Raw genomic sequence first — 71894 nt, 5'->3', positions numbered from 1 at the left:
CCAGAGGAGCACAAGACTGGATTCCCTCATGGCCCCCCGAGGGGCAGGTGGGCCAGCATTGTCCCAGGAAAACGCAGCTGCCGAGAATCTTTTTTCTCAGTCAGACTGACTCAGAAGATCTGCACCCATGGGTCCTGCATTCGGTGTTTACTTGGTTAGGACTGCATCTACACCAGAACATAGCCCACGTCCAGTCTCCGTTCCCCTGTCTCCCCGTTCTCTACCTGTGTTAGAGAGCTGTACACTTGCACAGGTGCACAGCAGCACACACATGCCAGTCTCTGCTGTGCTTGGCAGGTCCCAGCAAGATCTACTGAAGATTCCAGCACTGACTTGAATGACCAGAGTATGCGTGTGGAGAAAAGAAAAAGGGCGCAGAGTAACTGGATTCAGGAGCCACCCACACATCTATCCATCATCTATGTATCTATCTATCTGGGGAGAGGTTTATTATATGGTGTTGGTTAACACGATTATGGAGGTGGAGAAGTTTCGTGATCTGCCATCTGCAGGCTGGAGACCCAGGAAAGCCAGTGGTGTAGTTCAAAAACCTGAGAGCCAGAGAGCTGATAGTGTAGACTCCAGTCTGAGTCTGAGAGCCTGCGAACCAGGAGCACCAAGGGCAGGAGAAGGTTGATGTCCCAGCTCAGCCAGGCTGAGAGCCAGTGAATCCGTCCTTGCACCACTTTTTTTTGTTTTATTCAGGCCTTCAAAGGATTAGATGATGCACCTTAATGTTGGGAAGGGCAATCTACTATACCACAAACGCTCCAGATTCAAATGCTAATCTCTTCTGGAATCTCTCACAGACACACCAAGAAATGATGTTCAACCAGATACCGGTAATGCGGTTAGGCTGACACATAAAATTAACTATCACACCATCCATCCACTCATCCTTCCACCCACCCAACCACCCTTCCATTCATTCCTGCATCCATACATCCCTTTATCCATCCATCCCTCCATCCCTCCATCATCCCTTTATTCATCCACCGCCCCCCCCATGCATCCATCCAACAACTTCTCACTGAGCACCACCTATACGCCCCAGGTATTCTGCCAGACACTTGATAAAGAGCAGTGGACACAGAGACCAGAGTCCAACCTTCATGACACTTAAAGAAAAAGTTAGAAATGAAGAGACAAAAGATTATTACTCTCACCTCTTCCTGTTAGTGATGTATGCCCTGAGGTCCAGAAAGGTGACCATCAAGAAGTAGGAGGTGGTAAAGCTGTCCTTACCCCATTCCTGGCGCTCTCAGAGGTGGATGTGAACTCACCTGATCTTCTCTGAAGCCAGGAAACAAAGAAATTGTTACTGTTCTCTACTAGTCAGAGTTCTCCAGAGAAACAGAACCAATAGGGTATGGATAGAGAGATAGATTTATTACAGGGAATTGGCCTCATGACTATAAAGGCAGGCAAGCCCCATGATCTGCGGGGTGAGTCATCAAGCTGGAGACTGAGGAAGAGCCCATGTTTGGGGTTGAATCCTAAGGCAGGAAAAAATTGATGTCCCAGCTCTATGGTCCTGAAGCTGAAAGAATTCTCTCTCACTCCGGGGATGGTCAGCACTTTTGTTCTCTTCAGGACTACAACTGATTGGATAAGGTCCACCCACATTAGGGAGGGCAATCTGCTTTATTTGCTCTAACAGTTTCAATGTAAATGTCATCCATAACACCCTCACAGACACACAGAATAATTTTTTTTTTTTTTTTGTGGCACGCAGGCCTCTCACTGTTGTGGCCTCTCCCGTTGTAGAGTACAGGCTCCGGACGCTCAGGCTCAGCGGCCATGGTTCACGGGCCCAGCCGCTCCGTGGCATGTGGGATCCTCCTGGACCAGGGCACGAACCCGCGTCCCCTGCATCGGCAGGTGGACTCTCAACCACTGCGCCACCAGGGAAGCCCACAGAATAATTTCTGACCAAATATCTGGACACCCCATGGCCAAGTCAACTTGACACTTAAAATTAACCATCCTATACTCCAAAAAGCTACACACCTGTCCTGCAGGTGTCATGGAGTTTGAGAGGCACTCTTTAAGATGAAGAATGTTCAGGACCTGAGTCGTGGGGAAGAAGCTTAGTAGATGCCATGAAAGCCGAACGCAGCCTCCTCTCCCTCTTGGGGGTGATGCTGGGGGAGTCTGCCATGGACGGGAGGAACCCAGTTTCCTTTTCTGTGCGGAGGGAGAGTTTGGGGCTATTTTCTATTGTTTGTAAGCAAAGTTCTGCAAAGACCAATGTATCCCTTTCCAGAAGAAGATAAATGATACACACTACATGGGGAAGAGAACAGCTCACATTTGCAAGTTTCTAATGAGAATCTGCTCTGCCTAGAAATTAGATCTGATGGCATTTTCTCTTTTCTATTAAAGAACAGGGAAAATATTGCCCTCTGGTGCCCCCAGTGATCGTCGATCCCCATTAAGCCAGTCCTAGATAAGAAGGTTGGAGAGCTGGGCTTGGGTCTTGCCTGTGGCCCACACGTTTTTCTTGGGGAGAGTGGTGAAGGGATGCAGAATGCTCACGCTGTGGGATTGCCACCAGGTGATGGCAGAGGAGGCTCTGCCGTGGCTCGGGGGCCCATCTGTCATCTGACCCAAAGCCCAAGTGATGGAGCTTGTTCAGAGCCCCTGGACAACTTGAGGACTGAAGGTCCACACCTTCGGACAGAGGGCAGGAGTGGAGCCGGCCAGCCCAGGTGTCACTGGACACTGTTCTGTGGTCAAAGGTCCAGGATAAGGAAAACCACGGGGCTGGTGTTTGCCTCTGGATATTCTCCAAATGCCCACTCAGTGCAGTGGCAGCAACTCCAAGTGAAGGTCTCCGTGAAGGCTGTGATGCCAGCCGAAGCCCTGGGTTAGGAGACCCGTGGAGGGTGAGACCAAGTGCTCCAGCTTCTAGCCCCCAGGGTGTGGACAGGGATACACTTGCCCAGAGCCATACCAGGTGGCTCCAGGGTCTCAGGGGAGAAGCTGTTTCCTCCTGACCATCAGAGCCAAAAGCAGCTCCAGGAGGGAATCGAGCAATTGGCTGTTCTAGGCTTGTGACCCCAGGAGAAGACAGAGGTCCCAGTCCCACCCTGTCTTGGCCTGTTCCAGCCTCCATCATTGCCTCCTGCTTGACTTTCCACGTCCCACCTGGCAAAGACCTGCCGACAGTGCCCCAAACGGACCAAGTGTCCCAGGTCACCCACAACCAGAGGTGGGCTGGACACGGTGGGAGCTCAGGGAGTGTGTGGGTGGAGGAGAGATTAGCGAGAAAGCCAAGCAGATGGGTGGGAGAAGCACGAGGACCGGAAGTGCCCGGTCAGAGCTGGGGCGGGAGGAGGGGACGCACAGGATGGAAACCACAGCGGCAGCCAGGACGGGTTCCTGAAAGGGAGGTAGCCGGCGGGGCTGGAGGGACCAGGCGCCGCTGGCTGCACCGCCGGGACCCAGCAGTTCTGTGTGGAGCTGACCTGCAACATCGTGTTGATTTATCTTTTGTTCTTTATTCACTTGTCCATACTGTCTGTATGTCTGCTGATCTTTGACAATAAGTCCCCAGAGCATGGGCCCTGGGTTAGACTCAATCACATACCCATCCAATTCAAGTAAACATGTATGTTTTTTACTCAACCCAGTTTCAAAACCCAATTTGACAGGATTTTTCACTTCCTAATGGCCCCAATATGTTTACCGCATTCTTTTGACTCATCATTCGTTTATGCACTCAGTAAATATTAATTGAACAACTTTGTACTGTGCTTGGTGCCAGTGTGAAAAAAGGTGAGTCAAGCACGGATTCTGTCTTTTCCAAGGAGTCAAATACATGAGTAACTTTAACACAAGACCAGTAATTACAAATTATATGATCATCTTATAAGAAAAAACAGGAGAATCAGCAAACGATTATAATGAGAAGAAAGTTTAGCAGTGTAGATGGGTATCTTATTAAGTTTTAAAAATCAACAATGTTTCTTGACATCAGAAATAATCAACATAGAAATATAATTAAAAAGCAAGACATTACTCACAATAACAAGAACTATAAAGTGTGTAGGAATCTTCTAATCCTGGAAGAAACTTCTATGGTTAACATTTAAAACTCTAGAAATGGGGCTTCCCTGGTGGTGCAGTGAGAGTCCGCCTGCCGATGCAGGGGACATGAGTTCATGCCCTGGTCCGGGAAGATCCCACATGCCGCGGAGCAGCTGAGCCCGTGAGCCATGACCGCTGAGCCTGCGCGTCTGGAGCCTGTGCTCCGCAACGGGAGAGGCCACAATAGTGAGAGGCCCGTGTACCGCAAAAGAAAAAAACAAAAAACAAAAATAAACTGTCCGTAGATGTGCACTTTGGTGGAAAAAAAAAAATCCTTTCAATCCCGTGAAACAAAGGTAAACAGGACCGGAGCCAGCTAGGCTCACACATGCCCATCAGCTCTTCTCCGCTAAGCTGTGTTGAGGTAGAACTTACAACCGAACCTGAGTGACTACACCCCATCAGAGACAAGTGAGGGTGCTGCGGGGGCAGGAGGAAGCCTCTAACTGGGGCGCCAACGCCAGGAGCCGGTGGGGTCCCGGGCTTCATTACCCTCTGTGGTCCTTGAAGTATCTGATCAGGTTTATAGAGTGCTCTGGGAAGCCTCCCATGCCCCCCACTTAGAGACGGGTGTATGTTCAGGGCTCTCCAGAGAAAGAGACAGGACTCAAACTCAGGGGAGGGTGGATGCTGCAGTCCTGGGTCTGAATTCCGCAGGGCAGCAGGCTGGACATTCAGACAGGGTTTCTATGTTATAGCGCTTTTTTTTTTTTTTGGCTGCTCCACGTGGCTTGTGGGATCTTAGTTCCCCAACCAGGGATCGAATCCCGGCCCTCGGCAGTGAACACGCAGAGTCCTAACCACTGGACTGCCAGGGAATTCCCTCTGTGTTGTAGTCTTGAGGCCAAATGCCTTCTTCTCAAGGAGGAAAAATTCCAGTCTTTGCTTTGGAGGCCTTGCATTGACTGGGTGAGGCCCCCCCACACCATGGAGCTGGACCTCAAAGTCCACTGCTGTAAACATTAGTCACACCTAAAATACCAGCAATTCGCGTCTAGGGTTTGACAGAACAACTGGGAACCATGGCCCAGGCAAGTTGAGTCAAGCATAGGCCGTTTCTAAAGTCTCAGGGTTTCCATCCATCGCCTCCTGTTTTCTGCTCTGTTTCTGGCCCTGCAGGCTGCTGGGACCACGCAGGTCTAACAGCTACCTGGACCTGGGCCCCAGCATCCCCTCTGTCACTCACCATCGCCTCCTGCATCAGCCTTGCCAGTGAGGCTCGGCTCCCACTTGGAAATACCCTCTACGGTCTGCTGATCAGTCCTCTTTCTAATAATCCAGTCCTCTGTGAGCCCCACCCCGAGCCCCATGTTCTCTGTGAAGGAGACTGTAAATGGACTCGTCTGTGAGACCTCCCTAAGCCTGGACATCACCCCTCTTGTCTCCCATCCCCAGGCCTGCGACCCCTCCCCCCACAGCGGCTCGTGATCCTGTCCTTTGGTGGTGGCTGAGATGTCAGGCCTACAGGGGAAATCCACCCGACCTGGCACTCATCGCTTGGGTGCCCCCCCCATGATGCCCAGCCGTCCCCCTCCAGTGACCTGGGTGACCACCGAGCATCTGCTGGCTGGCTCTGCTCCCCGGGGACCCTGGTCTCTCTCCTCTCGCCCCCAGGCATGTGTCTCTATGTCGATCAGTCAGCTTTTCCTCCTTCACCTGTAACAGGAGTTGAGTCCTTTGGGTGTCCTGTACAAAAGTATGGGAGGTGTCTCACTGAAAGCTTGTGTCCTATCCCCACATACCCAGACTAACAGACACCTCTGGGGACAGGAATCACAAGTGTCGTGGATCAGCCTCTGGCCTCAGGGACCCCTAACTTCTCGGGATTTGGGGTCCAGTCTTATTTGTTTCTTCTCAGAACTTTACTTTCTCATCTGTTCACTATGAATTTAAACATGAACAAACTTTTAAATATATATATAAAACCCAGGCTTTATAGGTCCATTGGAATGGCAGGATTTTCAGCTTTTTCACTTCTCCCAGATTTTGTCAAGCAGAGAAGTGTGGAGTCTGGAATGAAAATCATTTCGCTTCTTGTGGTCCCAGCAATGCCCACATGGCAGCTGTCCCCGGACAGCCACGGATCTAAAGGAGGCCGCCTGCACTGGCGTTGGTGGCAGCAAGCGTGTCACTGCGTCGAATCCTGGATCCTCTTCTTCCGTGAATTACAGAGAAAAACCCTCTCAGCCTCTACCTGTGTAGCCCGGATCCAGGATTTCGCAGTCTTATTTGTCGAATTTCACCTGGCTTGTTTGGGCGAGCACTTCCGCCTGCTGACTTTGCCTGTGGGCCTTCAGTCCATGATGTGTGGAATCACTTTCCCTCCAGACTCCGGCCTTCTGCGAATCTCATAAGCATTCCAGCCATAGCTCACCCCAGCCACAGGCCAAGATGTTGGCCGGGGGAGATATTTGCAGAGGTGATTCTCAGGGCATGGTTCCGTCCACCCTTCTAGGTGTCCAGGTCTCATCCTGGCGTTGGGATGGAGAAAGATTCAGGGACACGGACATCTCAGCAGTGGACATCTCACATCAGGTGGACATCTCACCAGTGATCAACACTCTAGGGGGACGGTTGTCCAGTGGTTTGAATCTACTGGGCGATGCTACTGCCCACTCTGGATTCTGTAATTGTGCCCACGGGACACAGTGAGAGGCTTGGGAACGCTGCCCCAGAACCAGATGTGCCACATTCGCCTCTGCTCTGCCCCGGACACATGTCTCCTCGAGGAGAGGAGGCCATGTTGCCCTGACACGTTGCTGGTCGATCACACTGACCTTTGGGAGATCAGGCTCGACGGTGGCAGGGCTGGTTTCAGAACTGTGCTCTGGACCTGCAGGCGGCCGTTTCCAGAACATAAGTGGGGAACCTGAGGCAGGATGCCCTCCCTTCTCCCTTTCCAGGGCGGCCTCTCCCACTGCTCCCGATTCTGGGAAGTTCCCTGAGCAGCACGGAGGCTCTTTGGAGACCCTCAGTCCCAGGGTGCTCCGGTAGTGTGAGGGTCCTGCTGGGAGGCCTAGGGTGGCGGGAGACCGCGCTGGGCCCAGGGGCCGTGGGGGAAATCGTGTCCCCCCTGGGCAAGAAGGAACCCAGCCTCTCCGCTGCTCTGCTCCCCAGACACTGCCGAGGGCTCGCTTTCCTGTCTCCTGCCGACGTCCAGGGCTGGGGGTCTCCGGCGCTCTACCGAGCGCAGGCACCGAGCTGAGCGAAAGCAGGGCTGGGGCTAGCTTCTGCTCCCCCGCCAGCACGCTGCTCCAAGCGTGATGAGTCAGACTCTCCCCTGAGTCATCCACAAGCTCGTCTGAGAAGCACTTTCATCAGCCGCATTTGTTGGAAACAGGTTGGGGACTTGTCACGAGTCCATTTTCTAGCGGCGCCTGCCTCCCTCTCCTGTGACTGCTTCCAGAGCGACTCGGCTTCTGCTGGCTGGCCTCACATCTCCTTCTCTGACTCTGACCCTTCTGCCACCCTTTATAAGGACCTGTGATGACGCTGAGCCCACCCAGATAGTCCAGGATCATCTCCCGCCTCCAGGTGCTTCACTGGATCACATCGGCAAAGTTGTTTTTGCCGCGGAAGGGAGGTCACACGGTCACAGGTCGAGGGGGTTAGGATGCCCATTCGATGTCTTCAGGGGCCATAGGTCTGCCAGCCACACTAGTTCAGGCCCAGGTTTTCACCACCTGGTGCTAGCTCTCCATCTGTGGGCAGGTCACGCCTGACACGTGGTACAGGCGTGTCCTCTGTCAAGCCCCACCCCCTCCTGAGTGAGCCCAGCCCCTGTTCGTAAGCCATCTTGTCTGATTTGTCCTCATCGCTGACTTCTGCTCCTGGGTCACCTGAAGGTGGTGCCCCTGGGTCAACGGGGCACTGAGACCTGTGGGCCCTAGGCCGGCCTGAGCCTTCAGTGTGGGATCTGAGAAGACGGCCCCCAGGTTGACCCACACCCTGAGAAGGGCACACAGAGAGGCAGGTGTGGGCACCCTGGCTGGAGCCTTCCTGTCCGTATGACCTGGTCCCACCCCCTTCCCAGCCTCCAGGTACACCCGGCGTCTGCCTGCTCGATTGTCCTGATGTAACCATAACACCTTAAATATTTTCATTTCTGACCCCCCGCTTCTTGCTCACAGCGACTCTCTCTGACCACGCATTTCCCTTTTCATTCCTGTTTTCTCATCTTTTTTTAAAGTAAAGATTATAGGAAATATATGGCTTTCCCTCCCTACCAAGATGGAAAAAAAAAAAGATAAAAAAAGAAGCCACGCAAATAGAAGGAAGCTTAGGAAGCCCAATCTGTGCGAATTCTATACCTCCTGCGCCCAAGCAGGCCACCCTCCACCCCCAGCCCGCCGAGGCCTCTTTGTTCTGACGGCCCCGCGGGGCCCGCTGAAACGTGGATCCCGGCCAGGCACTGGGGCAGGACAGGAATCTTTGATTGGTGCATCTCCTAGTTCCGTCCAACATTCAGAATTATGGGGAAGGGAAGGAAGTTCTTGCAAGAAAACAGTATAGTTCTCCCTATGACAGAGAAAGTAAATTATAGGGTGAACTCCAGATGGATATTTCTGTACAGGTCCTGCCTGTGTTGCTGGTTGGTGTCCTGTTTGTGGTTGAGAAATGCCAGTCTTCTGTTTTATGCTTTGAATCGGAAGGGAGAAGTCCTCCTGCAGGCTCATCTCACCAGCCAACCCCCGAATCCTTTGCAGCAAACTCACCCCTACCCCAGGGCTCTGAGAGGGGCCTGGTCTCCAGGACCATCGTTTCCAGTGGAAACCATCAGAATCAGGTCCAACTAATCCCCGTAGAGAATCTCATCTGAGTGCAGATTGATTATTTCGAACACCACTTGGTGTCTCACTGAGTCCCAGCCTGGATGAGCTCTGGAAAGGAAAGTAATTACATCGCCCGGAACCCCCCATCCGTTTGAACATGCCGTTCAGAAGCTGCCAGCCCGGAAAAGGGGATGATGCTGAGCATGTAGTCCCTATTCCCCATCTTCCTCTAATTCTCTCTTTCTAGTTAACCCGCCAGCAGACCTTACAGCATCTGCTGTGCACCCGTCAGACGTAGCAGAATTGGGGCTGAATCGTTGCGGCTCAGGCTACAGGAACAACCAACACGGGGAAACGTAGTGCTGGGGGCAAATCCCATACAGACTCGTCCGGGAGAAGTTTGAACCTTCAGCCAATGAAGAGAGCGGAAGGGGTACCCAAGGTGACCAGGAGAAGCTGAGGGAAGGGCGGGGCCTTCCTCTGTCAGCTCCAGGCAGCGCTGCTTCCCAGAAGGTGGTGGCGTTTCTTCACAGGTGTTGGTGATGGAGTTACAGGGCTGGGGGTTTCCCTTCCTGGAGAAGATTTGCCTTCTTCTACCAAGATCAATCCTCCCTTTCTCTTTCTCATGCTCCGTGGTCCCGGAAGACGTCTGTCTGTTCTCAGCCAGGAGGGCGGAGGGTGATGAGTCAAGACTGTGGGGCGTCTGCAGGACCAAATGGCAGGATGGGTGTGTCAGCTGGTGACTCAGTACACAGCTCCCCGCAGGTGTTCATTATTAAGCGCTGGTTCGAGAGAGGAAAATCCAGTTCAAGGGGAAAGGTGCAGTTTGGAAGTTGTGATTGCCTCTCCCAGAGAAGTCAGCACGGGGTTTCCTAATGAGATGCGCTGACCTGGAGCTGTCCTCTGTGGATCCGCAGACCAAGCGGGACCATGGCGGCCTTCCTCTTGCTTCCTCCCCAAGGTCTCATTTGGAGAAGCAGCGGACCCCCTGTCCCTCCCGCTGCAGGGCCTTGGGTGACCTGGCCTGCCAGCTCTGCCCCCGTCCCCTCCCCCTCCCCAGGCCCAGGATGCTGAGAAGAGGGACCCGCGAGCTCAGGCTCCCAGTGCCGAGCGTGGGCTGATGGAGGAGCAGGCAGGACGGTGCTCTCTGGAGAGGGTGATCCGCAGACTCAGAGGACGGAGGCTCTGCCCCAGAGTCAAGGGCAGACAGAGCTGGGATGCGGTGTGCGTGTGAATTTCAACATCATTGGCGGGGATGCCTGGAGCGGGTTGACAGGCAGCTCCCCAAAAGACATGTCCGTGTCCTAACCTCTGGCACCTTATTTGGAAAAAGTGTCTTTGCAGGCATAATTAAATTAAGTACCTTGGGCTTCCCTGGTGGCGCAGTGGTTGAGAGTCCGCCTGCCGATGCAGGGGACACGGGTTCGTGCCCCGGTCTGGGAAGATCCCACATGCCGCGGAGCGGCTGGGCCCGTAAGCCATGGCTGCTGAGCCTGCGCATCCGGAGCCTGTGCTCCGCAACGGGAGAGGCCACGACAGTGAAGGCCCGCGTACCGCAAAAAAGAAATAAATAAATAAAATTAAGGATCTTGAGGTGAGGAGATCATCCTGGATTATCTGGGTGTGCCCCAAATCCAATGACACGTGCCCAGATAAGAAAAGGCAGAGTGGAATCTGGCACAGATAGGGGCAGAGATTGGCAAAATGCAGCCACAAGCTAGGGAATGCCAGGAGCCACCAGAAGCCGGAAGAAGCAAGAAGGAGCCTCCCCAGAGCCTTCCGAGGGAGCGTGGTCCTGCCAGCACCATGATCTCAGACTTCTGGGCTCTAGAGCTGTTAGAGAATACACTTCTGCTGTTTTAATCCACCTACTTTGTGGTGATCTGTTATGGGAGCCCCAGGAAACAACGGCGATGCCCAAGGGCCCCAAAGAAAGCATCACTTAACATCTGGGCAACTGCAGGCCCTCTGTCCTCCGCCAGAACCTTCCCTTCACCACGGAGTTCAACGTCTCTCAATCGGGGAAGAGGAGGACAAAAATGTGAGGTTCTCCTGGTATATTAGCTTTTCACTGCTATTTTTATCGTAGGTGTTCGCTGTTAAAATAACATACGTCTGTCATCTCACGTTTTGCGGTGGTGTGGGGTCCAGGCAGAGCTGGGCTTGATCCGGTGCCCGGTGTCTCGCCAGTTTGCAATCAGGGGTCAGCCAGGCCATGTTCCTTTCTGGAGCTGGGGGTATTCTCCCAAGCCCAGGCCTTGCAGCTGTAGGACTGAGCCTCTTGTTTCTTGTAGGTGTCAGCTGGGGACCGCTTCCAGCTCCTAAAGACCCCTGCAGTCTCCCACCATGAGGCACCCTCACAACTTGGCAGTGGACTTTTTCAAGGCCAGCAGGAGAATCTCTGCTTTCAGGTAAAGACTAGGCTCCACTGCTTCATTCTTGCCAGGAAACGGCACATAATCAGGGGCTGTACCCCGTTACCTCTGCCATGTTCTGTCGGTCTGCCCCACCTCCACTGTGGGGGGGGGGATTGTACAAGAGTGCGACTCACTGGGGAGTCACCTTCAGGGGCGGCTGACACACCTGGAGCGTCTTCCTTCCTGGGGCTGCCCTTCGCAAGCTTTCCGTTTCTTTCCCGCTTGCTTCCTTCCATACCTGCCACCCCGGCACCATCACACCACTGTGATCTTTGCCCCCGAGGGAAGAGAGTGCCAATGTCGTGACCATCTTGGCACTTACATTTTCGGAGATTTAAAGAGAGAAGCTCAAAGGGACGGCTTTTAGTAGGACAGCATCTAATAATCTGCCAACCCATGAAGTCCAAAACTGGGTTTGGTTTCTTCCAGAGGCTGTGAGGGAGAATCCATCCTCCGCCTCCCTCCTAGCCTCTGGTGTTGCTGGCCATGCTTGGCATTACTTGGGTGGTAGACTCATCATTTCAATTGCAGCCTCCGTCTTCACATCACCCCGCCCCGTGTCTCGGTTTCTCAAATCTCCCTCTGCCTTTCTCTTATAAGGACACCTGCCATTGACTTTAGGGTCCAGCCTAAATCCAAGGTGATCTCATCTTGAGATCCTCAAGTTAATTACATCTGCAAAGACTTCAAATAAGGTTGCATTCACAGGTCCTGGGGGTTAAGACTTGGGCATATCTTTTGGGGGACCACTATTCAACTCACGACTACATATATATATATATATATTTTTTTTTATATGGCTATAAGCATATATATTTTTTCATGTTCCAAGACAATGCCTAGTTCTTAGGTGCATCACACATATGTGAGAGTGTAGATATATTTTGTAAATCTAAGACAATATGACCGGAATAACAAAGCCCTCTTCTCTGGTCCCAGCTTCACGATGTGTTGGATGAGGACCTTCAAGATGCTCTGCATTTAACTTCCTGTGCCTTAAAAACACCCTTCTGAAAAGTGAGGTCCCTAGGTTACACTTCTTTTGTTGTAAAGAGTCCTTTCACTAGTTGAAGTCATTGGGACAGGCTAGTTTTAAAACCCCCTATGTGATCGGAGGGAAGTGTTTGAACGGACTCTGAGCTGAGGACTCAGCCTGGGGCCGACTGAACCAAATTAAATGCCGGGGTCATTCCCAGTGACCACTGAGGTCCTTTCCAGTTCATTTATTAAACAAATGATTGGCATGAAAATTAGAACTCAGAGCCTTTGCTTTTATTTCCAACACTAACTTTCTAGAGTAAATATGAATGAGCGCCAAGCTATCATTCACTAAAAGCAGTTTCTATTCCCACCATTTGAATGTGGGAAAGTTGGACCCTGGATGCCACAAAGTCCAGGGCTCTGAGGACAGCCTAAAGAGGACACAAACCCCCCAGCAGGTGAGAATGGAGACCCCCAGAGGCTCCAGATTTTGAAAGAGAGGAGGTGGCGTGGCATGGAATTGTGTACTGTTTCAGAAATTAACATGTTTTAGGGAAAAGCAACACCATTAAAGGGAGAAACTAGAGTAAAGGAGGAAGAAAACCTGTGAAACAAGGAGAATAAGATTACATAAATCAGGTGCGTGTGTGTGTGTGTGTGTGTGTGTGTGTGTGTGTAGACACACAGAATTTGGTAAAAATAAGAAGTACTGTCTAATGCAAAATGATCTGTATCATTTAAAAGCAGTAAACTTTGAAAAGTTGTAGCTAGAAATATCCTTTGAAATTAGAGATTTAAGAGTTGCTTTAGGATCAACTTAATGCAATATTTAAGTGACACAGGAAAGTAATTGACCACGTTTAAGTAAAATCAGACTAGAAAAATCAATTAAGCTTTTAACCCCTGCTTCCTATCTATAAGCCTGGCATAGTACTGCCTATAAATCTACCTCAAAGTGTTGCCTAAGGTGGTGATATGAGAAGATAGTTCTCAAAGGTCTTTAAGAAACTGAAACCTTTGCAAATGTAGAAGAAGGGGAAGGAAAAAAAAAAAAGCAATAGTTCCCCATGGGAAAGTTTATTCATGTTGTTTAGAATTATTTGATTGGATTTAACCTTCAAAATTATTTATTAAAAAAACTTTTCATGACTTAAAAAATATCTTAAAAAATACTATGGGATAAGTTTAAACAAAAAAGTTTTGCTTTCAAAATGCACCATATTCTGACCCTGTTGCTTCTATAAGGACCAATCCTTGCAAGATTATACACAATCCCTACACTTGAAGGCTGACCAGACTAAACACGATTGATTTAAACTTCATTTTTGACAACAGACTGTGTACACATCTACCTCAATATCTCTACCTTATCCTTGTGTTTAAGTAAAAGTAACTTGTTTCCATTAACATGTAACAGTTATTGTAGCATGGAAATAGAACTCAAGACAAACACCTAAGCGACAGACATAGCAGAGGTCAAGAGCACGCATTTTATGTCGTTTTGACCAGCCCCTATCCTTAGGACACAGACCACACCTTGACGTCTTAGGGTGATGGGTCAGTTGCAATCCTTCTGGATCTTTAACTTTTGCCTTAAGGAAACCATGTCCCTGGACACAGGTTACCCAGGCCACCACAGTCAACTCCCCCACCAGCTGGGGTTGGATACGCTTCAGGGAAGAGTGTGACTGGACACACGTCCATCTCCATCGTCAAGAGAAAGGCAGAGCCAGTGCCCAATTGATGGAGGACCTTCCATGCCTTTGCCCAAAGGAAAGGTTGCAAATTCACTTGGGATGAAGTGAACAACTTAAAGTAGATCCTAACAGCCAGCTCAAGCTGTCCGATCGACCATACCAGATCAATCTCTGTTGTTTCCAAAAGAATGTATTGAGTATCAGTTACCTGCCAGGAGCAGGGCTTCAAGACGTGCTGCTTGTCTCATCACAGCAGCCTCAGCTGTAAAAAGTAACTTCATAATTTTAGTTTAGAAAGTGGAAACAGTGTCTGAGTGGCCAAGTTCCTTATCTACATGTGATGAGAGGCAGACGGGATTCAAGGCTGTTTGATTCCAAAGCCCGTGCCTATTCAGTACCCAAATAGTCATATTTTCAGATTTTAAAAGAAAAGTATGCTCTTGATTGGAAAACAGTTCCAAATATTGACACAGGGCTGAGAAGTTTCTCTGATAAAGAGTATAAAATAAAAACTGAAAGCCAGCTAGTGTGAAAAGTTGGCTGAAGTATCTTTTAAATAAATTGAACTTAGGTTATGTGAAAATTGTTGCTTTCTAGAGTTACTCTATAAGAGTTTTCCAGAGAAGTATCTCTGTAATTCAGTATTAGTTTAAGCTACAGTATTGTGCTAAGCACACAATTTCAATTATGTTAAGAAACTTTAATGGGAATCATCAGCAAACACGTTTACACATCTTTTTAATGCATATGACAGCTGAAGGAGAAATCTTCTAAATCACACGAATGCTTAATTAGATTTGGTTCAATTACATTTCATTGACTTTTATACAGAATACCTGTGACATGCTTCAGAGTTTTCATTTGGCAAACCACAAATAAATCAAAGCAAATCAGAGGGGACCACGTGACAGAGAGCTGCTCACAATGGACCACAGAGGATAACACATACGGAAACCCAGAGAAATTCTGACAGATCCTGAACACAGACCATGCAAGAACACAACCAACATTCCGTGGAAAGACATTTATTGGTTTTAAAGTCTTTTCAGCATCATTGTTTTCCCCACGAGGACAACGCCTCTAGATTATGTGACCCGTACATTCACCTCCTTTGAATAGTCAATATTTCTTTCCTATTTATTTTACGGCACATGCAATTCCACCCACCCTTTTGAGCATCACAGAATAGGACAACTGTGGTGATAGTTTGAAAGTTTCCAGTAGCCTATGGCATGTAGATTAGCATCCTACCATGGTGAAAATGGCGACAACGTTCATGAAAAAAAATCACTTCGGTAAAAAGGACAAGCAGGAAGTGAAACCAAGCATATCAGTTTACAACCGTTCTATTTCAGCTCAGTCAGTGTCATCACAAGTGATTGCCCAAGATCTAGAGATACAAAGTGATTGCATGTCTACAAAGCAGGACAGCCAATTTACCTCCCATAGAAGAAATGGGGAAGCACCTCCTTGTTTTAACTCTGCAGGACAAACAGGGTGAATCTGCAGTGGGAAGGAGTACAGGTTATTTATTTTCTCACCACATACTGCCTTCATGACCCAAGAGGACGACCTTGGAACTGGACTCCTCAAGGTCCAGTCTACAATTTGTTTAGCGCTATTATGACCTTGTGATAAAATCTGGGTTACTTCTGGATCTACACTCTTTTCAAATACTCTGCCTTGATTATGTCTCTTTGGCCAGCACACTTTGCTCCTGTGTTTCTTCTGGAACAGAGCTAACATTGCTTATTTCCTTCCCTATGACAACAGTATTTGGCTCTCCCAGTTTGTTGGTCACATACTGCAGGTCAGATGGGCCCTGGGATTGAGTGATATTCAATACTACGTGAACTGGAGGCTGCAAAAATCAGACAGATAAGATAGAACATAGCATCATAGCATGAAGTTAAGGAATGAAGCTGTATTTTATTTTAATGTCTTTGGAGGGAAAAAAAAAAGGGTTGATTGTGACCACATGGACTGAGCTCTAAGCCCCTCGCCATGGCTTCCCAAAACAGTAGGGAGTGGAAACTGCCCTTTGCACCAAGTTGCTTTCAACGCAGAGTGGATGACTTTGGGTGAGTCCCAGCCAGCTTGGAAGACCTGTGGCTCTTCTGACCCAACAGTGGGCTAAAACGTGTGCCCTTGGATGTGGTCCATGTGAATTGCCAAATGGTCCCTAGGAAGCATCAAAAAGCACCAGAAAGCACCACCCAGACAGTGGGCTTATCTTCACCTCTCCAGTTGACTTTGGAAAAGCCACTCAACCTCTCTGGGTTTATGGCCTCCACTGTAGGGTGTATAAAGTTAGACTAAATGTCTCCTAGATTCAATAGTTCTGCCCTCACTGAAGTTGGGAAGCAGCCCTGCTTCTCTAGAAAGAAAATTCCATGAAAATTCTGCATGCTTTTAGGAAGGTTCAGATAAAACACGGAAAATCCAGTTCTTAGGGAAGGGGCCAGCCCCACAAGCCATGTTAGGCTGTGGGGTTGGACTCTGTCCTGCCTCCTGAAATCAGATCTGCAGACAGGGTCCCTGCAGGGGAGAAGTGACAGGTGGCTGCCCAGTTCCCACCTCCAGGGCCAGTGTGGATGGAGACCGCGCCCGACCCCTGTCCTTCCTGCTCCCCCAGCCATAGCTTAAACCTGACTCACTCTGAAATCTTCCCTAGTTATCAGTCAGGAAGCCTCTGGCCTTGCACCACGTGGCCAACTGCTGCAACGCAATTTAGCATTTAGCTATCTGTGTGTTATTCTTGTCTTATGAGTTTCTCCAGGAGACAGCCGTGTCTTTAACTTCTACATTCCCTGTATCTGAGTGGGTAGAGAGATGCTAAGTTTGGTTGATTGACTTAAAGTAAGGGATTGGGGACAGAAAGCCAGTGTAGGGTTATAAGATAATTGTATTTGAACCATTGTAATTGCTCAGTCTGAGTCTCTATCCAAGTGTGTTCTAGTGAAATCCTGTTGTTATTATAATTTTCCCATACTGTAAAAATGACACATAAAGTTCATATGACAATTTTTGGTTCCCAAGCACTTTCCCTCATTGTTTAAGTCAATTCTCACGCCAACCTGGTAGGAGTTTACGGCCGAGGAAATTGGGGCTCAAGCAGGTGACGTGACTTGCCAGTATCACACAAACACTGTGGGCATTTGTCTTTCTATACCGGGTCTTTCTCACGAGGCCACAGATTTTCCTCTCATGAGATAAGGCTGAGTTGTGAAAAATGGAGTAAACTTGGGGGCTGAAAAATCGAGGCCTATTTTTTTTCTGAGTAGTGAATTTTAGATATTGTGAGTCTTCCAGGGACTGTGTGTGTGTGTGTGTGTGTGTGTGTGTGTGTGTGTGGAACCTTACTGCTCACAGAGAACTTCCTAAGCAGAAGTAATTCTTGATCTTTATGAAGCCAATGAGCCACGTGCAGTCCCATGCACAGCCCTTGGCCCGCTGCGGAGGGGACACCCAGGAGTAAGGGCAGTCAGTCCAGGAAAACTGCTGAACGGAAAGGAGGCACATGTGAGTTTGTACTTTCTCCTGCCCTTGGTTCTGTGTCCACTGGCTGGATTCAAGTTCCTTCCATAAGCGGGCTTGTGGAGCTGGTGGGCCGTGAACATCTGCAGGCCCGTCCAATTACTCCCCTGCTGCTGGCCTGGAGAGGGATGGATTTCTTGGCCTGTGTGGGAATGTGAGTCCAGCAGGACCCACATGCGGGGTCATCGGGAAACTTCCATGGCCAGAGGGCTCTGCTGTTTGGCCAACACTGTCATGTTTTTCTCCAGCCCCCAGAAAGGGAGTTCTTGCTTCAGACTAAGAGTCAAAGCAATTGTTGAATTTTAAATTCTTCTCTGCTGCTTTTAAAATAAGAAAGTCTTATGAATTTCAGTGAAAAATAATATTTCTTTTACCGAAGAGTATTTTTTCTATAACTTCCAGTTTCTAAAAAACCTATTGGAAATGCCATGGAAAAAAAGTCAAGTTTAGGGTGTACAGAGAGGTTGAAATTGAGCCAATGGTCTCCCTCCCCCTTGCTGTTGGCAGTAATCTCTCCCACCCTTAGGTTATAAGTCACCTCCTGGCTACACCTGAACCAACTGTGGCCAAGCTCTTCAATCAGCTAATAAGCAGTGCTGAAGTGACCCAGCTGTGGATATATAGACATATGTCCAAATATATACATACATTCCTAAAAGAAAGTTGTTTTTATTTCAAAATTTGGAAGAGGAAGCTATCTGGAAAGAAAGAAACTCAGGTGCTCTGCCTTGCCGGTGTTTCTGCCCTAGATCTACAATATCCACCGTGTAATTCCATTACAATCGGGAGCCCAGGGGCCCAAAGACCATGGGTTAAACGTTAGGTTTCCAGGATGGAGAATTCCGCTGTGGAGGATCAGGTGAATGGACACTTTAAGTTCATTGTCATCAAATTTCATGACTATTATTACTCACAGGGAACTTGAGCTGGAGGTCAGGCATTTTGGCCGCACAGAACTGCATGTGTATCTGGGGCACATCGGAACATTGTAAAAAAAAAATAAAAGTAGCAATAAAGGGTAGATTTTAGAGGAATGACCAAACCTGCTGGGAGGAGCTGACCCCCATCCTTTGAGGCGTGGTGTCTCAGATCTCTGATCACCTTGGTGAGTGAACCCAAAACTCTGAATACCCAAAATTGCCTGAAGAATTTAATACAATCAGCAAAGAAAATTCCCCTTCCCTCATAGTGGCAAAATATAATTGGCAACATCAGAGTTTGGCCAAACCATCCCTTCATGCTTCCAGTTAGTTTCTAATTGTCTCCCTGGTTGCTTCTGGGGGCAATTTTAACACACTGGATTTTTGCAAAGACCATGGGTTCCTAAGACTCTTTTCCTGCACCTTGTTGCAGAATGCTGTCATGGTATTTGTAGCATTTGAAATATTAAATTCTGAAAATAGATTAAATATTTTAAATGGAAGGATAGCCCACAATGACTGGATTCAGGTATGCATGATTTTATTTAAAATGTGTCCAATAAGATTTTTCCACTTGGAATGAACATTTTAACCTCTTTCCGCATATTATTATAAACAGTGTTTCCTCATTTCATGGTTTTTCTTAGAAAGTTCTAAGTAACTCAACAGAAGAGAAAAATGAAATTGTGGGGAGTTAAATAACAGAAATTTATATCCTAGCAAGGGTGCTCACGCATCCCAGCCTCGGGGACACACAAGTGACTACTGGGCCATGCAAATCATCGTACGGTCACTGGGTCTCCTTTGGCAGTTCTGGCATTCCCTGTCACGAGCACACAGAAGAAAGTGAGTAAGGTGACTTCAGTGAATGGGACATTGTCTTTTGCTTTTGGTGGTGGGTTGACCAGCAGAGAGAAGACAGGAACACAAATGTCGTAGGAGCATCTCAGGATATTGGAAGAGACTGTCCGCATCTCACCACCGTTGTTCTGAGCCCCAGGGAGGGCGCCCCTGGCATCTGCACCGTGTGTGCCCCATCATGGCCACAGCACGCCCGGCTTCACCCACGGGCACGGGCTGAGCTGTGGACAACACACACACACACTGCAGCGTCGGCATTGGGAGCACGGTTTAACCAAGTGGTCAGTTGCTGTTTTAAATCACTAGAACCTGGCAATATTAAATTTTTGTTTTCATGAGCCAAAGGTCATAGCACAAATGAGGTCTACATGTCATGACATGGGGCCACAGGAAGACACGTCTTCAAGTTATGTTGACCTGCCAGGGAGAGAAACAGAGATACAGAGCACAGCAAACATGTACTGGTGATGCAGGGCGTTCCTGTTACATATGAACGGCGCCTTTTACATGTAAACGGGTCCAGAATAGGGCACTGAGTTTCCTGCCTGCTCTTTGGAGTTGCTGTCATGGAAAGAAGCTAAGGGCCAAAGGGATGGGGCGGGCGGAGGGGCAGGCGGGCTGGGGAATGTCACCATCTTGACGTTTGTTCTAAAGTGACTTAGAGATGATCATTCATTTATAATTGAAACCTAATCCCAAACAGCGTTGGCTCCCTCTTTCTCTCTGTAAACACATCTGGTCATAAATAACTTAAAAGTCTCCTTGGCATTCAGGATTCAGTTCCGGCTGGAGTGAAAAAGGATGAAGGATGCTCAGCGTGGAGGAGGAGATGTCGGGTATCTGTGTGTGTGCAGAGGCGGCTGAAGCGTCTAACGCACGTTGCAAACATCAGCCGTCGGAGACGGGCGGGGTGACCCAGCCGTACTTTTCATGAGTCTTCACCAAACTCTTAAAGGTAGCTTCGGCTTCCTTGCGACTGAAGGACTTTTTTGATTTGCCCGCTTTTCTACAGATCCGCCCCTGAGTGAGAGGAAAGATAAAGCAGGTTAGAACCCATCAGCAATCCCAATTCCCACCCTCGTTGTGAAGAACACACAAAGTGACAGGGATTTCTGATGTCTGAATCGGTGTGATGAAAGGGGAGATATGGAACATCACAGCTTCGTTACCAAATGGACGGAGGGGTCCAGTGGCGGGCAAGCTTTTTGGGGAGAGAGAGACACGCGGGCCGCTGGCGTCCTCAGAACGAACTCAACCCAGGATGCTGGAAGGCGGCCACTGCTCCAGGTCCCATGCCCAAGCGGGGAGGACCAGCTTTATCAAAAGAGCATCGATGCAAAACGGAGCCCATTATCCTGGAGGCAAAATGCTGTTCTAACTTCCCTTCCCTCCCACCACAGAATGCCTTTAATGATAACTTAGAGATACATGTTTATGTATAGATGTGTATATTTATAGATTCACATACACACTTTACAACTCCAACTTTTTATGTTCAAGCTCAGCAGCAATGAATGACTTTCTTGTAATTCATGCCATGAGGGAACCAGTTCCTGAGAAGATGGTAGGGCCATTTCCACGGAGGCGGAAGCCTGTCCTCGAGTCCCCAGTGAGGGGTCCAGGGGAGGCCAATGCTTCCTCACACAACCGCCGGTGGTAGGGGGGTGGTGCTAGGAGAGGTCCACTCCCCTCACAGTGACCAGTGATGCTCCGGTCTGAAGGACGGAGCCTTTGGGTCTGCAGAGACCAGAGGGTCTGCTTCATCTCAGGATGGACGCAGGCTCTAGACCATGAGCGAGAAGGGACCAGCAGACACCGCTGAGGTGGTCGTGTCTCGGGCCATCGCCACCCCTCCAGGGAGCCCTGGGGAATGCGGTACACTTGGCATCAGAGGGAATGGGCAGACAGAGGACCCTGAGGGGCTGGGCGGAGCCGGACCCTCCATCAGATGAGTCGGCACCACTCTCAGCCGCTCCCCACGCCGCCTCCTCACGGCCCATCAACAGAAACGCTCTCTTAGTCTCTCAGCTACAATTCCTCGCACTTGACTTCCCTTCACCCGTCCTGGAAGACTTGCTTGTCTTCCCGAGCATCCCACGCACGTGTTTTGTAGGTGGGATGGAAACACCCTGAGTTTCACCCACTAGCAAACGCGTGCACACCGTTCTCAGCAGTCTCCTGTTGTTTATGAACTTTCACTAACAATGCTCTCTGGACAGGCCCTCGGCATGTAATATTTTTGTTACAGCACACTGCGGGTATCTGCCATCTGTGTAAGGGGACCTGAACGGGACCTGGACCTCACCCCCAGGGCCTGGCTGGGCTACACCACATACCTGTTCCCTTGTACAGAATTGAGGGCAGCAGCCACCCAGGTCTGTGTGGCCTGGGGACCAAGATCCTCCCATCTTGGGTCTCTCTGATAACCCACCCGTAACTCCCCTGGGAAGACGTCTTCATTCACGGGGGAAATGGCACCGGATCCCTACAAACTGGGAACGGGAGGCTGTTCCACATATTTAAATTCAGAGCTCATGGTTCCTTTTTAACATTTGTCTTTTCAACAGTGGAGACTCAGAGCAAAGCCCAGTTGGTGGTGGGGTGGGGGGGGCGGCGGTGGCGAGTCAGAAACCCAGAGCTACTGCTTTGCTCTGGCTGCTCTGGACATCCCTCTGGCTGAGCTTTTCCATCCGCCAATCAAGGGCAAGACCACCGCTTCTAATTAGCTGCTTGGTGCACAAGAAATGAACTGTTAAAGGGTGAAGGAAAACTGGAAAAGAAGACAGGAAACCACCATTTATTGGCTTACAGAAACTTCCCCCTGTCTCTCCTGCTTTGCTTAGGTGGTGTAGTTACACTTATAAAAAGGGACTATGAAAAGCTAATACATTTATAATCATCATTATGTGGGTCAAGATCAAAGTCCAACGTTACTTCATTAAACACAGGCAAATGCATCTTTGCAGGGATGTCGGCATCCATTTTTACGTAAGTGGGAGCAAGTAACAAGGGCTATTGTTTTGTATAAAATGCAAATTCTAACCATCTCTGCCATTCTTCTCTATAATACTGAAAATTTATGGTATGACTTGAGAATTCTGAACTAAAAGCAGCCAGAAAAATACAAGCTCACAATCATCTTGGAATATTCCAACGCTCTTGGCATGGACACAGCCTTTGCTAATTCTTTGTGAAAGTCTCAATTGTTACGAAAAACAACAGATAACCCCCCAGATGAACAGACCAGTCTTTGTTGCCTCTTCTTCCCGAGAAGAATGATGAACATAGAGCACCAGCACTCAGTCAATTCAGCAGCCGGGAGACAGAGACCGTGTGTGGCACTCGGAGGGCTTAGCATCTTCACCGCACTCAGCTGGCCACAAAGCACTCCCATCTCGCCCCGTCTTACACCCTCGTTTGCAGCTAACAAATATCTTTTCATAGATCACCTGTCCTCCTCTGATGGGCTGTTTAAGCATCACCCAGCGACACCCTGGGCTCGAAAACCAGGGCGGCTGTGCTCTTCTTGCTGAAATGCCCTTGAGGTGCCCACTGCACCAAGAAGGGGAGGGTCACTCTGTCCAACCCGGGCCTCTGATGGTCCAGGGCCATACTCATGTTGAACCAACTCCCATTCTTTTCTTTCTTTCTCTTTTTTGTTTTTTTGGCCACACCATGCAGCTTGCGGGATCTCAGTTCCCTGACCAGGGACTGAACCCAGGCCTCGGCAGTGAAAGTGCCGAATCCTAACCACTAGGGCACCAGGGAACTTCTTTATTTTTTTAATTGAAGTATAGTTGATTTACAATGTTGTGTTAGTTTCAGGTGTACAGCAAAGTGATTCAGTTATATATATATATATATATATATATATATATATATATTCCCAGAATATGTGTATTATATATATATTCTTTTCCATTATAGGTTATTACAAGATACTGAATATAGTTCCCTGTGCTGTACAGTAGGTCTTTGTTGATTATCTGTTTTATATATAGTAGTGTATATTTGTTAATCCCACACTCTTTATTTATCCCTCCCCCACCTTTCCCCTTTGGTATCCATAAGTTTCTTTTCTAGGTCTGTGTGTCTGTTTGTTTTGGAAGTAAGTACATTTGTATCATTATTTTAGATTCCACATATATAAGTGATATCAGATGGTATTTGTCTTTCTCTGTCTGACTTACTTCACTTAGAATGATAATCTCTAGGTCCATCCATGTTGCTGCAAATGGCAATATTTCATTTTTTATGGCTGAGTAATATTCCATTGCATGTATATATATATATATATATATATATATATATATATCTATCTATCTCACATCTTCTTTATACATTTGTCTGTTGATGGACACTTAGGTTGCTTCCATGTCTTGGTTTTCGTAAATAGTGCTGCTATGAACATTGGGGTGCATGTACGTTTCTGAATTGGTGTTTTCTCTGCATATATGCCCAGGAGTGGGATTGCTGGATTATACAGTAGTTCTATTTTCAGTTTCTTAAGGAACCTACATACTGTTCTCCAGAGTGGCTGTACCAATTTACATTCCCACCAACAGTGCAGGAGGGTTCCCTTTTCTCCACACCCTCTCCAACATTTATGATTTGAAGACTTTTTTTTTTTTTTTTTTTTTTGCGGTACGCGGGCCTCTCACTGTTGTGGCCTCTCCCGTTGCGGAGCACAGGCTCCGGACGCGCAGGCTCAGTGGCCATGGCTCACGGGCCCAGCCGCTTCGTGGCATGTGGGATCTCCCCGGACCAGGGCACGAACCCGCGTCCCCTGCGTCGGCAGGCGGACTCCCAACCACTGCGCCGCCAGGGCAGCCCTAGCCTTTTCGATGGTGGCCATTCTGACCGGTGTGAGGTGGTGCCTCACTGTAGTGTTCATTTGCTTTCCTCTAATGATTAGCAAGGTTGCAGCTCCGTTCTTCCTTCCCGGGTACAGTCTCCTAGAGTCTGGATTTTGGGGAAACCTTCAGCCTAACTCCTCTGACCCTCTGTATTTTCCTCTATAAATCAGGGACAAAACCCACTTTACAGCATCATGATGAATGTCAGATAAGATATTGAATTTGAAAACATTTTGAGAATTTTAAGGTGCGTACAACCAACTAAGAACAGTTTTTCTTATTTTCCTAACATTGATATTTCTCTCTTATCTATTTCCATGTAACTAATACTCAGAGAGTCTTTTCTGGAGATTTTCCTTCAAAATACTCTTGTTTTCCCTAAAATACCTATACTTGTATTTAATGCCAAAGGACCTGATGTGACAGTTTGCTTAGCCCACTGTGATAGCTCTGTGCAAGCATTAAGAGGTTAGAAAAGTAAACTCTCTCTCCTGGTTACAATCAGTCTGTCTTGTTCCAGATTATAAACGTAGGGTTATGTGCAACCATAGGATTCTGACCTAACAAACCTTAAAAAATCTCAAAATCTCTCAGTAATATTGATGCCAAGCAATTCTAATGATAACACAGTTCTCTGGGGCTGCATCTGTCAAACAAAACCATTAGTTGGTGCTTTGGTTTGACCTTTTTTTTTTTTGCTTATAGCTTTTTGGGGGGACCAATCACAATGATCAACATGAAAACATTTCCACACAGCTAACAAGCGACCCCAGACTCAGGTCCTCGGACAGGCCACCTGGTCTTATGTGGCTTTCATTACCCTGATGTGCACATTCAATTTCAGTCTGGCTCTGTCACTTCTTCACCTCTTGTTCATTCATTCATTTATTCATTCATTCACTCACTCAGTATGTTGGGTGCTGGGCTTAGAAAGACAAAATGATCCTGGCCCCTGCCCGTAGGGCCTTAGAATCATTACGGGGAGAGAATCCGGGCTGTTGTCGCTGCTGAGACAGAAGGGGTATGTCGGGGTTTCTCAGCCCCCGTACTGTTGACAACATGGGCTGGATAATTCTTTGTCGTGGGGTGTTCTGTGCACCATAGGATGTTTAGCAGCATCCGTGGCCTCCACCCACTAGCTGCTTGCAGCACCTCCTGAGCTATGACATCCAAACTGTCTCCAGACATCGCCAAATGTCCCCTCAGAGATAAAATCACTCCTGAATGAGAGCCACTGGTGTATGGAATAAAGACGGCCCAGAGCAAGGAGGAGATAGCCCATCTCTATTCACCGCTACAAGTCCTCCCCGGGTTAGGAACTGTGCTGGTTACTGGGACTGCAGGGCTTTCTAAACTGGAAATGATTTCGGTCCTCATAGAACTTACAGCTCAGAGGGGAGGATGGATTCTACCTTGGGGGAGAGGAAAAGAGAAGGGGTAGTGTTTGTTGTCTGTGTGGTCAGAAAGATTTCCACATTTGAGGACACTTGAACTGAGCCTTGAAATACGGGTAGTAAATGTTTATCAGGTCACGGTGGGTGAAGATAAGTGGTCCAAAAGTGGTGGTTGAAATATGCAGCTGTATTCAGAGGAGGATGGGCAGACACTTGGTGAAACTAGGGCACAGTGTGTGTGTGTGTGTGTGTGTGTGTGTGTGTGTGTGTGTTCGTGTTCGATGGGTGTACAGAATTCAACAGACCTGACTTCAAATCCCTGCTCCAACACTTCCTGGCTGTGTGACCCTGGGTGAGTTACTTAACCTCTCTGAATCTCAACTTCCTCATCTGCAAAATAAGCATAGTCACAGGATTATATGACACTGAATTTTTATAGGGATTTAATACGTTAAAACGTATAAGATGCTTGGCACAGTGCCAGGCACATGATGACCACAATAAATGTGGATTTTTATTTTTGAAACTATCACAGAGGATCTCATCCTTATTCTTTGGCAAAGTTAGTTTCATTCTGCCTCTTGGAAAAAAAACACACACACACAATTCTCTGTCTTTCGTGAGGATATTATGACTTGGCTTATTTGGTCACAAAAACATCTTCAGGCAAATCCAATATTTTGCATTGGATTTCGTTTCCTGGGCTGAATTATAGAGCTGCTGCTACTTGTTTTTGAAGTCTTTGAAAGTGTAATTTTTAGTCTAAAAGCGCTCACGCACCCTTACCCCTCTGACGCCGGTTTCAAGCATGTGTTGTGCTCAGTGTGGACTCCCTTCAGGACGCTGGCTGTGGAGGAGAAGCTCAGATGGGTCACACGCTCGGCTTGAGGAAAGCACAGGAACAAGCATCTTTGAAAGGAGGTCCGCTTGGAGAGACAGCAGTGATTTTGCCTCTCTTTTAAGGTCTGCTGTTCAAAGTAGATCAACTTACAAGTTCTGAAGGACAGATAAAACTCTACAACGGTTGAGACTGCTTCCAAGAAACTCTTTCCCAAATCAAAACAATGACTCTGAAGCCACTGACCAGTGAGGGAGGGACTTCTGCTGGATCTCTCCAATGGAGCACCAAAGAGAAGCACTTGCGGGTGGAAATGCATTGATATGATTCTGCAGCCCTTACCATAGGTCTGAGAACGTGTGTATATGTTTCTGTGCATGCATGTTCACATGTGCGCATACCAGTGTGCATATGTATGTGTGTGTCTGTATGTACATGAGCATTCACATGTGCGTTTGTATGTACACACGTGTGTGTGTGTGTGTGTGTGTGTGTGTGACTGTCATGTTGGGAGAGATGTGAGGGTCCTTGCAGTGACTGGAACCCAAGAGTAACCTTCCCGAGGGAAGCCCTGGGCCTCATACGTCGAATAGGAGGACGGTGAGTTTACAGGGGGGAGACCTGCTGCCTGTCAGGGGTCCCACCCAGCACCAGCCGAAGTGGGGAGGAGAAGAGGCTGCTGAAAGGGCAGGGAGTGGGGGGCAGAATGGCGCGGTGGGGACACGCCGTCAACGAGCTGGTGTTGGGTTTCGACGTGAAACGCCCTGAATCCCCACGTGGCCTCTGCCCACAAGTGCGATGGCATCTGGTCCACGTCTGGTCACGTCTGCTGATGTGCTGCAGTGGTGTGGCCGCTTTCACACGTAGTATCTCATTAAACTCCCACAGACAACACTCCACTTGAGCTTGATCATCAGGGCTGGTCAGGAAAGTGGGCTTCCACTGATCAACTTCATCCCCCCAAGCACAGCTGCCTCCTCCAGACCACCGGGTGATGACCGGAGGCCCCTTGAGGTCGAAGTACCAGGGAAAGATGCATCATGGCCAGGCTCGCAGGAGGCACGGAACCCGCCAGGGAAAGGGCTTTGCTAGTGGGGGTGGGAGGGGCTTGGCGGGCTCCCTCCAGGCAATCAGTGTGTCCAAAGACACAGAGGCTCAGCTCTTCCCTGCGTCCCATCCCTCTGCTGGGCATTTAGGTCCCTGTGCCCTCCTTGGGTTTTAAGCAGAAGCTCATGCTTCTATTTGCTTCCATTATTTCGACATCCTATAGCAAAGTTATTTAACACCATCCCCTCACCCCACCCTAGCTATTTGTAATTTAGTTCCAGATCTTGTTTTTTTTTTTTTTTAAGATTTTCTTTTTTGATGTGCACAATTTTTAAAGTCTTTTTTGATGTGCACAATTTTTAAAGTCTTTATTGCATTTGTTACAATTCTGTTTTCTGTTTTGGTTTTTTGGCCACGAGGCTTGTGGGATCTAGGCTTCCCGACCAGGGATCAAACCTGCACCCCCTGCATTGGAAGGTGAAGTCTTAACCACTGGACTGCCAGGGAAGTCTCCCAGATTTTGTTGATAAGACCTTTTGTGAGATACAAAACACTAAAAATAGAACTACCATACGACCCAGCAAATCCACTCCTGGGTGTATATCTGAAAAAAAACCCCAAACTTTAATTCAAAAACATATATGCACCCCAAATGTTCATAGCAGCATTATTTACAATTGCTAAGATATGGAAGCAACCTAAGTGTCCATCAACAGATGAATGGATAAAGAAGATGTGGTACATATCTACAATGGAATACTACTCAGCCATAAAAAAGAATGAAATATTGCCATTTGCAGCAATGTGGATGTACTCGGAGAGCATTGTGCTAAATGAAATAAGTCAGACTGAGAAAGTTAAACACTGTATGATCTAAAAAATAAAACAAACTAGTGAATATAACAGAAAAGGAACAGACACAGATATAGAGAACAAACTAGTGGTTACCGCTGTGGGGGGGAGGGCAAGAGAGGGGGAGGGGTTTAAGAGACACAAACTATGATGCATAAAATAAGCTACAAGGTACAATGCAGGGAATATAGCCAGTATTTTATAATAACTATAAATAGAGTATAACCTTTAAAATTGTGCATCACTATAATGACCACCCGTAACACATAATATTGTACCTCAACTACACTTCAATTAAAAAAATCAAACTTCTATATCCTTGTCACAAAATGTTGTAAGGATTCTACTATATATTAAAGGTCTTATTTTTATAATATAAATCACAAAAAAAAGACTGTAAGGCAGATTCTAGAAATTGTCAACTCAAAATATTCACCTCAGAAACAAAAAGCTAAGTTTATCTTTCTGGAAGTTACCCCTTGAGGACACAAGGTCTGTTTTATAATTCTGACATTGGGCACTAATTCACAGTCACACACATAAAGGCTATTAGAAAAGCAAGTTTCAAGACAGACCACTAGAACATTCCATAGGAACAAAAGGTGCTGGGGACGGGGCACTTGTGCTGAGCAGCTCTAGGGGCCGCACTGCCAGGTGGACAGAGTGGAGCCACTCTTGGGTGGTTTTAGGTGGGAAAGGCCAGGATCCTCCATTCAGGGACCAGGATGAAAGCTTTGCGCACATGTGCACGTGGATATACCGTCTGCTGGAGAAGGGCACTGCAGTTTCTCCCTAGCAGAAATGTTCTCACAGTGCATCGTGGGCTGCGTGCGTCCACCCGAGGCAGGCAGGGCACCAGCAGGTGATGCTGTGTTTTGGAAAGATGCCTGAGTGAACCCCTAGGGACACCCAGAAGGAAGCTGTGATTCTCTGCCCATCAGGACACAACCTTTCACTGCACACACGTCCAGGGGCGTCACCCTTGTGGTTGACCCATCCTTAAAGACACGCTTGGGTCTATCAAAGTCGTCGACACGGAAGGGACTGTACCCAAGAGGTTAAATGCTTATTTTCTCCTACGGATGCCAACAAGACTGTCTGACGTTACGACCTGTAGCCCAATTATGAGAAGGGAGGTGATGTGGCGGGCAGACCTGGGCCACAGCCGTGGGTGATAGGGTGGTCCCCACCAGGACTGGGGTAGACAAGCAGGGAAACATACAATATGTCTCTGCAGAAGCGAGTGTTCTCTAGATCAGAGAGTCTCAGCCTGGGCACTACTGGCATCTGGGGGTGGATCACTCTTGGTAGTGGGGCTGTCCTATGCATTGTAGGAGGTCTAGCAGCATCTCTGGCCTCTAACCATTGCATGCAATAGCGGCCCTGTGCCAGATGTAATAACCACAAATGCCTCCACATTCCGCCAAGTGTCCCCAAGGGTCGGGGCAGAATTGCTTCCCGTTGAGATAGCCTGCTCTAGTCTATGCAAGGAGCGTGCTGTGCGGGGTGCAGATGGAGCGCAAACCTGGCCTGGGGGGCCAGGCAGGGGAGACTTCCTGGAGGAGGCGGTTCAGGAGCTGGACTCAAGGACAAGTGGAGTGATCCATCCAGGACACAGGGAGGGAGACGGGGGAGCACAGGGAACACGTGTCCAGGTGCTCCCGGGAGGACAGAGACGGAGCAGGCGGGGATGGGAGGTGGGTTAGTTCCTGGGGCTGCCGTAACCGAGGGCCATACTGGCTGCCTTAAAAGGACAGAAGTTAATTTTCTCTCAGTTCTAGAGGGCAGAAGTCCAAAACCGAGGTGTGGGCAGGGCTGATCCGGGAGGCCCCAGGGGACAATCTGTCCCATGCCTCCCCCCGGCTTCTGGTGGTTTGTTGTCAATCACAGGCGTCCGTGGGTTTGCGGACGCATCACCCCGATCTCTGCCTTCAGGTCATGTGACCGTCTCCCTATGCATCTCCCTGTCTCTGTGTCACCCTTCCTCTTCTTACCAGGACACTCACTGGTCATGGCATTAGGGCCCATCCTGACCCAGGATGATCTCTTCTTTACTTCTGCAAAGACCTTGTGTCCAAATAAGGACACGTTCATAGGTTGGGGGGGGCGGGGGAGGGAGGGGACGGACTTCAATATACCTTTGGGGCACAACTGTCCCCACTGTAGGAGGTAAGGCTGACAGAAAGGTCAGCACCTGCATCTCTCCTGGAGGGGACAGAGTGCAGGGTCCGGGTTTCCTCTGGGATGGGTCACTTGGGAGGTGGGTGGCCGTCAAGTACGGGGTGGGGGCCAGCTGCCTTATTGCCACCGCCCAGAGAAGATGGGCAAGGGCCTGGCCCGGGACAGAGGCAACTCGCGGGGAGGGAAAGGGGCTGAGAGCAGCCGGGCGACGCCTGCAGGACTGGGAGGGATCTGTCGTTGAGGGAAGGAAGCAAGCTTCTGACCCTGGAGGAAACAGGGTTCCAGGGTAAGATACGAGCCCTTGGGAGCAGGTGGGAGGTGAGGCAAGAGGAGAAGCAGGAAGCGGAGGGCTTAGCAGCTGGACCCAGCAAGGGGACCTCGGGGAGGCGGGCACAGATGGCAGTCTACGAAGGGTGCCTGCGAGCGTCCGAAGAGCATCCGTGGTCCAGCCCTCAGGAAGAAACAGTCATCTCAGAAGTGTGATGCTCCCTTGATTCATAATAAAATCAGAACTTTAAAAACTCTTCTCGACCTTATTTTTTAGCAATCACTGCATGTTAAAAAAAAATCTGGTTCTTTGGAAAAGTGCAGCTTAGCTATCAGAAAGTCCCAAAAGAGCAACCTGTATTTCCCACAGATTAATAAGTGCCTGCCACGGAACAGACCTCGTGCGGGTTGCTGGAGACACCAGGTGAGGCCAGGTGAGGGAGATGTCCAGGGCTTGGCCTGGGCCTCATGGGCAGCAGCCGTGGGAATGCATGAAGGAGTAAACACATGAGTGCCACGGGCCAGACTCGCGTTCCCTCCCCGGCAGGACCACAGGCCATCTTTCCACGGCACTGACGCTCATCTGGGTGAAGGATGAGAAGAATGCCCAGGATGCAAAGCCACTGCAGTCAGGAAGGAATATTTCCCTGGTGGAACATTCTAGAATTGTCCATTGAGAAACCTTAGGGAAGGACAGACTCTCTGTGACAGTCTCTAAAATAGCTTCCCAATTATTAGGCGATAAATGTCCTCAGATATTTCCTTTTGATTTTTGTGAACCTCTCAGGAGGACAAAGTCAGCATCCGTTTTATATAACCTGGATAATATTAATATTTAATAGAAATTAAAGTGAAACTACATTATTTAACCCAGTAGTCCCCCTTAGACACCGTTTCACCTTGTGTGATTTCAGTTACCCTTGGTTGACCATGGTCCAAAAATATTAAATGGAAAATTCCAGAAATAAACAATTCATGAGATTTAAATTGCACACTGTTCTGAATAGCGAGATGAAATCTCACGCTCTTGGAGATATTTCAGGTTTGGTTCCAGACCATCGCAATAAAGCAAATATCGCAGTAAAGACAGTCACACAGATGTTCTGGTTTCCCAGTGCGTATAAAAGTTATGTTTACACCACATTATAGTATATTAAGTGCGCAACAGCACTGTGTCTAGAAAACAATTTAAACATTTAAAAACAGCATTAATTAAAAAATAGTGTTGTTGACAAAGAATGGCACTGATAGACTTGCTTGATGCCGGGTTGCCACAAACCTTCAATTTGTAAAAGACACATCTATGAATTGCAATAAAATGAAGCGTGCCTGTCCCACTCCATCTCACCTGGGACGTAAGTCATCCCTTTGTCCAGCATCTCCACGTAGTACATGGGAAAAAACATAGTATATGGATTCGGTACTACCCGCGGTTTCAGGCATCCAATGGGTGCCTTGGAATGTAATCCCCTGCAGATACGAAGGGACAACTTCATTATCACTAAAAAATCCTCAAGCCACTGGCAGCATCAAAGGCATACCTCATGGATACTTTTGATTCTTGCAAAACATAAGCATCTCTTTCTTCTACACTTTAAAGAAAGTTCTAGCAATTATGGAATCTGTTTTAAGACAGATTATATTTTCTTGGAAGAAGCAAACAGGGGAAAAGGAACTTTTTGCTAAAACTTTAAACTGTATCAGATAATCATTTCGAAATTATGTTTTCTGGAGATTCCACTAATACTTCTGCTTAAGTGGCTGGGTCCCAGTGGGTTTCACTAGCTGTGTAGGGACACAGGCAGTGGCAGCTGGACGTACTCTTTAAAGGCAATCTTGGTGGTGGTGTCTCGTCCTTGCCGTGTGCTGGGCAGTGTTCTCAGGATTGGGCTCGAACAGACTCCTTAAACCCTCTCTGGAGCCCCGCCAGGTGGGCTCCGCTACCGTCAACCCTGATTTATAGATGAGGAGACAGGCACAGACAAGCCAATCACGTGCTCGAAGCCACACAGGATCCCCACGCAGGACCGGAGGCCATGCCCTGAACCCCAAAGCCAGGTCACCTCTCAGAACATGGAGAAGTTTCGCAGGTGTCAGCGAGAGAACAAGATACCAATCCTCCGCTGCAGAGAACGCTGCCCGGCCTGGCCTTCCCTCATTGGATGTGGGCCCCGGGGTCACTGAACCCCTCTATCCCTCTGCACCGCAGCCTCCTTTCAACGTGGAGCTCCGGGCCTCCATCCCACGTGGAAACCCCGAGCCGTTCAGCACCGAATCTGCCTTTACCACAAAAAGCCTGGTCCTCCAGCCACAGTCGTGTGGACCTCGGGCCCCTGCCCAACTCTGGGGGCCTCGCTCTGCGAGGCCTCCTTCACCCACACGCCCGTTCCCTGGGACGCCGGCCACCTGCGGTTTCCATTTGCTGCGCACAGGACGTAGGCAGAGCTGCTGGCCACAGGCCGAGCCGAGGGCGGCGTGTTCCATTCTCAAGGCTGAAGTGCCTGTTTAATGCAACACAACCACAGCTTCCAGATTTTCTACTTGCGAGCTGAGTCCGGCCGCCGGCATGTGGCGCTCTAGAAAAGCTCCCGAGTGCGCCCTCTGCCTTGCCGGACGATCCCCACGGGGGCAGCTCATCATGGGCGCGCTTCCCCAGCTGGCTCCACTGACAAGCACGCGGTCGCTTAGCAGCCTTCTTACTGGGACAGCTCCATGTGTGCCCTGCACTCGGCGAGCGAACAGGGATCGGTGGTGTTCTCCTACCCAACTGGACTTCTCAGGTCAGAATCCAACCCTCTGTCCTACACAGGCAACCTTCCAAGGGCACCACGTTTTCCCTTCTGGGAACACATTTTGAGAAGGACGAGAATTGTGGTTCATCCCCCCAGCACCCCACTGGTTTTGGAGTCCACCTGTCCATTCCCTGCAGCCCCCTGTTCTGGGGGTGGGACCCCACTGACTCCGGCCTATGGCCACTCACCCACTGGGGCCCCATGACACGCGAGGCTGCCCCTGTCCCGCCACGTAGCCTTGATTTAAGGACCAGACACTGGGGATGCAGATCCTTCCTGCTGCTGCCTGGGGGAGATGCAAGAAGGGGTGCATGGGCTGGGGCGGGGGGGGCTTTGTTGGAGAGGCCGGGTTTTCCTTTATCCTGGGGTGGCCAGAGCTCACGGCTGCCAGCGGGAGGAGACACCCACTCCCCACACCTCGTGCCCCCGTGCCCTCCCGAGAGAAAGCGGCCGTGCTGACAAGGGCCGCTCACTCCTGCAGCTTCACCCCACGTGCACAGGGCTGGGGGGAGAGAATCTGCTTCCAGCCGGTGCCCTTCTGGGGGGTCTGCTGTTGATTTTATGACCCTCAGTAAACCAGGTGACCTGGACACTCTCGTTACCCACTCCCGTCGACGGAAGCAATTCTGTGTGAGCACAGACAGTAGTTACGGCCATGCCATCGGTGGGAAGTCCAGAGAAATAAAGGAGACTGAGACTGTCACTAGGAAAGGTGACAAGAATCAGCTCAGGGAATTAACCTGTCAAAACAGAGGGCAGCTGCCTTCTGCCCTCGGCCCTGCCAGCAGAAGCTTCAAGAGTTTGATGAAATAATCCCAAACTGTGTTGTTCTAGAAAAATTACATCAAGAAGTAACCCAAGACTTTCACAGGCAACCAAGGTAACATATGCTTTCACTCCCGGGATGGCTTGATGGTTTCTAGTTTCAGGAGGCACGTCCGTCTTTGCGATTTATGGTGACATCTCCCAGCATCAATGTTTTCCACGAGCAATGTGACCTAGTGACAGAGAAAGTTCCCACCGCACGACACAGTTGGTGCAGGAACGTCAAAGTGCTAAAGGAAATTCTGCCACATTAAAAAATAAATGAGATTCTGGAATCACTGGAAGTCGGAAGAGGTATTTTCCAGAAAAACTCAAAGGTGAAAATGTTATGATTTGAGCACAAATTCTCTAATATATATTACTTTTGAGAAGAGTCTGTTTCTGCTGAAAAAGTACAGCAAGACAAAGACTCTGTGTGGATTACTTTATTCTCTGCTACTTTACTGATTTTCAGTAAAGGAGTGGTGTTCAGAAAGATGTGAAATTTCAGCTCTGCCCACGGGAGAGGCCTCATTCCTGCCCTTCACCTGGTTCTAGTAAGATGGGCACAAGAGGGCAGGGTCTGTGGTCAGCTTGGTTTTCTTTCTTGAAGCACTGGATAAAGATGGAAACGATTGTGATGGGACGTGGATGAAGCCTTGGACAATAGCCCTGAATGCGCAGTTTGTCTCTAAAGGGCCACACAGACTGGTCTCCAGTCCACAGGTCATGGTTCACACATGCCCTGTGCGGGGTCTCTGGAGTCCACACCTCAGCCTCCCCTTCCCTCCCAGATGCCGGTCACTTCCTGCTGGACACGTGCCACAGGCCAGCCACTGCTGCCTCTGTGTGGACACTGCTAGGATACAACTCATTACCTTCCTGATTAAAGAATTTCTCTCTAACTTCCCTATTTTTACTTTGACCTTCTATTTATACATAAATTAAAAAAATATTGTTCATACCATTTTAAAGGTTATTATCCATTTACAGTTATTACAAAATATTGGCCATATGCCCCGTGTTCTACAATACACCCCGAGTGCATAGCTTGTACCTCCCACTTCCCCAATTTGCACAAAACCCGCCAACTTTCTAGTCAACGGTTTCTCAAAGTCTGGAACGTCACCCAGAGCCCCTCCCTCAGCCTAGGAAGCCTGTTGGGCCAGCCCTTCCAGTTTGAAGGTGCTGGGGGCTCTGGTCACCCCTGTCCTGGGAGGGAGCAGGTGTGCAGCTCCCCGTAAGCCCCACCTCAGGCCAGTGCACCTGCCCTGAATCTCAGCAGGTGGCCTGTGTGAGGGCTGGGTGCCGGGGACAGTGCACCAAGAATCCCTAATGGTGCTGAAACCAGGAGCCCATGAACTTGGCCTGAGAAAGCGTCCTACATCACCTCCTACATCAGTTTGGCTGGGAGGGGTCATGGCCTGAGCCGAGCTCTGTTTGGGAGGCGGGGGGAGGCTTGGAGGGCACTCGGGGGCAGAAGCCCAGGAGGTGGCAGACGGGCAGACAGGCACTCAGTCTGCGGCAGGAGGCCAATCGGGGTGCAGGGAACGTGGGAGGGTCTGCCCTGCTGGCCCTGCCCCGCCCCGCCATGTGACCATGGACCTTCAGCACCGATGTGACCCGGTGGTCCCAGGGCTCACAGGTGAGACCACCCACCGAGGATGGGCAGAGCAGGGATTTCTGAGCCCCTGGAGCTGGGGAAGAGATGTTTACACCTGTTTCTACACCAAGGTCGGGGGGATGCTCCTGCCCAGTGAAAGGCAACCATTAAGGGGGGCAACTAGCGTCCAGCGAAGACAATCGTGGTTTGCTTGCACAAATGCAAAATAAGGAGACTCATGGGCAGGTGGGCATCGCCAACAGGATGTGACCTGAAACATTATTCCAAGCAACGAAAAGAGCCAGAAAAGTGTCACCAGGAACGTGTCACTCACGGGGCTCCTTTCCTTTCTCAGCATGTCCGCACACACTGGTGTAGGTTTGGGGTGGGTTTTGCACACTTGTGAGATGCACCTGTGCCTCTTCGGGGGACCCCAAGTTTCCATTCCATCCCATAATGAGTCAAAGTGGGGTCCTGCACCCCATCCTTCCTCAGGTCCCGCCTACACAGCAGCTCCCTGACCCCCGAGCAACCCCCCATGGTCTTAAAATGGGTTTTTTCAAAATAGACCCACAGACATAGAAAACAAACTTACAGTTACCACAGGGGAAGGATACATGAGGAGGATGGAATGAACACACACACAAATACTATATATAAAAGAGAAAACCAACAAGGACCTACTGTATAGCACAGGGAAGCCTACTCAGTATTTTGTAATAATCCATAAGGGAAAAGAATCTGAACAATAATGTGTAACGGAATCACTTTGCTGTACACCTGAAACTAACACGCCATTGTAAATCAACTATACTCCAATTAAAAAAATGGGGTGCTTTCCCCTGTGGGAAAAGTGGCCAGCTACATGCTGGAAAACATTCAATAAGCAAGCACTTTGTAGTAAACTTGGGCCACGCCTGGTGTATTTGCCCCAGAACTGACTCTGACCGTCTTGTGCGCTGGCTGTCAATGCAGTGCTAATGAGGGGCAGGGCCCGGGGCAGAGGTAGTGCTCAGGGAGGCTGGCAGGAGGGAAGTGTGAGCGCGACCAACACTCCCCCACCCCCTCCCTCCGAGGTTGCAGATACTCCCCAGATAGCCAAGCAGGCAGTTCCCCGGGAGCCACGTCAATGGGTGTGAAGACCTTATCCTAACACAGGAATCCCAGTGCACTTGATCTTAACAGCTACATGCGTTTCATCAGGCGTACTTTCTGGAGGGTCTTGGGGTGAAATGCAGCACCCATAACTGGGGCGGGTGCGGAAGCCTGTGCGTTTCTGCCCCGCCAGCATCTGTCACAAGCCAGCATTTCACGTCCAAGGCTGGAGTCTACTGCTCCCTGCATCGTGCCCCTGCCTCCCCTGGCTTCCCCCATCCCACCTCCCTACCCTGCCTTCCTTGCATTATTTTCTTGTTAAATTAAGAAAGCACCAGGGGCGCAAAGAGCCCATTTAGCCATGTGCTATGAAGACCTGGATAAAAGTAAGGCATGCAAACCATTTCAGGGCTACATACTGTCATCCGTATTTGCTGGTGTCATACACGTGTTGGTTCCAGTGCAGAGGAAACCCAACACACGCTCTTTCTGTTTGTGAGAACATGCAGGGCAACAATATGGCGTGAAGGAGCTTGCTCTGTGTTGAGAAGCAAGGGGGTGGGGATCTTTCTGGAAAACGTGGTATTCTGTTCCCAGAAGATAGTCTCAAGATTGTAATCAAGAAAGGAAGTTGGTTCTAAATTCAAATTTCTGGTCTCTGTCGGAAAAGCTTAGAAAACTGAGGGGCTGATTTTGGTTGACCTAATAAAAATTAAAAAGTGATTTTCTACAAGCACCTGGGATGGCTATTATTACTTTTAGGTCATCACTTTAGGGATGTTCTGATTTCAGCTCTTGTATCTGTATACGCGTGCTGCTACAGAATCCTTTCCTTCTGATGAACTCAGAATCATAATGAGCAGAGAGAAGAATTCAGTCAGTGATTTTTACAAACATCACAGGGAATCTTCAAACAACACATACTTTGTCATACGACATAGGTAAAACTTGTTTCAGTCACAGCTCTGAGGGATTTCCATGTATAAACTCGCTCAATCCACACCACAGAGAGATCACTATACCTGCCATCATGATGAGGAAACTGAGGCTCGGAGCTAAACTGTCCCAGGTCACACAGCAGGTAGGTGGTGGAGCTGGAATCTGAACTGGCACAGTTGGATTCCAGAGTCCCTGCCCCTCCGTGCTCTGCTGTACTAGAGAAAGCAGCCGTCAGTGATGGAAACATACATACTGGGTGGTTGGCTGCAGTGGCTCAGCCCCATATATGCCTAGATTATCAGCAGGTTTGCACGACATTGGTCCAACTTTTAATTGAGCATTTCACAATCGTATTTAAATGCTAAATAGAATTTTCAGGCAATATGCCCAATTGTGCCAGTCCCTTTAAAAAAAAAAGATCATTTTATTTATTTATATCAGACCATTTATTTATAGCAGACTCTTAGGTCCTTTCCTAGCCCCACCACCTCCTCTCATCTCAATCAGGATTATATTTGTGTCATTTCATTGTTTCCCCAAATTAATTTTCCTCTTTTGTACGAAGGCACTGAGCTTTGGAGCCAGAGGAAGTCTTTCCCTCCCTCCAGTCCTTTTCCATGAGCATACGAACCTGCTGTTGCCCGTGACGGGTCGGGGAGCTTGTCTTTTATCAAAACCCGTGTGAGTGCTGAGAACTGCAGCCACAGACCCGCAGGGATGCGTGTGTGACACATCCCCGCTGAAGGAGCACGCCAAAGCACAAAGGGCGGGCGTTGTAATGGAGACAGAATTGCCAGGTTGACTTATGATCGACCTGCGGGTTACTTCTGCTTTACAATGCTGTGTAAACGAGACCCGTTTTACAAATTGAGAACAATCTCTGCAAAGCTTGCTATGGTTTCTCCATCATTTTCAACTGACCTTTCTCATTTGCATCTTCGCTCCTTGGTGTGGCAGAGAGAGCAACTACTACCTTCCGTGATAAAAAGGGTGGAAGTGGGGGGCTGGCAGGTGGGGAATGGGGTCACCCCATCAAGAAATGCTGGAGTCAGGGCTGGAGCTGGGACCCCCATCGGATTCCTAAACATTCCTCCCACATTATCTAAGGCAGTAAGCAGCAGCTTCCTAGGTGCTACCAAACCCCACAGATTTGGGGAATTTTAGAAATGAGACCAAAAGGACCCTCTGATTCATACATCATTAGCAACATAATCTCAAGGTCAAGACTACACCATGGCAAATCCAGTTACTTTAGTTTTCTTTATTAAGATCAAGTTGGGTAACTATTTGGGCAATATAATTGTACACAATAACAGTTAATGTAGCCAAGAAAACGGATTTAGCCACAGAGAGCCCAATGGTGCCTCTATAAAGACACAGCATTCGAGAAAAAAATCCTACAGGTATGTTTGCACACACGACACATACAAACTGTGTTTTGCAGATACATGAACTCTTCTTAAATGACAGCCTTTATATGAAGCCTCATAAAAACTATATAAATTGAGTACAAATATATTCTCAAGACATCTAAAATGTAATAAAATTAAATAATGCAGTTTTTATAAATTAGATTTCTAATTAAACAACAGCATACATCAAATATTTTGAAGATTCTTACTTTTAAGTTTTTGAAACCTAGCTGGACACTGCAGGGCCTTCTGGGGGACAGACTTCTCTCCCCTAGCCCCGCCTCTTGTTTATAGAAAAGCTTTAGCCTTCTAGGCCCTCCCCGAGTCCCAAAGAACAAATCTAATCAGAGAAGTGAAAAATGCAGAAACAAAGGAAAACAGTCAAGCAAGACAAAATACTAATAGTTTAGCCATAAAACAAAGTCAAGGACTTTTAGTTCCTTCTCAAGAGCTACAGCTAACATCCTGAGCCATATCCTTGAGCTGTTTTGCAGATACTAAGTCCCCACCAGGTAGAAGAAATTAACTGCATGCTGCCCACAAGCACCTAGAACCCAGACCGGTTGGAACCAGAAGGTTGGTGATGTTGACTCCCGAAATACCACCTGGTTACCTCACCTCCGATCAATAAAAAAATGTCCATGAGCTGATCAGGCACCCTTTGACCCTCACCCTTAACACTGTCTTAAAAACCCTTCCCTGAAAGCCGTCGGGGACTTCGGGTCTTCTGAGCATGAGCTACCCATTCTCCTTGCTCGGCCCCATGTTGGATGCCTTGGAAAAAACACGGTGCTTTCCTTCACCACAACCCGGTGTCAGCGGATTGGCTTTACCGCGTGCGGGCGAGCAGACCCAAGTTTTGTTCGGTAACATTTGTGGGAAGAAATGAGAAAGCCATGCTGGCTGTCAGTTGCTAGCCTACTGTAAGTTAAGGGAATTATATTTCAATTTTGGATACTTAATTTTAACCATGGATATAATGTATGGATTTAGTCTCTAAGGCAAATTCAGGTCAGCTATGATTATGTATTTTATTTCCACAGTCACCTGTTTTCGTATGCCTGTGAACATAGGGCACAGGCTGGAGGTGAACAAAACCACTTCTCATTACGTGTCAGGATGAACATGTGAGGCTATGGCATCTCTACTCACTGCCTTGGGTACCCAAGGCCTCAACGAAAGCATCACACAACTACATAACCGGCACCCAGCGTGTGCACCAGCACACTCCCTGAGGAGGGAATGAGGGATCTTACAGGATTATCAGCACTGATCTGAAGGCTCCTTTACATCCCAGCCAGAATTCCAAAGAAAAGGTAGTTCATGGGCTGCCATTTCCCAAAACCTGTCCCATACGGTATTTCACACACTGGCTCATCTGATCCTCACCCGGGAGGTGGACACACTCGTCCTTTGGCAAATGATCCAGTGGAGAATGAAGGGGCAAATCACTTCTTTGTGGCAGCAGAGGTAGTAAACGGAAGTGTGCCTCAGCAACTATTGCCGGAATTAGACCTGAAACCCACGATGCCAAATTTTGCATCGTAGAACCGCGTCTGAACTTTCACAAGAAATATCATCATGTTATTGGCTCTAAGAAGTTTTAATGGCTCTGAGTAAGCCAGGATATCCCAACCTTATCTGACCACAGTATACCCCATTCCCACCATACTGCCTTCTGCTTGCACCAGTCGTTAGTAACAGCCTAAGAACTAGCGTTCCATGCTGGATGGGTGATCTCCACGGAGTCACAGATTGCGGTGGTGGATGGTACCAGCCAGACACTGTGAGCACAGACCAACATCAATATTAGCCCTGCGGGCTCAAAACCAACCAGCACGCCAGTTCTGATCAGAGCTTTCCAATAGGAATCTTTAACAAAGTCGACATTTTCCGAAGACAAACTTCAAAGTAAAATGTTTCACTTTTACTGAAAGTACCTCATAAAACGGGTTGACATGTTTACAGTCAATAATTTGGGGGAGGGTTTATTTTGGAGGCACTAATCACACGTCAAAGGGAGTGAAGGAGTAAATCAGCAAAACTGCCCTTTTCCCAGTAATGGGAAAGTTAATCTCAGGTATATTTTGCAGTGATATTTTAAATGGTAAAAGGGTAATTTTTCAAAACTTCCTGGCTCTGTTATGTAATATTTATGTTGGCTTGTGTTGAGATTCAAATATACAAAAATCAAGCTTATTCAATCCTTCTTTTATTTTTTTTGATTGCATTGGTTCTTGGTTGCTGTGTGTGTGCTTCTCTTCTTTGCAGTGCGCGGCCTTCTCATTGCAGGGGCTTATCTTGTTGCGGAGCACAGGCTCTAGGCACGCAGGCTTCAGTAGTTGTGGCTCGCAGGCTCAGTAGTTGTGGCTCACGGGCTTTGTTGCTCTGCGGCATGTGGGGTCTTCCCAGGCCAGGGCTCGAACCCGTGTCCCCTGCATTGGCAGGTAGACTCTCAACCACTGCACTGCCAGGGAAGCCCAAGCTTATTCAATCTTGATATTTGAAGTGGCAAAAATAATCGTTTCTCTCTGGCTTTGCTTGCCTGCCTTTCATGGTATTAAGAGGTTTTCTGTGCCATGGGATGCAATATTCTGTTGACCTCATTATTTGTAGATGATACAATTGCCTATGCAGAAAATCCTAACGGCTTAGCAATTTTTTTCAACCACTTTGAGGTATGATTGACATGCAACGAGCTGTACGTATTTAAACGTGTACAACTTGGTGAGTCTGAGACATGGCTATTTTTGAGGAACTTGATGTGGTAGAGAGCATTGGTTCTCCAGAAACAGCCACATGCTTCTCCTACATTCCCACCTCCCTGGCATCAGATTGTGGCCGTGTGGCTAGTTCTGGCCAGTGGACGGTGAGAAGTGGGCATATCCGTTCTGAGTGCGGGCAGTAAGAGCTGCTGTGCTCACCCATCCTCAGCCTCCATTGCTGGGAATCTGTGAATCTGCTTCACATGCTCCAGATGGAGATGCTACAAGATGGAGAGGGGCACCAGCCCACATCAGAGTGTGTGCAGGAAATACGCGTCCATTGTGTGATACTGATGCGTGATGTGTGATGTGTGACGCTCTCTTGCAGAAACGAGAGCTCACTACTATGATAAAATTCTTGACGGACAATTGAAAACAATTCACATGGAGCACGAATGATCCACAAAGAGCTGAGAAGAGCACAGAGGAGGTCTTGACCTACCCGCTGTTAGACAGACTAGGAGGCCGTATTCCTAAGACAGAATAATATTCGTGCAGGAGCAGGGAGATAGATGAGCGGAACGGAAGAGAATCCCATCTGTATGGGACTTGTACACGATAAAAATGGCAAAAAAGTAAGACAGTGGAAGACGGCCAGGTGGTTCTTCAGTACATGAAGAAGCTGGGCTCCTACCTGATGGCACACAAAGCAAACGGGTTACACTTAAAATGCAAAAGGTAAAGTTATAAAGCCAGTGGAAGACCACGTAGGGGTGTATCTTGTGACATAGGGTGAGGAAATGGGTCTTAACAAACAGTTCTTGCCATGAAAAGATGGATGAATGAAACTACTGCAAAATTAGCGATCATTTCTTCAGTAAAAGAAGAGAGAGAAAGACTGGTGGGCCATGATTAACCTAATTCTCTCTGCACCTGAGGCAAAAAGAAAAAGTCACAGTAAAAATGAGGTGTAAGTTGATACATATCTGTGTAAATACATCATGTGTATATGAAAATTTGATAGCTTTCCTATATATCAATAATACATGTTTAGAAAATGTAATCAAAAAAGGCCATATTGGGGCTTCCCTGGCAGCACAGTGGTTGAGAGTCCGCCTGCCGATGCAGGGGGCGCGGGTTCGTGCCCCGGTCCGGGAAGATCCCACATGCTGGGGAGCGGCTGGGCTTGTGAGCCATGGCCGCTGAGCCTGCGCATCCGGAGCCTGTGCTCTGCAACGGGAGAGGCCACAACAGTGAGAGGCCCGCGTACCGCAAGAAAAAAAAAAAAAAAAGCCATATTGACAAAACCAGCAAGTACTGCCCATCCTGTGATGGGCAGCTTCTAAGTTGGGCCCAATGATCCCCTTCCTGGTGTTCATGCCCCTGTGATTCGAGTGTGGGTAGGACCTGTCACTTGCTTCTAATGAACAGACTGGCACAACAGATGGGATGCCCCTTCTGAGATGACGCCTCTGTGTTTTTGGGCTCTCTCTCGTTCTCTAAGCAGTTCCCTCTGAGGGAAGCCAGCTGGCCCAGAGAGAAGCCCAGGTGCAGGGAACAGGGGAGGCCCAGCCAGCAGACACCAGGCCCCTGGACGCTGCCAACACCATGTGAGTGATCTTGGAAGCAGGTCCTCGCCCCATCAGGTCTTCCTCAGCTGATCTAGGCCCTAATCTCTAAGTGACTCTACTTGGAGATAGGGCCTTTGCAGTGGTAATTGAGGTTAATGAGGTCACTGGAGCGAGCCCTAATCCTATAGGTCTGGTGTGCTTATAAGAAGAGGAGATTAGGACACAGACACACACAGAGGGATGACCACATGACGACACGGAGGAAACACATCTATAAACCCAGGAGAGAGGCCTCAGAGGACACCCACCCTGCCCACACCTTGAACTTGGACTTCCAGCCTCCAGAACTGTGGGAAAATAAATGGCTGTGGTCTAAGTCACCCAGTCGGTGGTATTTTGTTATGGTGGCCCTAGCAAATGAATACAGATACTATACCTCAATAAAATAAGAAATACATAAGTTTAAAAATAAGATCTGTTTTTGCAGAAACATGGACGGACGTAGAGATTATCATACTAAGTGAAGTAAGCCAGATAGAGAAATATCATATGACATCACTTACATGTGGAATCTAAAAAAAAAATACAAATGAACTTATTTACAAAACAGAAATAGACCCACAGACATAGAAAACAAACTTATGGTTACCAAAGGGGATAATGGGGGAGGAATACATTAGGAGTTTGGGATTAACAGATACACATTTCTGTATACCTACTGTATAGCACAGGGAACCATACTCAATATTTTGTAAGAACCTATAAGGGAAAAGAATCTGAAAAAGAATATATATATATACATACACATATACACGTGTATATATATATGTATATATAACTGAACCACTGTGTTGTACACCTGAAACTAACACAACATTGTAAATCAACTATACTTCAATTAAAAAAAACACAAATACACAGACTAAATAAATAAATAAGTAAATAGAGAGACAGTTAAGTGTAGAGTTTAAGAAAATAAAAGATCTGTTTCGTCAATGAGATTAGGAAGTACGACTGGAGTAATAGTTACTGAGGTGGGGGGAGGCTTCTAGTTCATGCTGTTGATGGGATGCAACCTGGCATAACCTTGATGACAGGCAATTTGACAACATTCTCCCATCAATATGTGAGTGTCCACACCCTCTGATCCAGTGACCCACTTCCGGGAGTGTCTTTCATGGTAACAGAAGCGCAAGTGAGTGACTGTGATGTACAGGAAAGATAAGAGGGAAGGCTGCCCAGAGGACAGATCAGGAATGCACGATTCCACACCCAGGTGCTCGGTGGGCTTTTATGTATTTATTTATTATAAACTTATTTATTTTGGGCTGCATTAGGTCTTTGTTGCTGCGCATGGGCTTTCTCTAGTTGCAGCGAGCGGGGGCTACTCTTTGCTGTGGTGCACGGGCTTCTCATTGCGGTGGCTTCTCTTGTTGTGGAGCATGGGGTCTAGGTCCTCGGGCTTCAGTAGTTGTGGCACGTTGGCTCAGTAGTTGTGGCTCACGGGCTCTAGAGTGCAGGCTCAGTAGTTGTGGCGCATGGGCTTAGTTGCTCCGTGGCATGTAGGATCTTCCCAGACCAGGTATCGAACCCATGTCCCCTGCATTGACAGGCGGATTCTTAACCACTGCACCACCAGGGAAGTCCTCCGTGGCCTTTTAGAGCAACCTCTATCTAGATCAGCTGACCTAATATTCAGACATCCACAATGCACTGGCGAGAAAAGATGTGCAAACTTCAGACCATCACGCAGAGCATAATTCCATTACTGTTTAAGTTGTTACACTGGTGTAACTGTGTCTGTGAGTGTGTGTGTGTGTGTGTGTGTGTGTGTGTGTGTGTTGTGTGTATGTATGTGTATGTGTGGTGTGCGTGTGTGTAAAAAAATATTATTTCTGGGCTTCCCTGGTGGCGCAGTGGTTGAGAGTCCACCTGCCGATGCAGGGGACACAGGTTCATGCCCCGGTCCGGGAGGATCCCACATGCCGCGGAGCGGCTGGGCCCATGAGTCATGGCCGCTGAGCCTGTGCGTCCGGAGCCTGTGCTCCGCAACGGGAGAGGCCACAACAGGGAGAGGCCCACATACCACAAAAAAAAAAAAAAAAAATATTTCTGGCAGGTGGAATTCCGGATCTCTTCATTTTCTATTTTGTACTTTCTGGTACTGCATGAATTTTGTACAATAAGCATGTACTACTTTCTATAATCAGAAAAAACTTAAGAATTTTACACATTAAACAGAATAACAGACAACATTAACATTTTGTACATTGCCACAAAATCTATGCATTTCGTGGCCCCTTCAGGAAATCCTGCGCCTCTGATAGTCATGGTAAGAATCGAAAAAATTAATGATGATGATGATGATAAAGCTGTAATAGCAACTTATAACCAGCTCATCACAGTCCCTGCCTCGAGGGGACACAGGCCATTCCCAGACTGCCCTCTGGGAAGGACAGTCTTCTGAGGGACCATCTTGCATTTAGGGGACAAAGGCATTACACCATGTGCTTCCTTCTAAGGACCTTCGAGTCTCTGGACTCAGTGCTGGTGCACAGAAACACACCTGCACCTCGGCTCCCCTTGGCGTTTTTGGCCTGTGATGGCCATGGACCAATGCGGGCTCTTACCTGAGTGTCTATCGTAAAATGTCTCCTGGAAAAAGGAACCCTCCTACACTGTTGGTGGGAATGCGAATTGGTGCAGCCACTATGGAGAACAGTATGGAGGTTCCTCAAAAAGCTAGAAATAGAACTACCATACGACCCGGCAACCCCACTCCTGGGCATATATCTGGAAAAGATGAAAATTCTAATTTGAAAAGATACATGCACCCCTATGTTTATGGAAGCACTATTTATAATAGCCAAGATATGGAAGTGACCTAAGTGTTCATTGACAAATGAATGGATAAAGAAGATGTGGTATATACACAAAGGAATATTACTCAGCCATTGAAAAGAATGCAATAATGCCATTTGCAGCAACATGGATGGACCTAGAGGTCATCATACTAAGTGAAGTAAGTCAGACAGAAAGACAAATATCATATGATATCATTCATATGTGGGATCTAAAATACGACACAAATAAACTTATGTACAAAACAGAAACAGACTCTCAGACATAGAGAACAGACTTGTGGTTGCCAAAGGGGAGGGGGGTGGGGGAGGGATGGAGTGGGAGTTTGGGATTAGCAGATGCAAACTATTATATATAGGATGGATAAACAACAGGGTCTTACTGTAGAGCACAGGGAACTGTATTCAATATCCTATGATAAACCACAGTGGAAAAGAATTATAAAAAAGAAAAAAATATATATATATATACACACACACACACATACATATGTATATATATACATATATAGAACTGAATCAGTTCGCCGTACAGCAGAAAGTAACACAGCACTGTAAATCAACTATACTTCAATAAAGTCAATTAAAAATAAAATAAAGATAAAAAAATAAAACATCTCCTGGTTTCACTTTCATCGCAGAAGGGCATTTGATTCCAACTCAATGACTGTTGTTAAATTGAACCGAATTAAAGCCATCTACTTCTCTAATAAATCATTATCATCACGGGGGAAGAGCAAAGTCAGTAGCAACAGAGAAAACCTATTTGTTATTTCTCATTTAATTAGCTTTTTGTGGTTAAATGCATTTAGTGGAAGAAAAAAACTCCACCGATCATTTTAATTATGATCCTGTGAAAGTCGGCGATATCATCCTGAAATTAAAATGAAACCTCTAAGTGTATGCTGCTTGAATAAGAAAATTACTTTAAAACTTTAAACATGGATTTTTATTTTATAAGAAACCTTGGATTATATGTATTAAGGGCTCAGTCTCATGACATTTTGTTAGACTCTGATATTTGTGAAGTTTGTGGAAAAATCCCTCCACTCAAGTAACATCTGGGGTCAGTTGGCCTTGGCAATCAATCGTGGCAAAGATGCTGAGTGTCATCTGCAATGCATTTCGTCTGGATCCACAGAAATAACATAATTGTGATTGAAGAGATGCAAGAAGGGCTCAAACAGTGCTACTGTCCTCTGTCAAGGCTGGTGATAAAACCAAGCCTGTCTTGCTCTACAGAATTCCAGGTTCCAAGAGGACCAGAGATAGGAGGGATCGTTTAGGTGGACCGGAGCTGAACAAGAGGAGTTCAAGGACGCTGGAAGGAGACGGGGATGGCTGTGTGTATAAATCACGTTTGCCTCTGCCGGGAATCATCACGAAGGGCTGTCCTAGCCTGTTCTCAGGCTGGTGGAGATATTGTGGGATATTTTAATGAATTCCTCTACTTTTCAATAAGACAAGAATGCATGCACAGTGCAAATGGCTGAATAAAACTGTTCTCCCTGATAAGCCTTGCGATCTGATGTATCCCTCAAACTCTTAAGTGCTTGTTTCAGACATGATCAATAAATTTACCAGTGAAGAATTGTTTTCTCACGTAACTAAATTGAATGAATAAAATACCATAAGAATGGAAATGAGGGCTTTCAGAAAGCCTCCTACATCTAAAGACATCTAAAATGATAAAAATCACTTTTGATTAAAAACATGCATCAACTTAGGTGTATCAGCATAAAAATCAATTGAATTAAAGCATATTCACTATAATTTTGACCTCAACTGGTCCATTAGTGCGGCCTTCCAGGATCACTGAATCCCAAGCCATCATCTGAAATAATCATCAACCAATCAGCATCTCTCCCTTTAGGTCCACCCGGCATGTCTACACTGCCCACCTGACACCATCCCCTCTGCAACGTGGCTTTGCCCAGAGTCCTCTTTTTGTCTACAGGCCCCCAGGAAAATGCACGGAGCAGAGCATTCCTTTCCTCAGCCGCCTGCCCCCAGGGCTGAGATGACCGGGAGGAGAAGAAGGCACAGAACCCCGGTGAAGCGGAGGAGAGGGAACCCTGAACCAGAGAGAGGCAAAAGGATGGACGGCTGCTCCAGTGTGGACGCGGGTGCGGGAGACAGTGACGGCTGGAAAGAACGGAAAGAAAAGAACACTCCGGTCAACAGCGGAAAAACGGGAGGAGCAACGTGGGAGCAGGAATGGGGAGATTTACAGGAGCTGTGAAGTGGAAAAGTGGAGCAAAACTCACAAGGCACACAGGGATAAAGGGGGAGCTGGTGGAGGGCGCCAGAGAAGACGGGGAGCCCCTGATCACTGGCTCTAATAAAAGTAGGGGGAGAAGCCCACAGCAAACAAAGCCAGAAGAAACCCTTCAGGTGGAGAAGAAAAGGAAAGCGTGACAAAGCAAAGGCAATTGCCATCTTTGGGGAAAAGTAGAAAAGAAAGATTCTGAAAATGCCAGGAAAAACGAAGAGACGTGGGAAACCTAACAGTGATGAGGAGAACCTGTGGATGTGGCAGGAGCTGCTTAGATGAGAAACATCTGGTCACTCAGTCAAGGGGCCTGGAGGTACAGGGACAACGACGGGAAGATGCGGAATCGGAGGTCAACGTCAGGAGAGGAAAACAAATGGCTAAAACTTACGTGCTTTGAAAGGAAGAATCCGTTATGGGTTTAATTGTGTCCCCCAATATTTGTATGTTGAAGTCCTAACCCCTCAGAATGTGACTGTTTGGAGACAGGGTCTATACAGAGGTAATTAAGGTAAAATGAGGTCAGTAGAGGTCCAGCCTGACTGGTGTCCTTGTAAGAAGAGGAGATTAGGACACAGACACACACAGAGGGGATGACCATGTGAGGACACAGGAAGAAACGGCCGTCCACACACCAAGGAGAGAGGCCTCAGAGGAAACCCACCCTGCCGACACCTTGATCTTACACTTCCAGCCTCCAGAACTGTGAGAAATTAATGTCTGTTGTTTAGCCACCCTGACTAGGTGTGTGCCCTCCAATGATAATATAGGCCATTACAGGCTCCGATAAGCTGAATGGAAGGAGGGAGAGAGGAAGGGAGGGAGGAGAGAATGGATTTATATGGCAACACGGAAACCTCCAATCATGATAAGACGACAGAGAAACAAAAGAGATGGTTACAGGGAAGCTCCTTCCTATTAAAATTGCTTGACAAAATAATCACGGAACCCTACGTGTGGATTGATCATCGGAAGACAGTGGGCAGGGACCCTCACCCACTGTCTCTTGGACCCTAAACACCAGCCTGATGTATTTTCTGGCAAATAGAATAATGACATTTCAAGGGCACATGATCAAAAACAAAACCTCATAAAATGAATTCTCACTTACTAAGACACCAGGATCAATCAATTCAGTGTTTAGAGAAAAACAAAAAATTTAAATCACATGGGATGGTCACAGTGCAGAGGGTAAAATTATTTTGGTACTTAGCATCAACCAGAAAACGCCATCTTGATTGAGTGCCCATTGCTAAAAATGTCCATTTTCCCGACACTGCAATTACAGTGCACTCATCACCCTTAATCTTTCTTTGATGATTCATGGTCTTGCAGTACCTGAAGGTCATAAGCTCAACTTCATCCTACAACAGCTGTGGACTGCCTACTAGGGTCAAGGGCTGGGCTAGTCCCCTTGGATCCCACACGCCCCCTGGGAGCCCCACCCAATAGCTCTCCCCCCCGCCCCAGGAGAGGCGCTCCATCTACAGGGAACTGCTGCCCCCATGGGGAGTTGCTCCCCCTGTGGGGAGATGCTCCTCCTGGGGAGGTGCTAGCATCCCACTGGCTTCGACCGGAAGCTTGTGTGTACACTCGGGGCAGGGCTGTGCAGTCCAGCAGTGAGGCCTGCAAAGGTGGCCTTCCCAGACCCCAGACCCTCTGAGCCCCAGGGAGGGCTGGTAGGAGTTTGTTTTCTCTCTGACCTCCACATAACCAGTCCAGTCCAGCTGTAACTGAGAAAAGCAGCCAGAAGTGGACAAGAACCCTCACATATGAGAGAGTGAAATCAGCTACTTCTGATAAAGGACTTCAGAACCTTACAAACGAACAAACAAACGGAGAATCTGTGTGCTAAACAGTTCTACTGGAACTGACTGGGGCTATTTCCCATTTCTTTTTCATTGATGAGACCACTCACCACCGTGACTTTGGAATTGTGTGTGGTGCAGGATTTCAAATCTCTTGTAGCTTCGGTGTTCCTAGCACAGGATTTTAAACCATGTTATACTGGGGACAGAATGTGCTTTGCGTGGCAAGGAAATGCCAATGTCATCACAGCTCAATAAGCATCACTGAAATCTGGGATTATGTGTTTCCCCAGCTCTGCTTAATCCCAAGATTCCACAAATTTGTTTAAAAAAAAAAAACCTTAGCATATTCTGGAACAAAAATTCAGCATAAAATCATAGCACAAGGCTTCCCTGGTGGCACAGTGGTTGAGAGTCCGCCTGCTGATGCAGGGGACACGGGTTCGTGCCCCGGTCTGGGAAGATCCCACATGCTGCAGAGCGGCTGGACCCGTGAGCCATGGCCGCTGAGCCTGCGCGTCCGGAGCCTGCGCTCCGCAACGGGAGAGGCCACAACAGTGAGAGGCCCGCGTACCACCAAAAAAAAAAAAAAAAAAAATCATAGCACAAATGCTAAGCCTAACTAGGTTTGGGGAGATCTTTGGATCAAGGCCTGACACCTAGTCTCTATGGCCTGACCATGGCTTGAGGGCCGGGCAGTGTGGGAGCAGGTAATGGCCACACTGCAGGCCTACAATTTTGCAGTCTACGCCAGTGCAGAGAAATGGAGGGGCACCCCACCCAAGGCCCAGCTCGGAGGAAACACTACCCTCCTCTTCATTGATGGCTTTCTTTTCCCTTCCAGTCACTACTAAACCCGTATTCTTTCCCCAGACTCTCTGTTGTACATGGCTCTGGTTTGTAATAAGTAAACTAGATAAGTAAATCTGTAATAAGTAAAAGTCTTACTGTTTAAGTAAAAAAAATACTGGAATCACTGTATTATAAATTTAACACATGGTACATGCTCAAGGTTTGCAAGAAATACATTTTAAAGGATTCACTCACCCAACCTCAGAGTAAAACCTTCTAGAACATTCTGAAAAATTTTCTGAAATGCTACCGACCTGTAAATATTGTGACTTACTAACTTAGAAGAGTAGCAGAAAGTAGTGGGATAAATGAGACTGGCAAGAAATGAAGAAAATAAAGATTGGGTACAATGCACCAATATTCACTGTAATTAGGTAAAGAAAATAACATGAAAAGGAAAGGAAGATACTAAGTAGCAAACAAATGGATGATTTAGACATTCATATGTCTGAAAGGTAAGATTACTTATGAAAAACTCTCCGTTCTTTCTATCACTCACTCAAACTATGCTTGACTTATAAGACTAGTTAGTATCACTGCATTGTTCTAAAGACCAAACAAATTACAAAATTCACTGTAGGTTTCGAAGGCAGACATGTCAGAAGCATTTCCTTGCAGCAGAAATCTTAATATTTCCCTCAGCCTTTTGGGGCAACTTAATTTAATGGCACAGTATGTAAGTTTTCATTGACTCTATGGGGACCGTCCCCAGGAATTTTGGACGAGGCTCGTTCTGTCCTGAATGCACACTAGCAAGGGCGTTCTTTCACCTCCCCGAGTTCTGTAACAAGCTCATTCTGTCCAGCCTTTCAGGGTGGACTGTCTTCTTTCTAGTTAGTGGTCCTTCAGACTTGAATATTTGACAACTTCTACTTAATGATGCTACAAAATGAGACAATAGGGAGAGAAGATGCCCCTTGGAAATTCTCACTAAGCCCCTTGTTCCTACTTGAGGAATGATGGTCTGGTTCAATCACGTTGCCCTTGGGAGCTCAAGAAAACAGGCACTTGCTGTGCCCTCCGGGCTGCCAGCCTGCCCGGCTCCCCAGCTGGACTCCCCACCGTCTCGGACCTCCAGGAAACCACACAGGTAAAGTGCTTTGTAAGGAGCAAACAGTGGACGCAAGTATTGCTCCAGGATGGGGGTCTGTTTTGCCCACCTCAATCACAGACCCGCATTCAGCACCTGCTGGCAGCACCCTCACTCCTTCCTCCATGCAGACCCATGCCTCTTACATCCTGCCATTGGCTGCATCCTTCATACATCTCCTCCCACACTTGGGTTTAGAGTTCAGGGCCATGGGTGTCTTTCTCGGTTGGGCACTGACCAAGACCCAGTTCTGAAGTCTCCGGGGCTCTTCTGGCCACAGAGATGGCGTGAGACCATCTATCCTTTCTTCAAATGGCCTGAAAGGGTTAAACAAGGGTCTCCTCTTCTTGTGCAGCATCCTGGCCCAGGTGTGGACCAACAGTTGCTGGGTGCATCCTTATCTGAATGGGGAGACCAGCCAGCCTCTGAGACTCTAAGCGGTACACGGTCAGGGCCAAGCTGCAGATGGATGTTTTCCTTAGGGTAGGGCGACTGAAATGACCTCAGTCAAAAGATTTGATGATAGCCAAATAATTAGTTTACAGGCGGGAAAAAGAGACATACGTAAATGTGAAAAACCAACCTGAGCAGTGCTGGGTAGAACCGTTTCTATTTGCTGACTATGATGCTGAAAACTTTACCAACCTAACGAGGTAGTTACGGCAACACCACCCAGGCCCACGCACTGATTGAGATATTGTTACAGACTCCACTTCCACGAAGAAGATAACACCCCTTCTCAGAATGATACACACTGCAGGCTGAGAACCCCGGGGGACAGGAGGATGCTTCATGTCTCTAGTGATCTCAGAGGTCGAATTTCAGACTTCAATATTGCTAAACTATGGGGAAATCAGTGAGTGTACAACAAAAACAGCATAAGAATCCTGGAGGACCAATGAACCGTATACTGTTCCCGCTCCCTGTGAGAATGCTGGCTGCATTCATCTCAGTCTTAAGAGTTGGAAAGAACCCTGGAGACATCTAGTCACTTTCCTACCAAATGCAGGAAGACTTACCCTAGATGCTCAGGGCCTTAACTGCTAAGCAATAAGAGAAGATTGGTGTTCTTTGTTGATTAGCCTCCAGTTGTCAAAATATCACATATACGTATGTAGGTCAAACATTTCAACTAGATTTCTCTTGAATTTCATTACAGAAAAAAGCCTTTCCTAAAGGTCTCAGTCAGGCAAAGGATCACTGACTCAGTGAAATTCTCTTTCAGTTGTACTGAGGCAATCTGTGTTCATTCTGTGTGACCTGTGATAACTGATGGAACCCACAGCATTTGAAAAACATTTTACGTTTATTTCTGAACCGGCTTTTCATCTTGAAACAAAATGGTGGCTCAAAAGTTTTCAAGTGAACATCGTGTTCTGTAATAAAGAAAGAATCTCAACACTATGGAACAGTATCAATGTGTGCGTTGATAAAGGTAAATGTTTGAAATAATTATATTCTTCTATGTAATTTTCTAACTTAGCGGCAGCAAAAAAAATAAGCTAATTTAAAGATACTGCTAACAAATAGGGTTCTTAGAGAGCAAGGCTGTGGAGGTGAAAACACAGCTCTCAGATCTGTGCTTGGTCAATAACATGATCGTGGTTCTTATCTGAAACTGACACCTGATGGTGCAAAATGACTTGATGATGGAGAGTCCACAGAGGTGATGACAAGAGTCCACAAGGAGAGGTGGCAGTTCTGAGAGGGCAAAGAGGAGGCTACCCTGTGATTTTTGTGACCACCCAACAAGATCACGGCAGGACTGAGCTATATGTTGGGCTCCTAAACCTCGTTCCCAGAGGTTCTGGCCATGAGCTGCATGATAAACTTTAAGTTCTTTCCCAAGACAGCTGTCCACACTTAGAGCCATCTACCACCTTGGGGTTCTTGGGGCCGTGCATCCCCAGGGAACACAAACTTGGATGGAAAAAAATGTCTTTCTTTTCATTAACTCTAACTGTAGTCCAGCACTTCATTTAACTGCGATTGGAAGTAACAAAGCAGAGATTTAGCATTGCCTTGATTTTGTCACCAACAGAAACCCCAGACATTTAAAAATCATATGACAGTTGTAGACAACTTGAAACGTCATCAGTTCTCCTTCCTATGTCCAGTTAGGACAGTAACTAGACCTTGATATTAAATGTGTTAATAAAGACATGCGTTTTAATTTCATATTTTAGTTCATCACTTTTTAAAAATAGCAATAACTATCTCCAAGCATGACTGTTTTCCTTTGAAAGCCTATGAATATTATTTTGTGCGTTTAAAAGCATTATTCTGAGGAGGGGTCTTCAGATGTCCCCAGATGCTGGGGGTGGCCTTTGGGGTCAGAGGTGGCAGGAAGGGGCCTCTGGTTCTTCTCGGATCTGAGAGAATAACCAAGAGGCATCCATCTCTCCTGTCAATGAAAAGGCAGATGCCGGGATCCCCTTTTAAATAAAATGACTAAAACAAAAATCACTGTAATTCAATCCAGCAGAATTCAAAGTCACGTTTTATTAGATTAGTTTTAGTTATGAATTAAACCAACCTCCTTTCAGCTTTATGTAATTTTACTGGTTGATCCTACAGTTAGAGAAACTTTGTCTTTCATGAGATCTCTAAGATTATGATACTTCATAGGATACATTATAAAGGTGATCAAAGGAAAAACAAGCACTTCTGTGAGGGGAGGGATCACAGTGGCCACTGCGGGCAGCTCATCTGGGTTAGTTTCAGGCATTCACTGGAGGAAGGGGCTTCCCGAAGACCCCAACCCGCAGATTTGCAGGGCTCTGCCTTCCCCAGGCTAAGCGAGCCTTGGTTTCCTCCTCTGTAAAATGGGAATAACAACAGCGCTCACCCCATAGGCTGTTGAAAGCATTTAATCACATGACCTACTAAAGCGTTTTGCACATCAGTTGGCCCACGGCAAGCACCTGGTAAGTTCACAATCTTACTGTATTCCAAATAGGGGCGAGGGGAGGGGATGGGGTGTGTGTGCAGTTGTGCAAGTTGCCCAGTGGACACATTTATTTGGCACATACAATGTATTGGGCATTGGGCGAGGGGAAGGGGAAACAGAGCTGGAAATAGGTACACGCGGTCTAGCAGGATGAGAGTAGAAATGAACACCTTCCAGACAACGCAGAGGTGTTTAGAGGAGGGAGCCGATGCCCTTACTGGAGGAGTGATTGCGGGGCCTTCTGCAGGAGTTAAGACGTCTCGGCAGGGTTCTGAGGGATGGCAGGGCTCGACTGATGCATGAGGGCGTGCTTTCCCGATGGGGGCGGACCTGTGAGCTCAGCAAACGTGGAGACCTGCTGGTGTGCCGTGGCTGGCGGGGCTGGTGGGAGAAGGGCTTCCTGGGGGCTGTGGAAGGTGGAAGAGTTGCACCCAGGCTGGGCAGCGATGGGGCGCTTGGATGTATTCTGTCCCCGTCTAACCAAGGGTGTGAGAAAACCAGGTGTGCGTCTTAGAGGACCCAGGAAGGTGGCGGCAGGGAGGATGGAAAGGGACGGAGAGGTTGGACGGGGGCATCCCAGGAATCCAAGCAGGGGATGACAAGCCTCTAAGGAGACAGGAGGGCAGGGAGGAGAGGAAAAGCCAGGCTTGGGAACGTGACCGAGGAGGCCCGGTTAGTCTGCTGCCTGACCACACCTAGGCCTGCCGGGTGGGGAAGGGCACCTTCTGGCGCTACTCCCGGCTCCCCACTCCCGCCCCGCCCTCCTGTCCCAAGGCTTTGCCACCTGGTTGGTCCCAATTCCGCTTCCTCCCCAGAGGTTCTCGATCTGGGGGCCTTGGTCCTCCTGTCCTTAGCGGAGAGGACCAGGGGCGACCCACAGAATGGGGGAAGGTCGCCACGGGAGTGCTGAAGACCATGCATCTTCAGTGCCCAAGTCATGGTAGACCCTCAGCAAACGGGTCCCGAATGAAGGAAGGAAAGAAGGAATGAAGTGTGTGACGATGGGGCATTAAACAATTAAACCTTATCTTAGTTTGCTGACTCCTTGGGTAGGAAAGCGTAGATGTTATTGGAAATATTTCTGCCATTACAATGACTCCTTTGTCTGTTTTGGGAAATGCCTGATCGTCCCATTTATTAGCAGGGAAACTATGTTCAGAGAAACAGGCTAACCCTCAGTGTGACAATCACGTAACAATGAGAATTCCTTCTGGGAATGTCACCCAGAAGTTTGGAAGACGCTGCTGAGCCCAGGACCCCATCTCTCTCAAGTCCCTGGCGCACCCACAGGCCACTTGCACCAGTGAATGGGCACTCACCCAAATACTAAGCAAGCGATACCTGCGGAGCTGCCTGGTACATCACAGACAAATGTGAGTGGGTTGCACTTCATCCCCACTAGACAGTCAGTTCTCTGTGGCTGGCACTTTCCGTGAATCTGATTCACCAACGTGTGCCCAGTGTGTGCCTGATACAGAGTGGACGCTCAGTACCTGTGCTGTGCGAACTAGCTAATTATCCACAGTTCTGGGCGGCCCGCGCACCTAGGCCCTCACAACAGTGTCTGATCCGGGGGTGAGCAACTCTCTTGAGCACATTTCCTTTTTCAGGGTTTACACTCCCTCTTGGTCCAGGGAGGAAGGACTGGGTTGTATGATGAGCTCCTCTACAAAAGTAGGGCTTCCAGAGGGCTAGTCGGGGTGGACACAGGACAGTGAGTCCAATCAAGGTGGGAGGGGGGAAGGCAAGGGGTTTATTACAGCCACCATCACCTGAAGCTCCCTGTTCTGGCTGTTGGTGGGAGGATGTACCGAAGATGGTAGACGTGATGAGTAATTCTTTTCCAATCCTGGTTTGTACGTTAGAATCAACGTAGGAGATTTTCCAACGGGCCTCTACTAGGGCCTCATCTTAGCCTCAAGAAGTGTGAATCTTCGAGGAAAGGGCCTGGCATTGGAATAATTTAAAGGTTCCCGGAAGCATCTAATTAACCTGGGGCTGAGGACCACCGGCCATTGTGTAGCCATAAGTAAAGGAAAGAGAGAAAAGGAGTTACCTCGTCCCCATCCTCTGCCCCATCTCCCCACGACCCTATCAACACAGCAAAAATCTAGGGTTCAGGAGATTTGAAATGTGGCTCAAAGAACCCACTATTGGTGGCTGCTTAAAAAAAAAGCCATGAAAGCCATTTGGCTGGTTCCTTAGCTGTCCCCAAAGTGGTACCACTGAGGCTGCCTTCCTTCTAAAGCTGGACTCACACACGCCTGTTCGTGAGGATGAGAAAGGGCAGGATTCTGGGTTAAAACAAACTTCAACTTAGTGTTCATGTTGGTACTTTCCATTAAACAAACAAACAAACCCCCCCAAACTCTCCTGACCCTTAAATAGGAAAACAATCCTCTCACACCCTTCACTATAAATCAGAAAAGTAAACACAAATGCATTTGCATCCTCTTTTTGCAACTTTAGATTCTCAAAAGTTTACAACTCTGGGTAAAGTAAGCCACTACTATTATTAACTGCACCGTCAGCTCTGGGATGAGCAGACTCGCCAGGGAGCGGGCACGTGGGAGCTTGCCAAGTCGGCGCGGCACTATTTTTAGGATGCAGAGTCCTGTCTGCGTCCTCCTGCCCCGTCCCACTTGATACCAGAACAAGCTATTTTCTTCTCCGATCCATCGAGTACATGGAGACCTCAAGCTGCAGAGTCATCCTGTGTGGTAATGACCTCCCTCACCTACACATGGGCACAGGACACAACGACACAGTTGACTCATAAGACTCCTCCACAAATCCACTCTCCTCGGTGAGTCACACGGCAGGACCCACCCCCTGGCTGTCACGGTTCACACGCTAGGTTCTCCCAGCTTCCCTTTAAAGCGGCCACCATCTCTCTATTCCACGTAGGCCCTCCTGGGGCCTCCTCGGTGTGGTCCTGTGTTCACACGGATGGGCATCATTTATGTTACTTTGCAAACCAGCAATAGCCTCTAGAGAAATGAGAGGTTGGATTGCTTAAGAAATTCCTGTTTGGGCTTGTTACAGGCTGCACTGTGATCCCTCAAAATTGATACGTTGGCGTTCTATTCCCAAGCACCTCAGAAGGTGACTGTATTTGGAGACAGGGTCTTTACAGAGGTGATCATGTTAAACTGACGTCATTAGGATGGAGCCCTGATCCAATACGACTGGTGTCCTCACCAGAAGGGGAGATTAGGACACAGACAGGCACAGAGGGAAGACCACGTGAGGACACAGGGAGAAGATGGCCGTCTGCAAGCCAAGGGCAGAGGCCTGGAGCTCATCCTCTGCACACCCTCGGAAGGACCCAACCCTGCCCTCACCCTGAGCTCAGACTTCTGGCCTCCGGAACTGTGAGAAGTAAATGTCTGTTGTTGAAGCCCGCCAGTCTGTGGGACTTTGTGACAGTAGCCCTAGCACACTCACACAGGGCTTTCAAAAATGTTGTGTGAATTATAATAGTTCAGAAGCCAATAAACTTTAGGAACCCACAAGGCTGTTTATCTTCATTACTTTTTCCTGATAAGACCTGGAGATTGTGTAGCCATAAGTAAAAAGCTATTTCCAGGCCTGGTACTTTGGAAGAGGTTCTGAAGACAGGCTGTGTGTGTGTGTGTGTGTGTGTGTGCAAGATTCTCAGTGACACCCATGGTGCAGAACACTTTAAGCCCTAAAGTCGACCTCAGAGATGCACTTTATCGTCAAACAGAGCTGATCTGCAGAGCCTGTTACTTTTTCATCACACACTGACACGTGGCAACATCTACCAGTTTTCTGTGTTCAAAAATTCCAGAAACTAGCGCTGTCAGGAAACATAACTGTTCCGGAATCGCTTAGCAATTTTTAATTCAAACACTAAGAACTGAAGGTGTTTTAGTCCTGTTGTGTTCATTCTTCTGCTGACAGCTGACTGTGTACCTGTCTTCTGTGGACACAAATGATGATCACACCGGTCACCGCCAACCACTGGCTGGAGACGGCCAGGGGCTCAGGTGGCCTGGGTGTGACTCTGCCGTCGCTGACTTTTACTAATGTGGACTGGTATTCAGAGGCTCTCACTCATTGCTAGTGTTAGAACACGAGGCTGCATTAATTTCACCTGACCGTGTGGAGCTGAGGTGTCCTCACCTGTACAGTGACCACGGAAACAGTAGAATCAGGTAAGGTTAACACCCTAAGTGCTCCGCTGGCCCAGAGCTTGGCATGGAGCAAACAGTAAACGCCACTGCTATTATTGCCACATCGTCCTCATGCTGGGTTGAGGCGCATGGTTGGCACTGAGGGGACAGAGGAGGAGTAAGGAACTGTCTTCCAAGTGCCGTCTGGTTCCCTGCCCCTGGCGATGTCTAACTAATTAAAAAGGGGACACTCAGGAGGCGAACTGATGTGAAAGTAGAACCCTGAGTTCGTGCGCCCTCAAGCTACTGTTGGGTGCCTTCTGCTCACACAGCTGCAAGGAGAGGGTCTCTGTTGCATCATCGATCATCCCAGGTGCGAGACCTGGTACACATGCCAGTGAACGCCGAGGCCCAGCCTGGGCAGGACCCTCCCAGCTACGGGGAGTTTTCATTTAATTGCAGGATCCAAGAGTTACCTAAAATGTCTCTTTGTAGTCAGAAGAGGATTCGGTAATAAACAAATAGGCGAGGTATGTACGTCATTATCTCTACAAAGAGTATATCATACAAGAAAGTTGTAAGTTAATTTAAAACAACCACAATCCATAAGGCAGCACACGAGAGATTTTGATAACATGGGCCCCAAAAGTCAGGTAAAGGTCTCGTGAAATGACTGAATCTGTCACACCGTGAGATAAACGCAAACATTAATACTATACACAAAATGGTTAAGCATATCTTTTCCTAATATGACCGATGAAACCCTTAGAAGTATTTTATGATTTCTCTAAAGGTAGAGAAACAAAATCAACTTAGGATATCCCCAATTCAGAAAGTTACGCTTAGTAGTTATGCAAGAGGAAAACGAGCCTTTTCTAATCCCATTGCTTAAGAAAAACGAAAGGGCCAACAGATGGAGGAATGTAACTAGAACGGAACGGTTCTGCCTTTTAAAGTAATCATTGGTTTGGTAGCACTCTTGGTTCTCTTTGAATACCTAATCAGGTATTTTGATTGCTTTCCCAAAGTCCTTTAACTACCTTCAACGACGGAAATAATTCGGTAACTGCAGTAAGTGCAATGAACAACCTGTAGGTAGGAAATTTACAAAAGCAGGAAAGGCACCATAACGCTGAGGGCCCTGAGACACTATTAGGATCCTTTCCTGCACAGAATCCTGAAACACTGATGAACATTCATTCCTCCTGTTCTTACACTGCATTTCGAGTTGTTTGTGTATATCCTACACGACTCTCTTTTGGATGTTGAAGTCAGCACGAAAAGTGCAAAGAAACGGAACTGGTATTTTTATAAATGGCTGAGTACTCGCCTCCCTTTCAGATATTTCATAACTAGACTTTAGAATAGGTGATATAACACAATAGGCTACATGGAGGGCCCTGAGTTCAACTAAGTAAGATTTTGAAATTAAGAAATAAAAATATTGATAATTACTTTCAACAATAAGGTCTCTGACTTGCTGACTGTATGAAGACTCTCAATTTGGATTACAAAGAAAAGACATATAGACACAAGGACCTGCCTAATTTAATAGAAGTGCAGGGGCACCAAGAGAACTGTCAATCACAGCATTCATGTGAACATGGAAAACACTTAACTTACTGACATGTATCTCTCCTTAAAAAAAGTCCTTATTTCTCATTTGAAATCTTTACTTTCCTACATCTTTCAAAATGCAGGCTGTGGCTGAGGATCTCTTCCGAATCTAAATGCTACTATTCTGTGATTATAAGGCAAAATGATATTCCTCTGCCCCTCATCCCCAAAGTCATCTCTGTGAAGAATGAAAGAAGGCAAGAGAGTGTTCCAGAGAGTTCTGATTAGCAGTGCTTTCAGAAAAAATAACAGAAGCATTTCTGCAAAATATTTTTCCCCATCATTTGTATAAATCCTGATAATAACATAAACCGGGACCCTCTCCCACCCCCGTGGCTTGTATCGAATCACAGGCTCTTCACATCAGAGCCAGCGCTGAACCACAGGCTTCAGACTGCATTTCTGATGTTAAAGCATTAAACCTCACCTTTCTAGAGCCGCCAGGTCCCTCCTATTTCGAACGCGAGAAATGAGCGGAAGCTAAACCCCAGAAAAGATGGACTAGCAAGATAGTACTTGGTAACAACAGACCTCAGTCAAGAATTAAGTGCCTTTCTCCACTGGAGTCACAATGCGATTTGCCTGGAATCCCAGGGGCTCCACCTCTAGTGAAATTGGCAGAACAAGCATTATTTGATTAGTGTGAAAGATCCTGCCGTGAAAGGGACAGAGGCAGGTGACAGGGGACTGATGGCTTCTGAAACGCTAGCTGTAGAAAGATCAAATCGAGGTCATTTCGGGGCTCCTAAACAAAACAGGGATTCTTCATAAATCTAAAAGACACCCATATAAAATTATAATTTTATTAAGTAATGTTCAATAGCGATTTGGGAAAACATCAACCAACTTGAACATGATCAGGAGCATATAATGTGGGAAGATAAAACCATCATGCCTCTGCCTGCAGCGGGTGGGGGGGGGGACAAATTTCAGAAGATTCATTCATTCTCTGCTCTCAAGTTCTCTGGGGTTTCTTCTGGTAAAACTGCGTCTGGTGCAATAGGTGAGAAGATTCAGGCACCAAGCCTGCCCCTGATTTCAGTATTTAGTTAAAAATCTTTAGTTCTGATAATGGATTTAACCCCCCGGGGCAGGGGTAACCCGGAAGGAAGAAACAGGTCTGAGAGAGACCAAGACCTTGAACAACTACCCAGAAGGTGATGGTCCTGGAAGGAGCCAGGTACCATGCATTTCCTTGAGGTCATCTGGCCTTGTCACACTCAAACCACACCTCTGCCTCTCCAGTGAAATTTCTCAAGAGCAAAATTTTCACCTTTGCGCTACATGCTGGTCAAGAGGGGGCAGAGCAGGGGAGCAGATTCACCAGCAGGCAGCAGGCCCCCTGCAGAGCCCCCCACCTGCAGAGCCCCCCTGAGTTGTTGTTGCGGGGCGGGGGGAACTTTGCGTGTGTGGCAGGGAAGGGGGCAATAAACTGGGCTGGATACTTAGATTCCTAAGTCCACGTGAAGTTCCACCCTCAGGGAGACTGTGGGGTCAGGAGATGGGGAGAAGCCAAGGAAAAGGAGAAGGGGGTAAACGGGAGAGGAAGGGGGAGGGGGAGAGAGCGGAAGCCTGGGGCGGGGGCGGAGGAGGAGGAAAGGGAGGGGCACATGGGGACAGAGGGTCAGGAGATCAGGGCAGAGGGTAGAGGGGCAGAGCCAGAGGGGAGAAGCGGCAGAGGAGAAAAGAGAGGAGGGTGTGCGGAGAGGGAGAGAGCGTATTCTAGAGAGATGGGGACCGACCGGGAACAAGCGGGAGACCCGCAGAGACGGGATGGAAAAGTAGGGAAAGAAGAAAACGCTCAGGGAAGAGAAGCGGAGGCGCTCGGGAACGTCTCCCCTTGGCAGGCTGGGGTAGAGACACAGCCCCGCGCGCACCAGGAGCGAGAGCGCCGAGGGGCCAGCCCCGCGCGCCCTCGGCCTCCTCCCAGCTTACCTGGCCCTTGACCAGGCTGGCGGCGAACTGGCGCATGACGGCCTCCACGGTGTAGGCGCTGGACCAGCCGCGCGGCGTGAGCAGCTCCATGCAGATGGCGCCGCCGTCCAGCACGTAGCCGTTCTCCAGGCGCGGGCTGAGCACCCGCATGAAGGGCGGCGAGAAGGGGAAGTTGTCGGGGAAGGTGAGGTTAAGCAGGATGAACTCGGTGTTGGTTTCCTTCATGTCCTGCCACAGCACCGAGTCCTTGTCCACCTGGTGCAGCTTCACGTTCCAGTCGAAGAGGCTCTCGTCCACCAGCTCCACGGAGATGAAGCGGTCGCTGAGGCGCGCGATGTCCTGCAGCTCCTTCATGAGCCGCCGGCTGCGCACCTGCGTGCAGTGCTGCTGGCGCGCCGCGGGAACCAGGCTGCCGCCCGCCGCCGCCGCCGCCGCCGCCGGGCCCGGCCCCGCCCTGGCGCCCGCCGCGCGCTCCCGGGGGCCCCCGCCGCTCGCCGCCCCCGCCGCCGGCTGCGGCGGCTTGTCGCGCTGGGCCAGCTCCGCCGCGCGCTTGCCCTTGCCCTTGCCGGGTCCGGGGCTGGCGTCGCCCGCGCCCCCGGCGGGATGCTGCTGCTGCGGCTTGTGGCCGCCGCTCTTGGCGCCGCCCTTGCCGCGCAGCGACGCGCTCTGCTGGCCGCCGCCGCCGCCGCGGTGGTTGTGGTGATGCTTGGGGTCCTCGGTGTCCCGGTTGTGCAGGCGGATGAGCCCGATTTTGCGGAGCAGCGTGGCCATTTTAGGCTTGGCGCCGGCGCGGGGTTCCCCTCGGCTCCTGCCCCCGGAGCCCGAGAGCCGGGGCGCGGGGGGCGCGGGGCAGCAGCGACCGGCGACCACTCAGCGGGGCGCGGCGCGGGCCCCCCCTGGCGCCGGCGGCCGTGGCGCAGCCGAGCGGGCAGCACGCGCGCTCGCCGGCCGCTGGGTCGCCGCTGTCATATGACGGGGCCCGCTCTGGCTCGGGCTCCAGCCGCCCGGGGAGGGAAAGCGTGGAGGGGACGCGCCGCGGCGGGCCGTCCCCCGGCCGGTCCCTGCGCGCAGCCCCCCGGAGCCTGGTGTCCGCGGTCCTTTGTGAGCGGCCGCAGCCGGGCTGGCTTCGAGTCCGATCGCCGCCTCAGGGCGCGCCGAGCCGTCCGCAGCGCCCCGAAGGCAGCGAGGCGGCCGCGGGCTCGCGCCGTGCGCGCCCGCCGGGCCGTGCTGCGCTGGCCGCTACCGCGGGGCCTCGACCGCCGCCGCCGCCGCGGCTGCTGACATTGCAAAGGCGTCTGCTCAGTCTGAGCCGAGCGCGGCGCGGAGGGGGCGGTCCTGCCGGCCGGGGAGGGGGGCGCGGGGCGGAGCCGCGGGACTGCCTGCGCCGCGCCGCTTCCCCGCCGCCCGCCAGCCGCCCGGCTCCTGCGGCGACACGCGCACGGCCGCTGGGGGGAGACATCGGTGCGCGCCGGGCTGCGGGGTAGCGCCGCGCGGAGCCGACCGGCCGGCCGGAGCGGAGCGAGGGTGGGGAGCAGAGCGAGAAGGGGCACGTGTGTGCGCGCGCTAATGAGGGTCTCAGAGGCTCCGGGTCCTTCTGCCCGGGATCCAGGCTCTAACCCCGGCCTGAGCCTCCGACCTCACTTAACCTAGTTGGAGCAATCCGGAGGGGAAGGGGCGTCGGAGAAGGATGGAAAGCAACCTGTTTATTGAATCCCGTGTGTACCAGATGGAGCCTGGTGTCCACACCGCAATCCTGGACCGGGATCTGCGGAACCAGTGCTCTCCTAAGGACTGATCAAAGAATCAGGGCCTGGGGAGGAGGATGCGGGAAGCGTGCTCTCCGCAACCCGCTAAAGAACCCCTCGAATCCCGACTTTAAAGGATGACCGTTCCGCGAATTCACCCCTGCGACCAGGCCTGGCTCCTCTCCTCCCCGCCACGCCAGGGGGTCCCTGTGTTCCAAAAGGGGAAGGAAGGGACCACGGAGCACTGGCTTTCGAGTCATTTCCAAGAGGTTGCGGGGAAACGCATCCGACTCTGGCGCCAGCGGGCGCTCAGGGCGCGGGGCGGGCACTCTGCGGCCCTGGAGTCCCCGGTACCCGCGGGTAACCTCGGGACTGGCCGCAGAAGGGGTGGGGATCCTCCTTCAACTTGGACGCTTTCATCCCTCCCCTCCCTTTCTGCCTTTAACTCATTGAAACTTATTTTTATCTGGTGAAATTTCAAGCAAAAAGCACTTTCAGAGCCCCAGAAGCTGGAACAACCAGGGAAGCCGGGAAGAGTCCAACGTTTGCAGGAATCGCGCCGCCGCGCATAGTCTAGTGTCTGTGGCCCAGCTGCGCAATGGGGAGGGGCGGTGATGATCCCCGCAATATAGGAGGAATCACCCCGAAAACCCAAATGGCCAAGGACTGACTCCAAACTTCACCGCTGTTCCTGGTTTGGCTTTCATCTTGAGGAGCCTCTAGATTCATCAGCAGAGCGCGTTCATTCTGATGTCACCGTGACGATTGTTTTTAAACGTCTTTACCATTTTCACTTTTTATAAATTATTAAAAATTTTCCCTGTGAAAAATAGCTCTTCAGATCACCGCGGAAGTTAAGTTCAGACCTAACGGGTCTGTGGTTCGGTTTTCTAGAGTTGCTTCCCGGTAGAGTGAGGTGCCCGCCAGTCCTCGCCGGTTTGTGGCAAGTGCATGCAACCCTGGGACGTGGTCCCCTGGATCGGTGACTATATATAAAGGTGCCTTTCCGTGGAGGCTGTTTTCCAGTGGGTGGGAGTGGGCAGTACAGCAGTCCAGGCAAGACCAGTGGCTGGTGACCAAATTGGCTGCAACTGACTGAGATCTAGTTGTCCTGGTCTCATGGGCTTTTGTGTGACCCGTTCTGTCCAGCTCTGATTTTTAAAGAGAGGTTGATCAGGAAGATGACAATGTCTGTCTGTAAAGTACCCTGAGTTCATTTAACCTATGGGAAGAGGGGATGTGAGCAGATCGGGAGGTGACACTGGTGGGGACAGGCAGGCATTACTTGTTTTATCATTTCACGGCCACAGAAGCCATCTCGGGTTTTATCTGACCCATTTTATTGGTAAAGAAACTGTGTTTCAAAGAAGCTCAGCAGCTAGCCCAGCTCAGCCGTGTGCTGGGGCCTACATCCTGGTCCCTGTGCCCCCAAGCCCTGTGCTGAGGTCAACCAGCTGCCCCAGACAGTACACTGCCCTGCAGGGTTTCTGCCGGGGTTGGCTTTCAGTCCCAGTCCGGGAGATGGAGGTGAGAAAGTCTCCACAGGTGTGATTGTAATCCCCACAGGCCAGCTGACCTAGGGGGAGGCCTTGGAGAAACGTTTCCTACCTGAAGCAGGGGTGTCATCCAGTGTGGTTTGGGAATGGTTTAACTGAAATCCCAGGCAGCCATCTGTAAGGGCTTTAATTCTGACTGGAAGTATTATTAGGGTGATCATATAATTTATTCTTGGGATGCAGGGCGTTTTTTTTTTTGTTTGTTTTTGTTTTTCTGAAAGTGAAAGGATCACAGTTAATACTGTTGCTGGGACAAGAGGCCAAAGCAGGACAGACTGACAGGTGATATAAAGGTCATCTTAATTATTATCTACCTGTCACACTTTCAGCATCTCTGATCAACTCTTTAAAGGGCTAAAGGCAAATGTTAGTTAAAAATTGAAAACGACCTAAATTTACAACAATAGCATAAGTGGAAGGTAAATTATACCTAATCCACTTGAGAGAATATTATGCAGCAATAACATTACAGTTATGAAGATTATATAGCAAAATAAAAATATTTATGATGTACATAATAGTTTTAAGTAAGAAAGCAGAGTGCAAAATTATATACACTATAGCTACAACTGCATAAAGCTATATGTAGGAAAAAAGACAAGAAGGAGGAAAATTGAAATGGTAACAATTATTACGTTAGTACGGGTAGGTATTCTCAACATACCCCCTCCTCAACCCTCCAGTCCGTGGACTCAAACATTTGCTTCAGTGACGGGATGCTAGCAGCAGCAGTGGGAAGGAGGGCCCCCTCCTTCTCCTATCCCAGGAGATTCTAGAAATTTCCACGTCACCAGTGGAATGAATGGGCACCTACCCAGCTTAGCAATGTGTAGAGGTTGCATTTTGTTTTTTAAATTATTCTCTTTTATTTGATTTTCAAACACTCTGAAAAAGAATATATTGCAGTTACAATGAAAAAAATTGTTAGCAAGTTTTTAAAAATTGGCTGATTGGCGATTAAGTTTACAACATTAAGACAGTTGAATTGAGAGTGTTTAGCAAAATAAAATAATCTCTAAGGACAGCTGTGGGTCTCTATCTCCTCCTCCCTTCACAAGTAGTGATGGGGTGGGGAGGGGAACGGCTAGGGGATCTCTGCAGAGGGAGCTGAGGCCAATCTGCCGTGAAGGGGAGAAAGGGAGGGAGGCAGGGAGGGAGGGAAGCTGGTTATCACGGTCGTCCGTCGTCTGGGAATTGTGTTGTACCTGCCAGTGATCCTCCCATGAGCATTTGAATCAATGGTGCCAGGGGCCTGCTGTCTCCAGTGGCAGTTTTTATAAAGAGATGCAGAACTGGGTTTGCCCATTTATTCTTTGTCTCAGAGGACTGCATCCCCATTTTTTCCAGTTGGTCCTATTTCTTCAGGAGCCCCAGTCTCATAAAGGCATCAACCAGACTAGCTCAAAATATCAGCCCCCAATTCATACACATTGTTTATTCCCTTGAACGAAGGTGTTAAGATCACTATCAAAATTCAGAAACATTTTCTGCTAGAATTCACTGCAAGGCAGCATAGTGTTGATCTCTGGTGTCACCAGGTCACCTGACCTATTATGGCATTCGTTTGTCGATCATCAAAGCCAGTGCTTAGATGGGACTTCATATCTCAAGTGTCATCCCAAGCACTGTATATATATTATATAGATATAGATATTTACTTACTCTTCATAACACTTTCTAAGTAGGTACCATGTTTAGCCTTCCTTTATAGAGAAATTAAGTAACTAGTCCAAAGTGATACAGTGAGTGGTCAGTGAAGCCAGGATTCAAACCCAGACAGTTTCATATGGTGCTGCACTATTGCTCTGTGGGCACCTACTACATGCAGTCATCACTGCAGAGACGGCAGTGAAGAAATCCTGCCCTCCTGGAGCTGGGGCTCTGGGGAGGATGTCTTTATCACCCTCTGAGCACTCGATATAAAATTGTTCTAGCAGGCTCTAAAGGAAAGAACTTGAGGACGTCAAGGAATGTTCCATACTCACCTCTGCATTTGCTCAAGACCCATGATGGAAGCAGATGTATTTTGTTATTCAATTGAAAACTCAGCCTTTCATTTTACAGCACAGATGTCTGAAGTCACAGCAGTGAGGATCTTGCCCAGAGTCACAGGAGGTGATGGAGAGGGAGCCCGGAGCCCCAGGCCTGATGCCCCATCCAGTGCTATCACAATGCAGTCTTCAAATTCCATAGGTTGTGCTATGAGAGGACAGGGCTCTGACGGCTTTCTGTCAGGATGCTTACTTTGGGAACCCAGCCACCATATTTTGAGGAAGCCCAACCTTCATTAAAGAGGCCACACATGTGGGTGTCCAACCATCGACCCAGCTAAGGTCTTTGCAGACAGCCAGCAGCAGGGACCAGACGTGAGTGAACTTGTCTTCAGACGGTTCTGGCCCCCAGCCTTTGAGCCCTCCAGCTGAGGCCCCAGGTACTGAGCAGCGGAAAGCAGCCATCCCCACTGTGCCCTGACGGATTTTCCCACCCAAAGAAACTGTGAGGGATAAGAAAGAACACTGCTGGTGTAGACCGTCATGTTTTGGGCAACTTGTTACACAATAATAGATAACCAATACAGTACAGGTCTTTCTGATTCTCACTTCCTCGAAGCCAGAAACGTGCTTTCCCAGATTCCTTGCATCCAGGCACAGACATGGGACCTGGCCTCAGCCAATCCGACACATCAAAGCAGAACTTCAGGTTAGAAGATGGAGGCTCCATGGGGGTTGGTCTTGGTGCGTGGACTTTGGTCAAACTAATTCACATGAAACTTTAGATAATATATAGCAGTGTTTTTATTTTGAAATAATATGTTTTGTATTAGATAGAGCACTGGTTAGATTGCCTTAACAAAAAGTAATCTAGGGGCTCGAATAAGAAGTTTATTTCTCTTGTATGTAATAGGACAAGGCAGTTGCCACATGGCCTCCCTGGTGGCTTCACCTGCTGCCTTTTGCTCATTCTGGATGTAGCTGTAATTAAATGTCCAGGGAATTCCATAGACCACTCCTAGCCAATTCCACACCCATCTCCAAGGCGGCACGGGAGATGTTGTTTTTCACTGGCTAGCGTGTGCCAGGTTAAACTCACTAGAAAGAAACAGGGAGGTATGGATTCTGGGGGGCCAGCAGAAGTCTCTATCACCTGTACTTAATAGCTAATTTAGGAGAGTAAACCAAAGGGAAGAAGTTCAGATCGTGTGTGTGTGCACGCGATCTTTGTCGGGCATTTTCTCTAGCCTGTACCTGAGCAGTTCCTCACTCTGCCCTTCGGATTTGGTGTAAGCTCACACTGTGTTGCAATTTCTTTGGAGTACAAGCTCTCTCCTCTTGGGTCAGACATGGGCTTTGTCCCCTTGGGGTGAGCTGGGCTCTGGTTTGGTGGCAGTGAGGGGCGGTGGCTGAGTGTTGGGGAGAACAGGCCTTCCCTTGCAAGGCAACTCCCTTGGGCAAGATTAGTATGGGGTCTGCAGGCAAAGGAGCTAGTACTTGACTCAGGTGTGGAAAGACACAGGCATGGAGTGTCAGGGTTGTGGGTTCTCAAAGCTTTCTGAGTCACCCACAGGGGCCCGTTTCAGTTCTCAGGCTGCTATTTCTTCCCAGTCGATGCTCAGAGTTTTACATCAGAGTGTTGGCAGGGCTGTGAGTTCAATGTACTTCCTAATCCTGTATCCTCAAGAATCATATTTGGGGACTGGTCTTGCGCTGTACCAGTCCTTTTGCTCTAAGGGTTATGACAGTCTTATGGGGCCATTGTGGAGTGTCCCACCTGCTCTGATTCTTCTTGGACTGAGTGTCCTGATCTCTGAGCTTGCTGTTTTCCTTCTGCGAGCTCTCCCTCCACTGCTCAGAGGAGCTCATCGTCCACCTTTCCACTGTCATCAGCGTTTCTACCATCACGGTCAAGTGCAGCAGCTACTGGCTCTCCCCAAACCTTCCTTTCAAGTATGTCCCACATCTCAGGCAACCACAGGGGGTGATCATTACGCAACTGTGATGCTGCTTTACACTAACTACCAATTTTCCATTTTCCGCCAGCATCGATTCCATTATTGTGCTCGAGGTCAAAGCCATTAGCTGGTCATCTCAATCTTTGGACCCACTCCTGGTCTTAAGCCCTGTATTAGTTAGGGTCTAATCAGGAGCACAGAGCTAGGCTAAGTGTTTCAACAGGAGATATTTAATCCAGATAATTGGTTACAAAGCCACTGAAGTGTTTGAGAAACAAAAGAAGAAACAGGGGTGCTGAGGAAGCCAAAAGAAAGAAGGGTATTGCCTTTAGGTTTTAGCCGCTCACCTCCCAGAAATGCCATCAGTGCCAGAAATGGCTGTAGAGGTGCTGGGTGCTGTCCCCATGTGCTGCCTCAGCCCGCTGCTGCTTCCCCTCTGCAGCGACTTTCAGAAGCTATCGGAGCATCCTGACCCCTTTGTTCATTCAGGACTTCCAAAAGTCAGGTGGTCCAGTCCAAACGCGGGTCAGCGTGAGGGCTGCCTGGAGGACCCGTGTGAACTGTCGCCATGACGATCTCTGAAGGCTTCCTCCTGGGCTCTACTCAGCTTTTTGAGTGGAGAAGATGGCTTTTGTAATAACGGAATTTAGATTTTCTCTGGCAGTTGAAGGCATGCTTGACCGATGAAATGAGTCATGCATTCTTTTCTGAAGAAGAAACTGCTTGGTCCTGGAGAGATTTCCAGAGATAATCATCTCGTTTTTCCTGTCCTTTTCATCTTTGCTTGAGGCAAAGACAGTTACTTTCTGGTTGTGTGGAAGTGCGAAACGACAGCTGATATTGTGTGTCAAGGTGGTGTCTCTACTCACTGTTACCTTAAATATTAGGTCTAAAGATAGGTCCAAATATAGTGTTCTGAGAAAGAAAAGTCAGTTCTGCTTCCTGGCAAGCTGAGGGGTGGTGAGTGAAATATTGTAATTAGCTGAAACTGAGAACATGTATTATATTTATCTTATGCATTTTCAAAGCGTTAGAGTATAACGGAATCTTCTGAACCTTTTTTGCTATTTATCGTAACAGCAGTGTATGACAATACATGTCTTATTGCTCTCATGCCAGCTTTGAAAAATATAATGAAAAATGAACTCTGCAAATTTGGTACTCAGATAGTATCTTATTTTCAAAAATTTTTAAATAGAGGATTCATTTACATACAGTGTAGTGTACAGATCTTAATTGCACAACTCAGTGGGTTTCGAAAAATGTATGCACTTGTGTAGCTTACACCTCAATCAAGATATGGAGTATTTCCATCACTCCAGAAAGTTCCCCTACGTTCCTTTGAGGTCAAGCCTACCCTAACCCTCCACCAAAGGCACCCTTTGTTCTGCTTTCTATCACCATAAAGTAGTTTTGCTTTTTGTTTTTGAACTTTATAATAATAGAGTTATACAGTATGTACTCTTTTATATCTGGCTTCTGTCAGT

At 48.4% G+C, this 71894-nt stretch overlaps 1 protein-coding gene across 1 annotated transcript; it reads right to left on the bottom strand.

The window, feature by feature from the left end:
• Nucleotides 1–18940: 18940 nt before the first annotated feature.
• Nucleotides 18941–64489, bottom strand: UBE2QL1 (ubiquitin conjugating enzyme E2 QL1). The gene is made up of 2 exons (XM_019951120.3): nucleotides 63158–64489; nucleotides 18941–20297 (listed from the first exon to the last, which is right to left on the bottom strand). The coding sequence occupies exons 1-2, from the start codon at nucleotides 63926–63928 to the stop codon at nucleotides 20166–20168; spliced, it is 903 nt and encodes a 300-aa protein (XP_019806679.1). The 5' UTR covers nucleotides 63929–64489; the 3' UTR covers nucleotides 18941–20165.
• Between the last annotated feature and the right edge of the window lie 7405 nt (nucleotides 64490–71894).

Source organism: Tursiops truncatus, chromosome 3, assembly GCF_011762595.2.
Source record: "Tursiops truncatus isolate mTurTru1 chromosome 3, mTurTru1.mat.Y, whole genome shotgun sequence".
Lineage (NCBI taxonomy): Eukaryota > Metazoa > Chordata > Mammalia > Artiodactyla > Delphinidae > Tursiops > Tursiops truncatus.
This window is presented reverse-complemented; position numbering and strand designations above follow the sequence as displayed.

What these genes read in the sequence shown, in the direction of transcription:
- UBE2QL1 (XM_019951120.3), bottom strand. Translation starts at nt 63,928, where the DNA reads ATGGCCACGCTGCTCCGCAAAATCGGGCTCATCCGCCTGCACAACCGG. An exon ending in CCAGCCTGGTCAAGGGCCAG is followed by an intron (nt 20,298 to 63,157) that starts GTAAGCTGGGAG and finishes CCTCTCACTCAG; the next exon opens with GGGCGGATCTGTAGAAAAGC.